Raw genomic sequence first — 71,132 nt, forward strand, 5'->3', positions numbered from 1 at the left:
AAACTGTGACCATATTCAGTATCTACAAGAATCTGTATTTGGGAACAGATTGTTTGAAAATAAATGATTGAACCTTAGCGAGGATTTAATGGAGATTAAAAAAAAAAAAAGAAAAGGAAAAAAAATGACATTTCAAGAACCAGTAACCTAAAAGAGATAATAAAGAAACACAGAAACTAAAGAAGAAAAATGAAATTGTTGACCAGTGTTTATTTTTTATTTAAGTAAAAATGTCCAAACAAGGCAGTGGATAAGTTACCCTAAATTATTTTCCCATGATTTCACAAAACATCTTTGTCACATGCCAACAAATGCAATGCAATTGTGCACACAAAATAATAAACTAATAAAAAAAAATATATGAAGCACAAAACAATTTACATTGGCAGACGATATTTTCCACATCAAAATAAATTAGATGCACTCAAATTATTTTCTTTGATGCACAAGATAGATAACCTGAAGCACAAGATAAACAACTTTAGGGGGTGGGGGGCAGTAGCTCAGTCCACAGGGACTTGGGTTTGTAACCCGAGGGTCGCTGATCCAGGTCCAGAAATTTGGTGGATTGCTTGAAAGGTGTCAGCATATTTCCTGAGCAGTGTTGAGGTGCCCTTGAGCAAGGTACCACACCCCCCCCAACTGCTAAATGTTGTGTGTTGCTTTGAACAAAAGTGTCTGTTAGGTTAAACTGTAAATTGTAAACTTTTTCAGACAAGATGTTTTTTTTTCAACATTATAAAATCTAGTTTCAAAAAGAAAAAAAAATCAAACAGTGTTGGCAGATATTTGTTCATGACTTGATGCATGAGATAACTTCCCTGTGCAGACAGTTTATGATGCTCAAAATAAAGAACTTGTTGCACTAGATACTAAACCTTGACAGGCAACTTTTTCTTTAAGCACATAGTCATGACCTTGTGCACACAAACTCCTTTCTTTGATGCATAAGAAAAATAACCTTAAGCACAAGATAACCAATGAAAGTCATGTATTTCCTCCACGCACAAGACTTTAATTTTGATGCGCAGCATAAGAAAGATTGACTATGATTAAAGACTTAATGTATGGGATATTTCAATTTGCCAATCAAAATAATTTGCATGCAATGTAAGATAACTGATGCGCTGACAAGATGATTAACTTCATGCACAAAATACTTCACAGGTAATGATTTTCCAGGTGCACAGGATAATGACACAAGACAAGTTTTCTGCACAGGATAAAACATCTTTATTTTCTCAGGACTTCAGGGGGTCCTGTCATGTTTCCTGTCACAAAAATGTTGATGTTGGATTGTAAATTCAGTATTTTCCATATGATCTGAAAATGATGATAATTCATTTCCTGTTTTGATTCTCTTCCTGAAACTCAGACTAATACTAATACTCCCTCTCCTGAACTCTACGTTTCAGTGCAGATGAAAATTCCTCCTACATAAGTTTTTCCATCTCTGAACATCTCAGTTGCAGTGAGCCATAATAGCAGAAAGCTGGAATTTACAGGGAGTTCCTGAATGCAGCAGCTCTCTCCTCATGGCATCCAGGGCTTTTGTTGGTCCCCAGCTTTTGTTCTCTCTCTCTCTCTCTCTCTCTCTCTCTCTCTCTCTCTCTCTCTCTCTCTCTCTCTCTCTCTCTCTCTCTCTCTGTGTGTGTGTGTGTTGGATTTATGTGGCCACATTCAGTCCAGCTTTAATTCACTTCCGTCTGATCCTCAGGAGCGTCTCCTCCGTCCACGTATCACCTGAACGCACCACGCTGATTCTCAGCCTCCCATTTCATCCAGTCTGTTGCTTTTTATATTTTCAGTTATTAATTCACTCCAGCTCACCTAAATGTATATCCCCCCCCCCCCCCCCCCCCCCCCCCCCCCCCACCCCAGCCCTCCTGTGAATGGGGGCTTTGTTTGGGGATCCTGGTCCCAGTCTGGCTGCAGGCCTGCACAGACAGGACTGATGCGGCTGCTTTGCATTAATCAATTACAGTCTGTGATGAAAACAGTCTGCGCTATGAGACGAGACGGTTTGTGGATTTGGTTTGGAGGTGTCTGCACGCTGTCGAGGCATGACCAGACCCAAAGACTTCAGAGATGATGAAAAATAATCCATCCATAGGAGAAAATCAGAGGTGACAGCTCTCTGTTTGGTTTCAGTGTCACTTTGATGCTTGATGGAGTTTCAGTTTGAAAACAGGTGAAACTCACAGTCTGAAGATTGGATTCAATCGTATAACTGATCAGATGATTTCATTCACGGCCCTCTGTAGGCGGACAGTAGGTGGCAGTATAGACCTTAAACATGCTACAGTTTGGCATTACATGTGAAGACTTTTCTAACACTGCCTTCTTATGATTTCTGCAACTGTCTGAGTTTTCACCGAGCAGCATCCTCTGATCTTTAACCATGAAGCAGATGCAGAATTGTTAAAAACTGCAGTTCCTCAGGTGTCCACTGGGAGCTAGCTGCAAAAGCAGAAACCACACTCACATTCAAAAAAAAAGCAGAAATCAAGATTTTTACATCTTGTTAAGACCAGAACATCTGATTTATGGTGCGTATGGGAAAACATTGCTCCGAACCAAACTGAAGTCCAGACCCACAGAGAACCAACACATGTGCAGGGAGAACATGCTAACCCCACACAGAAAGACCCACCATGTCTGAGTGATTCAGGATCTCATGCACCTGTCAGTGAGACCTGTGCAAACAACACACCCTCCAGTAACCAGGCAGCAGTGTGTATGTGTGTGTGTGTATGTGTGTGTGTGTGTGTATGTGTGTGTGTGCGTATGTGTGTGTTACACAGCTCACAGTTACCTGTGTGTGTGTCTTTGTGTCCCAGGGCAGTGTTGGGTTTCTCCGTCCTGATCTCCTGCAGAGTAAACGCAGACGTGAGAGTCGATAGAGTTGACAGAGTCGAAGGAGGAAACAGAGGAAACTGAGGAATCATCAGGAGGAGAGGAGGAGAGGAGGTGATCGCGTCAACAGTTTGTCAGCGGCGTCTGTGAGCAGCAGGTCAGACCTTTCAGACCAACCACAGCCTCTGGTCATTTCTGCTTTTATTTTGTTAAGTTACTTTGTGTTCTGGTTCATTTCTGGTCTGTGTTTTGAATTATAGACATGTCTTTCTTATCTTGTTGATTTCCTTTGGTGTGTTTGCATTTTCTTGATCAGTCAGAAGTATTTCCTGTTTTACTGTGACCTTAACCCTGACCCCTGTGTGTCTGCTTTAATTCTCCTTCTCCTCTGTCCCTGTAATCAATCCTCCAGCTCTTTGCTCAATAATCCTCTTCTGTTTTTAACATCAGACGATGATGACGATGTAACTCTTTATTTCACTGGACAGTTTCTGGTTCTGTCTGTATCGCCCAGAACTTATTTACAGTTTGGGATGCAGTTCGGCCTGATGTAAGAAAGACAAAATCCACTAGCAGGCAATGAAGGTGTAGTTTAGATCCTTTCCCACGTCTGTCTCTCAGTTTCCTCCTCCATCCACCATCCTGTCCTTTCAGAATAAAAGCAGCGTAAAAAAAAATAAATGAAAAAATGAAATAAATTGTGTTTCCGTGCAGGAAACTCAAACTGTGCTGTTCAGATTTACTGCCAGCTGTCTCAGGTCCAGGTCTTGATGCAGACTTGCTGTGTCTCCTCAGTGATGGCAGGATCTGGTATGGCTCTGAGGCTGCACGAGTTCAGGGGGTCTCAGGACTCCAGGGATCAGGACGGGTCCAACACATCAGCGACGAGGTGAGTGAGCAGCCTTAGAAATCTGAAACTGCAGCAAATTAAACCTGAAAACAGCTTATTACTCTTTTAATCCTGCGTTTCAGTTAAAGCTCTGTTTTTATCTGGGTATGAAACGGACTAAGATCAAAACAGATGATTTGTTATGAGCTAGAGCAGCAAACACCACTATCAGCAACACCATCAGCAACACCATCAGCAACACTTCCATCAGCAACACCATCAGCAACACCACTATCAGCAACACCATCAGCAACACCATCAGCAACACCATCAGCAACACCATCAGCAACACCACCATCAGCAACACCACCATCAGCAACTCCATCAGCAACACCATCAGCAACACCACCATCATCAACTCCCCCATCAGCACCACTACCAGCAACACCACCATCAGCAACACAATCAGCAACACCACAATCAGCAACATCATCAGCCACACAACCATCAGCAACACCATCAGCAACACTATCAGCAACAGCATCAGCAACAGCATCAGCAATACCATCAGCAACACCACCATCAGCAACACCACCATCAGCAACGGCATCAGCAACACCACAATCAGCAACACCATCAGCAATACTTTCAGCCACACCATCAGCAATTCCATCAGCAACAGCATCAGCAACACCATCAGCAACACTATCAGCAACACTATCAGCAACACCATCAGCAACAACATCAGCAACATCATCAGCAGCACCATCAGCAATACTTTCAGCACTAACATCAGCAACATCATCAGCAACACTATCAGCAACACCATCAGCAATACCATCAGCAACACCATCAGCAACACCACCATCAACACCACCATCAGCAACACCATCAGCAACACTATCAACAAGACCATCAGCAACACCATCAGCAACAGCACCATCAGCAACATCATCAGCAACAACATCAACAACACCACCAGCAACACCATCAGCAAAACCATCAGTAATACCATCAGCAACACGATCAGCAACACCATCAGCAACACCATCAGAAACACCATCAGTGATACCATCAGCAATGCCATCAGCAACACGACCCACTCTTTGCTGGATCATGTGACTCCTGCGATGGCGTGGGGTAGGTGTCAGAGGAGAGGACTGTCCATTAAATTACATGTTACACTGAACATGTCACACATGGTCACGTTTGTTTCCACACGGAAAGAAAGAGTTAATATTGTTTTCCAAACTTCCAAACTTCAGCGCTTCCTACAAAAGTTTAGAACCCAAAAGAAAAAATACTTTTTATATGTTACAGAAGGAGGCGGAGCCAATACACATTAAAACACAAGATAAATACCAAATAAAAGATAAATTCATCCTGTTTCATCCACAGGGGGCGCCAAAATGACGCCACCAGAGAGGAGCTTTAACTGTTCATTGGTCAGTTTCAGAGCGTTACGTGTGGGGAGGGACGTACGTGGGCTCTACCCAGGACAGCTGGCCAGAGTCCATAGAGTTCACTCTAAGGATTATGGGTAAGTTTGTTGATGTTAGATATTAATCCTACCAAGACAGCCTTGGGATAAAATCAGGAAGTTTATTTCATCATCGAGTTTCCTTTCTCAGTCATCTGGTTATTCTTCTATGCATATTCGACCAATAGGAACAAAGCAGTGATAAAAGTTGAAACATGGAGTTTCAGTGTCAGTGAAAACAGCACACTCAGTTTCTTTTTGTCATGTTTCAGCTCTGACCCAGTCAGACGGAGATCTCCCTCCCTCCCTGAGTCTCTTCAGCCTTCAACCCGTCTGAGTGAAAACGACCAGCAGAGCTTCGACCTGCGCACCCTGAGAGCGCTGACTCTCCTCCGTCAAAGCCCTGAAGTCCTGGAACAGCGCCCCCCTCAGACGGCTTACCAGGAGCAGTTTAGGTTTGAGTAGAGGTCTGCAATGCCTCAGTGGAAATTCACAGCGTGTGCATGAAAACGTACTTTAACAAACCTTCTGGAAAATGTGGGAACAAACCTTTAACCCATCCTCCAGTCAGGCTACGGTCAACTGAGCAGTTTATTTATGATATGAGCCCCAGAAACTGGAAATCCATCTTCCCAGCTCTGCAGTTACACCATCCAGCCACAAGAGGGGGCGTCTGATTAAAATGTGTGTATATTTCTGTTGGTGTAAATTTATAGAAATCATAAAACAGAATGAATTTAATCCAAAGCCAGCTGAGAGCTAATCCTCCGCAGAGAAACTTCTGAACTGGAACTGAAAGCTGTGATTTTCCACCGCGTCACAACCGAGGAGTTAGGTTTGAGTCCACTAAGGGTCAGCAAAAACAGCACATAAAGGGATGGAGTTACGTTTCCACTGAGGTGAAGATAAGGTGGAATTAAGTTGAGGCGGGATTCTATTCTATTCTATTCTATTCTCCTAAAATCAGAATGTTTCAGTCATTGGCCTGATTTTTTTTATTTTACTTTCGTCATATATTTTTTTACGTATTTTATTTAAAAGAAGTGATTATTTTTCCACTATTCTGACAGTGCCCCCTTGTGGCTTAATTATGCAACAGCAGCATTACAAAACCCACACAAGTGTCACAATAATACCTGTTTTGAGCTGATGTTTTGTGATTCGATGCTTTAGAAACTGCATTTAATCTCTGTGGGTTGGAGAATAAAGAATAAGATGAACGGCAGCGTCTTCGTATCTTCAGTCATCAGACTGAATCACACGCAGAGAGGAAGTGGTTTTTATTCATGGTGAATGCGTTTGACTGAATCCTTAAATGACTTAAACTTAAAATTAATTACATTTATTATTTTAACGTTGATCTTTAGAGATCAGTGAAGATGAAAATCTTGATTTGTTTTATTTTATTTCCTCTTGAACCTTTTCTTTTTAGATAATGAAATGATTCTCTAGTAATCCAAAACTCTAACCAGTAGCTCAATCCCTATGGTTTTTTTTATGATTTTCTTTTTTTTTTAATCTTTCATAAGCAGAAAGAAACACACGAATATGCCCACTTACCTCAATCATGAGGGCAGAGACAGAAAGGCAGCGCCGCCCTGTGGCTCATGACAGCCCTCAACCCACCTGGGGTTTTTAAATCAGCAGAAAATAAAAAAAAAGATAAAATAAAACATGAGTCAAAATGTGGGAAGAAAATAAGAAATAAAATTGTTATCTGGAGAAAGCAGAGAAAATAAATTGTGCTTAATAATGACCACTCAGGGCTTCTGTATGTAGCACATAAAATCAGGGTTTGAAACTGATGGTGTGACTCCAGCTTAAACATGTAAAGAGTTTCCAGCTGATTCAGCTCTGAGGGAAGAACACCAAAACTTCACGCTTTATGTTTCATCGATATCTGCACACATTTAAGGTGAGAAATCACTCTGACGCCACCGAGCTGAGGGTTTCAACGCTGTGACTCCAAACCTGATCCCTCTCACTTCGCTGTGACTCCAAACCTGACCCCTTTCACTACACTGTGAAGGTGTAATGAAGGTCTGATAAGGGTCTGATGAGGGTCTGATGAAGGTCTGATGAAGGTCTGATGAAGGTCTAATGTAAGGTCTGATGAAGGTCTGATGAATGTGTGGTGTAGATCTGGTGTAGATCTGGTGAAGGTCTGATGAATGTCTGGTGTAGATCTGGTGTAGATCTGATAAAGGTCTGATAAAGGTCTAATAAAGGTCTGATGAAGGTCTGATGAAGGTCTGATGAAGGTCTGATTAAGGTCTGTTGAAGGTCTGATGAAGGTCTGTTGAAGGTCTGATGAAGGTCTGATGAAGGTCTGTTGAAGGTCTGATAAAGGTCTGTTGAAGGTCTGATGAAGGTCTGATTATGGTCTGTTGAAGGTCTGATGAAGGTCTGATTATGGTCTGATGAAGGTCTGATGAAGGTCTGATGAAGGTCTCATGAAGTTCTGATGAAGATCTGATGAAGGTCTGATGAAGGTCTGGTGTAGATGTGGTGTAGATCTGTTGAAGGTCTTGTGTAGATCTGTTAAAGGTCTGGTGTAGATTTGTTGAAGGTCTGGTGTAGATCAGGTGTAGATCTGGTGTAGATCTGATAAAGGTCTGATGAAGTCTGATGAAGGTCTGAAGAAGGTCTGAAGATTATCTGATAAAGGTCTGATTAAGGTCTGATGAAGGTCTGATGAAGGTCTGAAGAAGGTCTGAAGATTATCTGATAAAGGTCTGATTAAGGTCTGATTAAGGTCTGATGAAGGTCTGTTAAAGGTCTGTTAAAGGTCTGATAAAGGTCTGGTGTAGATCTTGTGTAGATGTGATGAAGGTCTGGTGTAGATCTGATAAATGTCTGGTGTAGATCTGGTGTAGATCTGATAAAGGTCTGATGAAGGTCTGATGAAGGTCTGATGAAGGTCTGTTAAAGGTCTGATGATGGTCTGATGAAGGTCTGATGAAGGTCTGATGAAGGTCTGTTAAAGGTCTGATGAAGGTCTGATGAAGGTCTGATGAAGGTCTGATGAAGATCTGGTGTAGACCCGGTGTAGATCTGGTGCAGATGTGACCTTAGACCCTTGTTTTAAAGTAGTCACTCAGTACCCCCTCTCTTTAACACATCTTCTTTACACCTTTGAGATTGTCTGCATGATGTAAAGGAAGTCTCTGGTTTGAAATATTCCTCAGGTTATAACTTTGTCTTCCAGGCCGGGTTAGTTCGTAGAGCAGCATGTATGACCAACCAGGAATGGAGCACATCTGTCACATTTTTAAAAGCAGGACTAGAGAAATCCAAAGCTTGTACGCAGAAGGATGTCAGATCAAGTCCTGAAAGGTTTAAAGTCATTAACGCTGAAGAAAAACTGTTAACAAAAGCAGGACAACATCAAAGTTGGTTGATGTCCTGGATTGGTCCTCTGACTTGGGAGAAGCAGTTTAGTTTTGTGTCCTTTGGTGATAAATGACATAAATGGATGTGCAGTAATAAAAGTTAAATAAAGAATATCAATACTCAATGTGTCCACCTGGTGGTGCCGGCAAACCACTGAAAAAGTGACGACGCAGATTTTTTTCCCCTCAAGTTTTTGGCATAAGGTGGTTTACTGATCCAGATAGAGTGACTGATTGGTTTATAGCCTTCAATAAAGCTGCAAGGCGTCTTTTTCTGGAGACAGGGTCCAGGACCTCCCCGTAAAGAGACAGATCTTCTTGGTGCTGAAGAAACAAACAGAAAGTTTTTCCAGAAAGGTTTGGATTTGTTGTCCAGTCACACGTTTCTCTATTTTTAGAAGTGGTCTCTTGTGACAGCGCGGACTGTCAGGGTTCAGAGGCCTCAGACCCAAGGGGGGGGGCAGCCTTCATTGTGTTTGTTGATCAGGCCACAGGTATTGATCAGAAACTCCTGCTCCTCCTCTTCCTGTAGGCTGCACTGACTGATAAGGACAGAGGGCTGTTTGATCATCTCCCCCTGAGGCCACAGTCCACTCCGGCTCCCAGCCAGTCCACATGGATCTCTGGATGCTGCACAGCTTTCTGCTCCTCGTCCTCCTCAGAGGGGTTGACGGGGAGCTGCCCCGTGTCAGAAGGTAACTTTGTTTGGTTTGCCTTCAGTGTTTGGACAATTTAAAGATCTGTTACTGAAGAGTTTCACATGTTTCTTGCAGACAATCCTGGCGTGACAGGTATGTTTGTTTAGGTAAAAAGATTATAAACGCAGTCGATCATTTCTATTCAAACACTTGAACTCATCTGTCCTGATTCTGCTCGGCAGATTTCAACCAATAGAGTCATTCTGGGACCTCCACGAGTACGTACACACAGCTGGACTGAGTTCAGGTTGAGTTTAACACATCAGCCTTCACCCTCAGCGACAGAGATGAACGAATACTTCTTTGTTTGTTTGTTTGTTTGCAGGAAAACAAACCAGAAGGGCCGAACTTCTCCTAAACCAGGGTAGGGTTTGGCTCCTGGGTCAAAGAGCCCAGGATCTTTGGTATCAAATGTTTCAGAGTAAATAAACACATAAATTTATGCATAAATTGTACTTATGGAAGTTTGTGACTCATCAATGTTTCTTACTCTGAACAAGTGTTGAACCTCCTCAGACCACGGACACGCTGACCAGCAGCTCTCAGAAAATGTAAACACAGATAGTGCGTCCCAAATTGCATACTTCCATACTCAAATACTCAAAATTTTGAGTATACTGCGTCAAAATGAAAAACAGTATGCATAGTATGCGAAAAATGAGTATGCAAAAGTACCAGGATGATGTACTCAAATCAGCCCGGATTTTGAGTATGCAGCTGTGGACACTTAACGCACTCATTTCATCCTCTGGCAGCAATGTATAAATGTAAGTTATTGATGTTGTTTTTTACACGTGTTGTTTCCACCAAGCACCATCAGCTGTTGACGTTGTGTATGTGGTGTAACTTGTTTTTTTGTTTGTTTTGTTCTGCGAATGATAGGCTATGCCAGTGTTTCTCAATCCTGGTCCTGGGGACCCCCTGCCCTGCATGTTTTAGATGTTACCCGACTCCAACACACCTGATTCGAATGATCAGCTCGTCATCAAGCTCTGCTCCAGCCTGATAACGAGCTGATCATTTGAATCAGGTGTGCTGGAGTGGGGTAACATCTAAAACATGCAGGGCAGGGGGTCCCCAGGACCAGGATTGAGAAACACTGGGCTATGCTAATGCTAGTTGAGCTAACAGCTATCTCAGATGCCAAAGCTCATTGGGCTAACAGTTACCGGGGCCCTAGCATTACCCAGTAAACCAGGCAAATATAATAACAAGCGGGTTAGACCCTGCACTGTGAATACATGACCAGAAGCACCACTCAGACATTTAATTTGTGGATGTATTTTAACTGCCACAGTGCCCCGGTAGCTCTCTCAGTAGCTTCAGTCAGCTGCACCGACCCCCATTAATAAACTCTACACCGCTGATCGTGTTATTAGCTGTGTTTAATATACTACTGAAAAGGCTTTGAATATTTGCTGGCAAATAGTGGCGGTGTTTGGCAGAAACGCGCTGGAAGCCGGTCACAATTAGACGTAGAAGAAGAAGAGGTCGACATCATGTCATCATTCCCGGTAAGTACGGCGCTCGGCAGTATGCGATTTGAGACAGCACTACACCCTCAAAATTCCCGCACTAAGCCAGTGAGTATGTAGTACGCTTAGTACACTCAATTGGAAAATTTTGAGTACACAGTATGGAAGTATGCGATTTGAGACACACTAAGACTCTTTGAACTGAATCCAGATTTTAACGACTGTCAGAAAAAGTTCAAAACTTAAATAGAATTCAATTATAAAAAATATGAACTGACTAAATGTAGTAAATAACCATGAAACTGAGGCGTATTCACCCTGATCATACATATGATACTGAATCTAAAATGAAATAATCAGCTTTATTATCCAAAGTATCAGGTTTTAGATGTCAGGGTTTGGATGTTTACGAACTGTTGGCGTCTGTAATGGAGGCAGGTCTGTGGATCCCACAGTGATTTGGCGTAACGCTGATCCTGTGCTGAGTCAGCAGATTTCTGTGCGTCCATGAGTGGAGGAGGCCGGTGCTTCTTTTGGTGTTTTTCCACCTCTGCGTTTGTGGTTTGATGAGACTCCCCCAGCCTCACAGAGAGTTGCTGTGTTCCTGAAGGACTTTCTACCTGCTGGCTCCAGACCTGCTGAGAGCAGACAGCCCAGAAAACATCTACCTAGAGGCCGATGGTGTGTCCAGCCCTGTCACGGTCTCCATCTCCATCCAGGACTTCAGCAAGACCGTGACGCTCCTGCAGGACTTTGCCATACTGAGTGAGGGGAATGGATACCACATCCTCAAATCGATCCAGGTGACAACCAGTCTGATCTCTCTAGAGACGCTCACCATCAGTTCTCAATATTCATGGACAGTATTAAAATCCTCTGTTGGTTTTTGTTGATCCTGGAAGTCGGTCTTTCTTCTGTCCCAGCTTCCCTCTGACACCCTGAACCGGGAGGAGAAGGAGAACAAGTTTGTGTACCTGAGGGTGGACTTTCAGGGTCTCCACGTCATAGAGAGGGTGATGATGGTCACATTTCATTCAGGATACATCTTCATCCAGACGGACAAACCCATCTACAACCCTGGAGACACCAGTGAGCCCTGAACAACCACAAAGGACAAAAATGAAGCAGATTTTTATTTGTTGGAGAACATTTAATTCTTTTTAATTTCAAAAAGTTAAATTAAAAAAACATCTTTTAAAAAATGGACGGGGCAATATAATGCTGAGAAACAGTTTGCTGGATGCTAATAAAACCTAGCTGACATCAGCCAGCTAACTTACTAATCATCAGCTTGCTAACTTACTAATCATCAGCTAGCTAACTTACTAATCATCAGCTAGCTAACTTACTAATCATCAGCTAGCTAACTTACTAATCATCAGCTAGCTCACTTACTAATCATCAGCTAGCTCACATACTAATCATCAGCTAGCTAAATTACTTATCAGCTAGCTAAATTACTAATCATCAGCTAGCTCACTTACTAATCATCAGCTAGCTCACATACTAATCATCAGCTAGCTAACTTACTAATCAGCTAGCTAAATTACTAATCATCAGCTAGCTAACTTACTAATCACCAGCTAGCTAACTTACTAATCATCAGCTAGCTAACTTACTAATCATCAGCTAGCTTAATTACTAATCATCAGCTAGCTAAATTACCAATCATCAGCTAGCTAACTTACTAATCATCAGCTAGCTAACTTACTAATCATCAGCTAGCTAACTTACTAATCATCAGCTAATTAAATTACTAATCATCAGCTAGCTAACTTACCAATCATCAGCTAGCTAACTTACTAATCATCAGCTAGCTAAATTACCAATCATCAGCTAGCTAAATTACTAATCATCAGCTAGCTAACTTACTAATCATCAGCTAGCTTACTTACTAATCATCAGCTAGCTAACTTACTAATCATCAGCTAGCTAACTTACTAATCATCAGCTAGCTTAATTACTAATCATCAGCTAGCTAAATTACTAATCATCAGCTAGCTAACTTACTAATCATCAGCTAGCTTACTTACTAATCATCAGCTAGCTAACTTACTAATCATCAGCTAGCTAACTTACTAATCATCAGCTAGCTTACTTACTAATCATCAGCTAGCTAACTTACTAATCATCAGCTAGCTAACTTACTAATCATCAGCTAGCTTAATTACTAATCATCAGCTAGCTAACTTACTAATCATCAGCTAGCTTAATTACTAATCATCAGCTAGCTAAATTACTAATCATCAGCTAGCTAACTTACTAATCATCAGCTAGCTTACTTACTTATCATCAGCTAGCTTACTTACTAATCATCAGCTAGCTTACTAACTAATCATCAGCTAGCTTAATTACTAATCATCAGCTAGCTTAATTACTAATCATCAGCTAGCTAAATTACTAATCATCAGCTAGCTAACTTACTAATCATCAGCTAGCTAACTTACTAATCATCAGCTAGCTAAATTACTAATCATCAGCTAGCTAAATTACTTATTATAACGTTCCCCAGAGTGGATAAAAAACAGACATGACTCTGTAGTGGAAGTCACATGACGTCCAAATCACTTCCACAAACCAGTTTATCACTGCATCCACAATGTCAGTCAGAGGAAACCAGATAAAAACCTGATCCAGAACCACTGCAGACCTCTCTTAAAAATATGGCATTCTTTTTGGAAATCATGGACTCCCTTGAAATTTCCCTTTCTTAACTGAAGAAACTGGTCTGTAAGACAAAAATTCACACGTTGTTTAAAGATTTCATTTAATTAATAATTCCAATCGTTTGTGAACTCTCAAATTCTGTTTTTGTCTTTTAATTACATTGTTTACATCCATTCTCAGTTTTTTCTCACTTGTTTTCCTTTTTCCAGTTCGTTTCAGAGTCTTTGTGTCCTCTCCATCGTTCAAAGCCTTCGACAGTTCAGTTACAATCGATATCGAGGTAAAGAAGTTATAAGTTTGATGACTGATTGTTGTGCCTAAACAAGTTAAAGTGGTTGAATAATGTTCCTGTAGCAGTCAGTCGCTGTTCAGGAAAGACGGTGTAAAAATGTGAATGTTTGTTGAAGAACTCAGACGGGGTGGTGGTGAAACAGTTCTCCAGGACCAGGGCTGTTGGCGGCGTCTACAAAGACACGTTCCCTCTGTCTGACATCGTCAAGTGAGATCAGTTTGTTTCTCTTCTTTAAAAATGTCGTTATATAGATACATAAATATATATATATAGATTTACATATGTTAATTTGTTTCTTCTTTCGTAACAGAGAGGGAATGTGGAAGGTGATTGCGAAGTTTGATCATTGGCAGCAGAACACGTTCACCTCCAACTTTGTGGTGAAGAAATACGGTGGGTCAGAGAGCGACATTTTGCTCTGACCAATCAGGAACAGCGTCCTGTGACGACCAATCCCCTCTGTGTTTCAGTTCTTCCTGCCTTCAACGTCACCCTGACGCCAACAAAGTCCTTCCTCAGCCTGGATGATGCTGCACTGCACGTCAAGATCTCAGCAAAGTCTGTCTGATGACACACACACACACACACACACACACACACACACACACACACACACACACACACACACACACACACACACACACAGTTTGTTACCTGTTCATCCACCTGTCTCTGTGTGTTACCTGTTCATCCACCTGTCTCTGTGTGTTACCTGTTCATCCACCTGTCTCTGTGTGTGTGTTACCTGTTCATCCACCTGTCTCTGTGTGTTACCTGTTCATCCACCTGTCTCTGTGTGTTACCTGTTCATCCACCTGTCTCTGTTTGTTACCTGTTCATCCACCTGTCTCTGTGTGTGTTACCTGTTCATCCACCTGTCTCTGTGTGTGTTACCTGTTCATCCACCTGTCTCTGTGCTTCAGTTACCTGTTCATCCACCTGTCTCTGTGTGTTACCTGTTCATCCACCTGTCTCTGTGTGTTACCTGTTCATCCACCTCTCTCTGTGCTTCAGTTACCTGTTCATCCACCTGTCTCTGTGCTTCAGTTACCTGTTCATCCACCTGTCTCTGTGTGTTACCTGTTCATCCACCTGTCTCTGTGCTTCAGTTACCTGTTCATCCACCTGTCTATGTGTGTGTTACCTGTTCATCCACCTGTCTCTGTGTTTCAGTTACCTGTACAGGGAGGCGGTTCAGGGAACAGCCTACGTTGTGTTTGGAGTGAAGATCAACAATCAGATGCGGAGGTTTCCTTCAGTCAAGCAGGTTTCAGATGTGAGTTTCTGCTCAGTCACTAACCTCAGCAGCTTTGGTGATGGAGTTTCTAGAGCTGTAGGGTCTGGATTTATTCTAGGCTCCTCCACTCTTAATAAAATGGGGAGTACAAACAGGAGAAAAAACCTCCTGGGGTCCACAAACTGAGGACGGGGTCACTCTGGCTAACCGTACCATGCTTCAGCATGCTTCAACGCTTTTTTTTGACATTTTGTGTGAAACTGCTCATTTTATCCCTCACCCCCAGCTGGATGAAGGAATGGTCAGTCTGACCATGGAGGAAATAAAGAGCGTGTACCCAGACGTCACATCTTTGGTGGGACAGTCCGTGTACGTCAAAGCCTCTGTGCTGACCGCCACTGGTAAGAACTTCCTGTCTTCAGATACACAACACATGAGTCATTACGGGTCCAGCGTGTGTTCAGAGTGGTCTGCACAGTTATCTTCCAGCCGCTCTTTGGACGTTTGAGTGTCACAAGATTTCCAAACAAACTGTGTACTGCTGTGTTTGTTTTGTTCTCTGAACTCAGCCCAGTGTGACCCAACTCTTCAGAGTGTGTAATCAGGCCACGTGCTTTTTTCCAGCTGGCATCACACGATAAGATCAGCCTGGAAATTCCTCTTTCGCAGTTTCAGTCGATTTACATCAGCAGGACTTTTAACCTCAGGGAAAACGTTTCTTTCACCATGTTTTTATTTGTCTATTCTGTCCCTCTGGTGCCTGTGTCGTATATTTTAATTATATATATATATATATATATACTCTATATACAGTCAATATATAATTTTGCCACAATTACTTTGAAAAGGTAATCTGATTACTCCATTAAAAAATAACTTAGTTACTTTACTGACTTCTTGAAGTGAAAGTAATTAAGTTAAATTAAAAGTTACTTTTTTAGTTACTTTCAGCAGCTGTGGATATGGAGTAGTGAGAGTGCCAAATTACAAAAATAAATCTATAAAAGAAGAAAATAAATAAATGAATTAATAAATAAACTATATAAGAATCTATAAAAGAATAAATAAATTTATAAAAAAAAGAATCTATAAATGAATAATAAAATAAACGAAAAATGAATTATTAAATAAATTATAGAAATATCTATAAAAGATTAAAAATGAATTAATAAATAAATTATACAAGAATCTATAAAATGAACGAAAAATGAATTAATAAATGAATTAAATAAGAATCTATAAAAGAATAAATAAATTTATAAAAAAAAGAATCTATAAATGAATAATAAAATAAACGAAAAATAAATTATTAAATAAATTATAGAAGAATCTATAAAAGATTAAAAATGAATTAATAAATAAATTATACAAGAATCTATAAAATGAACGAAAAATGAATTAATAAATGAATTAAATAAGAATCTATAAAAAAATAAATGAATTAATAAAAAATGATTATCTATAAATAAATAATAAAATGAACTAAAAGTGAATTAATAAATAAATTATATAAGAATCTATAACAGAATAAATAAATAAATAAAAAAAAGAATCTATGAATAAATAATAAAATGAATGTAAAGTGAATTAATAAATAATTTATATAAGAATCTATAAAATGAACGAAAAATGAATTAATAAATAAATTATACAAGAATCTATAAAATGAACGAAAAATGAATTAATAAATGAATTATATAAGAATCTATAAAAGAATAAATGAATTAATAAAAAATGATTTTCTATAAATAAATAATAAAATGAAAGAAAAATGAATTAATAAATAAATTATATAAGAATCTATAAGAGAATAAATAAATTTATAAAAAAAGAATCTGTAAATAAATGATAAAATGAATGAAAAATGAATTAATAAATAATTTATATAAGAATCTATAAAATGAACGAAAAATGAATTAATAAATAAATTATATAAGAATCTATAAAATGAACGAAAAATGATTTAATAAATAAATTATATAAGAATATATAAAATGAATTAATAAAAAATAAGAATCTTTAAATAAATAATAAAATGAATGAAAATTGAATTAATAAATAAATCATTTCAGAATCTTTAAAAGATTTAAAAATGAATTTATAAATAAATTATATAAAAATTCATAAAAGAAAAGTCCAATAAAAGTATTAATATTAAGACAAATCAAAAAATAATTAGCAAAGTGCTTGATAAAAAGAAGAAAGAAAGTAAGAAAGAAAGAAAGAAAGTAGCTATATAAAGTGATATAAAAAAATAAACTATTAAAAGAAAAGGCTAATAAAAGTATAAATATTAACAAGTATTTAAATCACATGCAATAGAAATGTGGCTGCGTCACAAGCACGGGAGGAACCTCAATGGAGAAGAAACATGGCGGCAGAAAACCTGTCAGAAGATCACTTGGAAGTTAACGAACAACATAATTATGATGGAGAATATGTTTTGGGGACGAAGAGGACACGAGGGAAGTGCTGGTATCTGTGCTTTGACCCACACAGACTTACATGAGCTCGTGTGGCTATATCTTGAGAATGTAAACAAAGCATATCCCAACATGTTTGTCCTTCTTACTCGATACCCCAGACTGTGACCACGTGACAGACCTATGACAACATTTTAACACAAGGCCTGATCTAGCCGGGCTGAAGAATCAAAGCTACATAAGTCATGTTTTAGTTACATTCTCAAGATTTGTCCACACAAGCTCATTGATGTGTCGATATCCATGTTGGTCAGCGCACACATAACACCAACACTTTCCACGACGTCCTCTACCGTTCCCAGTACATACTCTCCGTCCTAATCGTTGTTTTCTGTAATTTCAGCCAATATTAAAAGTTCTCCTGTCAAGTTTTCAGCTGCCATCCTCCTTCCTCCATAGGTTTCCTTCTGCGCAAGTGCACAATGACATTCCTTCACTTTTAAAGTGACATTATAATGTGATTTAAATACTTTTATTAATTTGTCTTTATATTTATACTTTTATTAGCCTTTTATTTTAAGGCTTTATTCTTTGATTAATATCACTTCATATAGCTACTTTCATTCATTCATTCTTTCTTTCTTTCTTTCTTTCTTTCTATTTTCATTCATTTACCTATTCATTTATTTATCTATTAAGCACTTTTCTATTTTTTTTCTTTATATTCTATTTTATTAGCCTTTCCTTTTGTGGATTCTTTTATTATTTATTTATTAATTCATTTTTTATTTATTCTTTCAGAGATTCTTATACATTCATTTATTTATTTATCATTTCATAGATTCTTATATAATTGATTTATTCATTAATTTATTCATTTATTCTTCAACAGATTCTCATATAATGTATTCATTTATTTATTAACTTATTTATTCTTTTATAGATTTATTTTTGTAATTTGGCACTCTCACTGCTCCTGGCGGACAACACCTGCAGCTGCATGATTTGGCAAATTGTGCGATGTAATTAAAATGATAACAATGAGTCTACATGTTTAGTTTTACAGTAAAACGCAGATATTGGTTGTTGTAAAACGTGTATTTAACAATTAAAAACAAAAATATTAATTTTACATATTTTAACTTTAAATATAACTAAAGAAAGCTTTTTAAGTACTATTGTTGGTGCACCACAGCACTGTTCAGTTACATTTCAGATTTATTTATTTATTTTTTTAAATGCTTTGTTTTAGTCTTGCTTGGTTTTTATCAGTTTCTTTTTTGTCGTCTGTTGATCCTGTGTTTGTACAATAAGTAAAAATAAATGTATTGAGTGCGGGCTCACATGATCCTCACCACCCTGCCTGGGGCACCCCAGTCTAAAAAGTCTGGGCACGCCCCTGCTTGTCACTGGGTGCCTCGTTGTAGTCTATGCCATGTTGCTCTGCTCCTTATCGATGGATTTGAGCTAAACGGAGGGTTCAGCTCAGTGAAAGAACCTTAACCCTTTCTCACATGATAACTGGTTAGATAACTTCAAGTATCAGGATTTACTAACCGGTGCAAACTGCCTGTTCTCCCCTGGTTTGACTCAGGCAGTGACTTGGTCGAGGCGGAGAAGACTGGCATTAAGATCGTGCAGTCACCGTACGTGTTATCCTTCAAAGACATACCTCAGTTCTTCAAACCAGACATGCCCTTTGACTTCACGGTAAGGATCGCCCTCTGCAGACGCCGACCGTCTGCTGAAACTAGGCTGTATTTTCTTCAGTTTAACAAAACGTCAGTCTGAAGCCTCTGATGTCACAGACCAACACCTTCCTCTCCAGATCCAGGTGAGCCACCACGACGGCTCCCCGGCTAAAAACGTTCCTGTGAAGGTGAACATGATGGACAGCCCCCTGATCATCTACGGCAGCTCCAGAGTCACCGTCAACATGCCCAAGGCCCAGGCCTCACAGACCATCATCGTAAGAAAGACTAGACCTCCATCTGTGGGTGGGGGCCACACCTTCCAGATGCCCAGGAACTAGATAGATAGATAGATAGATAGATAGATAGATGGATAGATAGATAGATAGATAGATAGATAGACATAGATAGACATAGATAGATGGATAGACATAGATAGATAGACATAGGTAGACATAGATAGATAGATAGATAGATAGATAGATAGATAGATAGATAGATAGATAGATAGATAGACAGATAGACAGATAGATAGATAGATAGACATAGATAGATAGAACAGGCGCTTTGGTTTTATGACGGACTGGCTTTCTGAAACTTTGGATAAAGATCTCAACACTTCACTTTGCTTTGTGGACTTTCTGAAACAGAAAGCAGCTTCAGCTCACGTCAGAAATAATGGCGGGTCAGGGACAAAGGTTTTAGTTGATCTGAAAAAGTTTCAACTGACAATAAAATAATAAATTAAACTCCTACATTTCTGCCTCCAGGCTGAAACCACCCAGGCTGACCTGAGGCCAGAGCAGCAGGCCAGACACGAGGACACGGTCCAAATGTACCAAAGCGCTAACCGCCATCAGCAGAAATACCTCTACATCTCCACAGGGACCAACAGGGTGTCTGTGGGCGAAACTCTGCCCCTGAGGCTGAGCATCTACACACAGGAAGAGACTCAAAGGGAGCTGGTCAAACACATCACATACCTGGTGAGTACATTCCCACTTCACCTGGATCCAGAGTGAGTCCCACAGGTTTTTTTCTATGTGCAAAGTAAAATAAAGTGAGCATCCGAAATACAACGGAAACCTTTGGAAACGCAGAGTTAAAAATCAGTTTAACGACAAAAAGTCCATGTAGTTTTCACCACGTCTGCATTTCCCTGGTTGGTCTTAACGCCCCCAGGTGGTGAACAAAGGTAAGATCATCAAAGCTGAGCACGTGGACGTGGCTGGTCAGCTGGTCACCAGCGTCGGACTGGCCATCACGTCAGAGATGTTGCCTTCTTTCCATTTCGTGGCTTTCTACCACATCTGGACGGACCGAGAGGAGGTGGTGTCAGACTCCATTTGGGTGGATGTGGTGGATTCCTGCGTGGGAAAGGTGAGTGGGTCCAGGCTGAGTCCAGGGCGCCACCTGGTGGACCTGATTTAACAAATTAACTCTGATGCGTTTCTTCTAACTCAGCTAAACATCGACGGCGAGCGTCGTGAGTACATCCCTGGAAAGACGCTACGCTTTCAGGTCAGAGGTGATCCGGGCGCCAAGGTCAGCATGGTCGCTGTGGACAACGCTGTTTTTCTGCTCAACAAGGAGAGACTCACACAGAAGAAGGTGAGTGTGTGTGTGTGTGTGTTGAGCATCTCTCAGAGGTGGGTGTGGCCTAACTTCAGAAAGCTCAGTCCACCCCCTGTTGTCCCTTTCTCTCTCAGCTGTGGGACGTGGTGGAGCACGGCGACTTCAGCTGCAGCCGTAGGGGAGGCAGAGACGTCAAGGCCGTGTTCACAAATGCAGGACTGCTCTTCCACTCCAGCGCTGGGACCAAAACTGAAACAAGACAAGGTAGGTCCTGTTCTCAGACCGCCGGGTCAAAGCAGAGGGTCACAGGATCAAAACAGCTGAACCACAGACCATCAAGAGAATAAACTCACCCATGATCATCGGCGGGTCCGTCAGTGAGAGAGCTGCATGGAGCAGTTTGTACTCAGAGCATCATGTCTCTAAGCAGACCCTGGCTGGTTAAACGTTTAAATCCGGCCCGCTGAACTTGAAAAAATTAAATCAATAAACCTTGTTAATGTTTTATTTTTCCTGCAATTCTGATGTTTTCCCACTAGACGGCGCACTGTAGAGACATTGGCTTTGTTGAGGTGAAGCGTAGGCCTATTACTCCACATTTGCACTTTACCCTCTGACCCATCAGCCCTTCTGTAAAGATGAACGGACCTAAGAAAAGGAAAGTGGACAAAACAAAACTCATTGAAACACATGGAAGTGCGCCTATGCGCGCGGATAAGATGGAGTGGATCGTCAGCGATCTGTTACTTATTAAAAAAAAAAAAAAAGCTCAGGAGCATGTCTATATAAACCTTCAATGTGAGTTATTTGTCTAATTTTTATATAGAGACGTTCACATTTAATATCAAAATATCACACAAACAGTTTTGACACAATCTTTTTTTTATTTTTGGTTTTTTCATTTTTAAAACCAGGACAGAAAAAACGTGTTTTTCTGTTATTCCGTTTTTCTGTTTTAATTTTAAAACAGAAAAACAAAAAAAACAAGTCTTTTTTTTTTTTTTTTTAAATTTTGTTTTGAAACAGAATGACGAAAGAACGAACCATACACAGATTAAAAATTTCATTATAATTCCGTTCTCTCATATTCTAATTTTAATTTCAAAACAAAATCAAAACAGCGAAAAATAGACTGCTATTTGTTTTCTGATTTTTGATTTGAAAACAAAAAATTGAATAACAGGTCGTTATCCGTTTTCCGATTTTGGATTCTAAAACGGATATGGAATGAACGAATGATACCCTGATAGTTACCAAAGCGCTCCATCCATCTGCTCCTGCTCCGGCCTCTTTGTCAAATGTTAGAACCCATTGTGGCCCACGAATCAAAAAGTTTGCCCACCCCCGGGCTAGAGGGTTCTGCATGGGGGGCACTCAGAATACTGTGGGAGCTGGTTTTGGTATAGGGTGCCTCTCACTCCATACAGGCCCAGACCACCCAGCTTCCTCCTCCATGTTTCCCTCTGACGTCCGTCTCTGAGGAGCCATCCTGTCCTCAGCCTGCTCCACGTACGGCTACAGAAACCCTGATGATGGATCCATCAGTCCACAGCTCCATGGTCCTGTCTTCAGGAGTCTGTTGGTGGGCTCTGATGGTTCTTCTTCTGCCTCTGTCTCAGTGATGGAGGTCTTTCTCTCTGCAGTCTGACCTGCCAGAGCTGCAGCTCAGAGTCTCCTCTTCACAGTAACTGAAACTGAGACTGGGACTCTACCACCTCTTTGAAGCTGTGGACTCTCAGAAACTGGTCTTGTGGTTCTGGTTCTGGTTCTGTCAGACCTCTTCCTGTCAGAGTGTCCAGTCCCAGCATGAGTGTCTCTGGAAACTCTCGTCCCTGAGCTCACCGTGACTCTCTCTGACCTAATTTCTCTGGAGCTCAGACGTCTTTCTGGAAACTTCCTGATGCTCCGTCTCTTTCTGCAGGATTCGTCTTTTCCTGCTCGTTCTCCAACTTCCAGGACTTGATCAATCTACATTTCTGCAGAGCAGCAACTTAAACTTATCAAAGCGCCTTCTTGTAGAATTATGAAAATTCATTATTTTCCAGGTTTGGGTAACCTGACCTTTTTTCTGACCTCTGGCAGCTCCCCTCTCAAGCTCACCATCGGACCAGAACTACTTGATTTCAATAAAAACTGGAAAAATTGGCTTTTTAAAAACTTTTTATTGGTAGCGTACTACATGTTTTGTTTGATGTTAAGGGTTAGAGTTGTTACAATTTACTAAAAGTGTTAAAAAATGTTGATGCCATGCTTTAAACTGTGGGTAAAAGTTTGAAGTTCCTGATCAAAGAATTGATTTTCCTTCACGACAAACTGAACCAAATTCAGGAAACAGAGCTTTCTGTGTGCTGACTGTCTAAAAATCTGTGTGGGTGGACTTCATTTAAGGATGTAGAGGTAGAAAAACACCAAAACAAACATGGCGAGTGTTTCAGAGGAAACAGACCAATACCAAACCAGAAATGTCTTCTGATGAACTGACCCTCACTGTTAACCGTTTGGATATTTATGATCTGATTTAAGCGATGATATATAACTCTCTTTGTAAACATCCTTTCCTCTCCTCAGTCCTGAAGTGCGCAGGAAGTACCAGAAGGAGGCGCTCTGCTGAACAGCTGAGACGTAAAGCTGAGCTGGGTGAGTGTTTGAACATGTTCAGGTAGACGTTGCAGGGGATTCACGGTAACTCACCGTCACCTGACACAGCCTGATCCCCAGTGCCAGATTTCACTTTGCACATCATGTTTGCTTGTGGTGTTGAACTGTGTGTGCTTCCCCCCCCCCCCACCTCCAGAGGAGCATTACAGGGAGAAGCTGCAGCGTCGCTGCTGCAAGGACGGCCTCAGGGAGATCCCCATGCCCTACTCCTGCACCAGGCGCTCCCTCTACATCACCGAGGGCTGGGAGTGTATGCGAGCTTTCCGTTACTGCTGTGCTACCTTCAGGAGCCAAGAGTTCAACACCGAGATCCCCACCACCCCCCCACCCATTACCACAGCTGCACCCACCACCCCTCCACCAAGACCCACCGTACCAATCATGGCTTTTGGTAGAAGAGGCTCGGGTAGAAAAATTGCCCTGTCCAGACACAGCTTTGGTGAGTGCAGCGTGTCAGCGTGTTTAGCTTATTCCCAGGGACAGGAAGTCCTTTATCAGGGTCCTTCAGATTTAAAGGGGCTTTCCCACTGCAGGGACCAGGCCTTTTTTTTTTTTCTCGACTTTATTTATGGATTTTTCATTTTACAGATTGAACATAAACACACCCTTAATACTCCCCAACCACCCGGTTACCGTCCCATCCCATACAAATACACTAACAAAGACAAGGAAGAAAGGAAAAACAAAACAAAACAAAGGAAACATAACAAAACAAAACAAAACAAAACATACTTACATTCATATATGTGAAGATGAAATAAATAAATGTATCACTCCTTTACAAGTGCAAATACCTGAAAGGCAAGCTTATATCTTACTTACTTGACATTCTCAGTCTATACATATGTATCAATAACAATAGCTTCATAATAGACTCAAATTTTTAACCTAGACAATAAAAGAAGACCAGGGCCCTGTTCTACGAAGCAGGATTACTGCCTAGCGAGGAAGCTTTGAGGCTTCCTCTCTTCATCTGAAGGTCCAGGCGTCTCAGTCATGGTGAAAGACTGAACCAGTTAGCCCTGATATAAAACCCTCTGATAACTGATGGGTGTTTCTCTGAAAGCCTGATGTAAATAATGACATTTGTAAAAAATAACAGGTACTTTCAAGGAAACCTTCAGTGAAATGAAATGCTCATCATGTGTGACTGTCTTCACACAGACTGGGGAAACACGAGGACTGTATCAGTTGCTGCCGTGGACAGGACTTACACAAGTGTTAACAAAATGTCAGTTCGAGAGGAGGTACCGGAGCCAGTGATGAGAGTGAACGCAGCCAGCGAGCCTGTGCTGGACGATGATTTCGAGGACGAGGATGAAGATTGGGAATACCTGGACGAGTCTCAAGTGTATCTGCGATTCAGGTTCTATGAATCCTGGTGGATGGAAGTCGACCTGCCCAACGAGGTGGACAAAGATGGGTGAGTAATGCACACTGTTTGGTCCATCAGTACGGACTCTCTGGCCTCTCAGTGTAATCCCGGTCAGCACCAACAGTCCAGAAGCTGTCAGTGGTGACGGCCTGGTTGGGAATGTCATAATGCAGCCATGTCTCCAGAAAGCTCTCCTTACCATGGCGTCCTGCGCCAGCTCTCTTCTCCTGTAGCTTTTGTCTTCTCTGCATCACCATGCATCTTAAAAATCCAGAAGTGTTCAGAAATGTTGAGTGGTTTGGCGCCGTCAGCTCAGCACATGGTAAACACAGCATCAGCAGCGGTCAGGTTAATACAGAGAGGCTAACAGACAGAGAGGCTAACAGACAGAGAGGCTAACAGACAGAGAGGCTAACAGACAGAGAGGCTAACAGGCATAAAGGCTAATAGAAATAACAGACAGAGAGGCTAACACAAAAAGGCTAACAGGCAGAGAGGCTAACAGGCAGAGAGGGTAACAGACAGAGAGGCTAACAGACAGACAGAGAGGCTAACAGAGGGGCTAACAGAAAAGGCTAACAGACAGAGAGGCTAACAGAAAGAGAGGCCAACAGACAGACAGAGAGGCTAACAGACAGTAAGGCTAACAGACAGAGAGGCTAACAGACAGAGGGGCTAACAGACAGAGAGGCTAACAGACAGAGGGGCTAACAGACAGAGGGGCTCACAGACAGAGAGGCTAAAACACAGAGAGGCTAACACACAGAGAGGCTAAGAGACAGACAGAGAGGCCAACAGACAGAGAGGCTAACAGACAGAGAGGCTAACAGACAGACAGAGAGGCTTACAGACAGAGAGGCTAACAGACAGAGAGGCTGACAGAAAGAGAGGCTTACAGACAGAGAGGCTAACAGACAGAGAGGGTAACAGACAGAGAGGCTAACAGATAAAGGCTAACAGACAGAGAGGCTATCGGATAAAGGCTAACAGACAGAGAGGGGAACAGATAAAGGCTAACAGACAGAGAGGCTATCAGATAAAGCAGGGATGTCCAACTCGTGCCATGGAGCGCCAAGAGGCTGCAGGTTTTCTTTCCAACCAAGAACTCCACCAGCTGATTCCACTGATTAGCCCCTGCTCTCTGCTTGAAGGTGAGGTAATCAGTGGAATCAGCTGGTGGAGTTCTTGGTTGGAAAGAAAACCTGCAGCCTCTTGGCCCTCCATGGCACGAGTTGGACATCCCTGAGATAAAGGCTAACAGACAGAGGGGCTGACAGAAAGAGAGGCTAACAGACAGAGAGGGTAACAGACAGAGAGGCTAACAGACAGAGAGGCTAACAGACAGAGGGGCTGACAGAAAGAGAGGCTAACAGACAGAGAGGGTAACAGACAGAGAGGCTAACAGACAGAGAGGCTAACAGATAAAGGCTAACAGACAGAGAGGCTATCAGATAAAGGCTAACAGACAGAGAGGCTAACAGATAAAGGCTTACAGACAGAGAGGCTAACAGACAGAGAGGCTAACAGACAGAGAGGCTAACAGATAAAGGCTTACAGACAGAGAGGCTAACAGACAGAGAGGCTAACAGACAGAGGGGCTAACAGACAGAGAGGCTAACAGACAGAGAGGCTAACAGACAGAGAGGCTAACAGACAGAGAGGCTAACAGATAAAGGTTTACAGACAGAGAGGCTAACAGACAGAGAGGCTAACAGACAGAGAGGCTAACAGACAGAGAGGCTATCAGACAGAGAGGGTAACAGACAGAGAGGCTAACAGACAGAGAGGCTAACAGATAAAGGTTTACAGACAGAGAGGCTAACAGATAAAGGTTTACAGACAGAGAGGCTAACAGATAAAGGTTTACAGACAGAGAGGCTAACAGATAAAGGTTTACAGACAGAGAGGCTAACAGATAAAGGTTTACAGACAGAGAGGCTAACAGATAAAGGTTTACAGACAGAGAGGCTAACAGATAAAGGTTTACAGACAGAGAGGCTAACAGATAAAGGTTTACAGACAGAGAGGCTAACAGATAAAGGTTTACAGACAGAGAGGCTAACAGATAAAGGTTTACAGACAGAGAGGCTAACAGACAGAGAGGCTAACAGACAGAGAGGGTAACAGACAGAGAGGGTAACAGACAGAGAGGCTAACAGACAGAGAGGCTAACAGATAAAGGTTTACAGACAGAGAGGCTAACAGATAAAGGTTTACAGACAGAGAGGCTAACAGATAAAGGTTTACAGACAGAGAGGCTAACAGATAAAGGTTTACAGACAGAGAGTAAAACAATAGAAAAAGGAAGAATGAACAGCAGACTCTTTTATGTGGCGTTGACCTTTGACCCCCTCAGTGTTAATGATTCATGCTCCTATAATCAGGCTTGCTGTGAGGACGGTAAATGAACCGTTACCGGACAGCATCACGGAGTGGGGAGTGCTGGCGGTCAGCTCATCACCTCATACAGGTAAGAGGAGGAAACAGAGAGCGCTAGAGGTCAGGGTGTTCATATATAAACTCTTCACTCAGAGGAGAACAAACTGACTGTCTGCAGGTTTCTGTGTCGCTGAGCCCTTCAACGTCATAGCCCGGAAGGATTTCTTTGTGGACCTGAGGCTGCCGCACTCAGTGGCCAGGAACGAGCAGCTGGAGATCAGAGCTGTGGTCCATAACTACGGCTACGAGGCGCTGACTGTAAGACCCCCACCCTTATTTTATTCATCCTCTCAGGCATTTGGCACAGCCAGAAGAGGTGGTCAGTCCCGTTGAGAAGCACTGGTCTAAACCAGCAGAATGACCACGTTAGATCCAGTCTGTGGCTCACGGCGCTGCCAATCGTAACAATTCACAGCAGATAAAGTAGAGAAGTGGCATTGAATTGGAGTCTGCTGTGCCTGGTTCAGGTGAGGGTGGTGCTGATGAAGACAGAGGGCATATGCAGCATCGCCTTCAAGGACAGACACACACAGGAGCTGACGGTGGCGGCCGGTGCGTCTGTGGCGGTGCCGTACACCATCGTTCCACTGGTGGTGGGGAAGCTTCCTCTGGAGGTGATGTTAGTCACCAAAGATCGAGGAGGGGATCGCATCCAGAAGCTTCTGCGGGTCGTGGTGAGTCCCTCTTAGTTTATTTGCTGTGTCCTGAAATTCAGTCTGTTTCAAACAATGAGTGCAACAATGTTCAAAGTTCCTCTAGTTGATTTCTCCAGCCTGTGACGGTGAAACAGTCTGCAGACAATAATCAATGAAAGACTTTCAACCCCACCAACAGAAACCTTCTTATCAAGGAGGAGCAACCTGAAACAGCTGTCTTCATCAGTTTTTCAGAGCAGATTTCGTCATTAAGCGGTGCATGAGTTGGAGGTCTACCTCTTGATTGATGCTGAGTTTGATCATGTTGTTGCAGGACTCCAGGATAGCATTAATGTAAGTCTGTGAAGTTGTGATGTGTTCTGGTTTTACGTGGACATGGTCTGTGGTCAAAGCCAGAAATCCCAGTTAGAGTGGGAATGGAAAGCCTTTATTGACACGATGTGACGTACAACAGAATTAGGAATGCTGCTCAGTCTGGTGCTGAAATTAAAAAAAGAGAAATTACTTACTTAAAAAAAAAGAAAACAACAATAAAGCATAAACAGTCTAAAGAATATAAATACCTATAGTGTGTCACAAATCACATACTTCCATACTCGAATACTCAAAATTTTGAGTATACTGCATCAAAATGAAAAACTGAATGCTAAAAAATAAAAAAAAACCTAACCTAACCCTTTACCTGTTACCTAAAAAACAGGTAAAAATACAAATAAACAATACATACCAGGACATCTTCAGCCAGTAGGAGGAGGAGGAGATGATGTAAAATCTTGATATTTTGATCGTGTTATTAGCTGTGTTTAATATACTACTGAAAAAGCTTTGAAATTTCACGGGCAAATAGTGGCGGTATTTGGCAGAAACGCGCTGGAAGCCGGTCACAATTAGACGTAGAAGAAGAAGAGGTCAACATCATGTCGTCATTTCCCGTGAGTACGGCGCTCGGCAGTGCGCGATTTGAGACAGCACTACATCCTCAAAATTTGCGCACTAAGCCAGTTAGTATGTAGTACGCTTAGTACACTCAATTTGAAAATTTTAAGTACACAGTATGGAAGCAGGGCCGTAACCAGAGTTTCAAAATTGGTGAGGTCCAGACCTTGACCCCCCAACCCACACCCACACCCTAAACCACGCACACAAACTCGTGTTATAAAATCAGTTTTGACCAGTAGTAGCTAAAAGTTCCTTTATATTAGACTGCATACAATCAGACAGTGTGAAATGATGGAAGTTTACTTTGGGTTTTCAGCGTAACAGTAATGGACATTTGAGCAAATGAGGAAGAGAGAGATTTTCTGTTGTTAAGACTTAAGAAACCTATTCTCATTGAGACATTGAGAATCTATCTATCTATCTATCTATCTATCTATCTATCTATCTATCTATCTATCTATCTATCTATCTATCTATCTATCTAAAGGACCACATTATTTTGCTGTGATATGATCTGTAAATGTAATCGATGCAAATTTAACCCATGAAAGTAAATATATAAATAAACTAAACATTTTTTAGAAAAAAAAAAAATCAAATGTAAAATTCGGTGTTATATTGGTACAGACCAGTCAATGACATCCACTGATTCTTTTATTTAGAGCATTATTGGTTGGTTTAAAGCCAGAAACTCTTAGCAGATTCTCTCACCTTTTTGACATGTTTTGTAAACAAAACAATCTGTTTTAAAAAACTGGGACAGTCACTCCTTGTCACAAAAACAGCACAGAAAATTCCACATTTGATGGAAAAAATGGAAATGCAAACTAATCAAAAATCAGTATTTTCAACATATCAATAAAAAAATAACTGTGTTTTAACTAGTGAGCTTTAACTTTTTGAACTGTATGCTTTGATTATGTTGCCATGGTTACCTAACGGTTTTGCCAGTCCAGCACTTTAAACTGGCATCAGGGGGGGCTGTCGTCAGGCAGTTTAACCGTAACGTCTTTTACCCGTTTGTAGGTTTAAACCCAGTCTGAATCAGTCTTCACACAGACCATGGGATAAAATAAAATGAATTAAATCCTGCTGAAATATTCTGCGGGTTTGGACCTCGGATCAAACCCCCCGATTCCTCCTCCTCTTTCTAAAGAGTGATATACTGCTGTATCAGCACAGACCCAAAATAACGGACCTGTCTGCATGAAGGTTTAAAGACACTGTCAGATCGTGTCGGTCAAAAACACCTGAAGGTCTGGCTTCATTTACAGCGGGCTGCTTGTTGGTAAAATAATAAAGAATCTGTCACTCACCTCACGGTGTCGTTCTCTGCTTCCTGTCAAGCGCGTTCAAAGTCACTGCGACTACAGGCTTCGTCAGACAACTTCCTGTATGCCGCGGTTTCAAAATAAAAGCTCCCCTGTGGTTATGTGTTTGATGAGCCGATTGGGGCTCATTTTAATTTTTTTCTCGGAAATTTTTACCGAGGTCCGGACCTTGTTGACCTCATAGCTGGTTATGGCCATGTATAGAAGTATGTGATTTGAGACACACTGCTACTCTTGCAGTGTGTACTGCCCACCGGGTGGCAGGGGCAGCGTTGTGTTGTGGGCAGGGAATGTGTTTTCTCTGAGTTTTGTGATGACCAGTGTTCAGAGCGCTGATGGCTTTGAGTTCATTAATCCTGAGTCTGAGTGACCATAGCATTGGCCTGTGGGCAGCTAGTTTAACGTGTCAGTGTGGAGAGCAACCTTCTGGACATCATCGATCCCTCTCTGCAGAGTTTTCCTGTCTGCTACTTTTGTTAACATGTTTGCCAGAGCGCAGTCCGTTGTGGATCTGTGAAAGAAACAGTTTCTGTCCTCAAAGTGCATGACTGTGGTCTGCCTCTCACTTTGATGGTTAATTCATGAAGCTTCATTGCTTCACATAGGAACAGTCCAATCCAATCCAATCCATTTTTATTTGTATAGCACATTTTACCAACACAAGGTCCCCAAAGTGCTGCACAGAGTAAAAGCACTGATAAAAACAGACAACCAACAGCAATACAAAAGAATTGAATGATAAATACTAATATATATATATATATATATATATATATATATATATATATATATATATATATATATATATATATATATATATATATATATATATATATATATATTAAAAAAAACATTACTAAAAAATGAATTAAAAACATAATTAAAACAAATAAATAAAAAATCAAAACAGTCAGAGGACCACACAATTTCATGCCGGGTTAAACGCAAGTGAATAAAAATGTGTTTTTAAACGAGACTTAAAAGCGTCAACAGAGGGCGCCATTCTGATGTGTGGTGGAAGATTATTCCACAGCTTGGGTCCGACAACAGAAAATGCCCGGTCGCCCCTACTTTTAAGCCTCGTCTTAGGAACGACAAGCTGGAGCTGGCTCTCAGACCTCAGCGAGCGCACGGGGTTGTAAAGTGCAATGAGGTCTGAGATGTACGCGGGTGCCAGTCCATGCAGGGCCTTAAAAACAAACAATAAAATCTTAAAATCAACTCTAAAATGAACAGGGAGCCAGTGCAGTGAAGATAAAATCGGCGTGATGTGTTCTCTACGTCGTGTGCCGGTTAAAAGACGAGCAGCAGAATTTTGGACTAGCTGTAAGCGTGCCAGGTTCGCTTGGCTAATACCCGTGTACAATGCATTACAGTAGTCAAGACGTGTAGAGATAAGAGCATGAATCACTCGCTCCAAATCATTAAAAGACAAAACTGGTTTTAAACGAGATAAAAGCCGAAGATGATAAAAACTGGATTTAACCACGGCATTTATCTGCTTATCAAGTTTAAAATCTCCATCGACTATGATGCCAAGGCTGGTGGCTGTAGATTTATGAAACTCTTGAAGAGAACACAAATCAGAATTGAAAACAAAAGAAGAGTTGGGTTTAAAAATGACAATTTATGTCTTGGATTCATTTAATTTTAAAAAATTCAACCAAACCTTGACGTCATGCAAGCAGTTTAGTAGGGGTGCCAGGGGGCTGTTTTTCTTCAGTGGGACATAAGTAGGACAGACAGTAATGAAGTTAAAGCCACTGAAGGCCATTGGAAAAAAAAAAAGTCATTTATCTTCAAAGAAAGAAAGAGTTAGTGCTCGGCCTCTTAAACAGTTGGTAAGTTCTTGGGTTCATGTAACTAGTTTTGATTGGTTCAGGATCCAGGGACCTGACCAGGGAACCAAAGGGTTTCCAGCCCGCGTCCTGTCTTGTGTGGTCTGGTGCTCCTAAAAAAGCACTCATCCACCACCAGGGTAAAGACGAGTTAGATTTCTGAAACAAAGAGTTTTTTTTAATGAACCCAACAGATGGACGGGGTGCAGAAGACCAAAGTTTGGAGCGCCATGTTGGACCCGTCTGCTGAGGGAGGTAAGATAATCACTGCACTGCTTGTTTTCCTGCTGTCTCAGTCATTTTAATGCTGTTTCTACTCTCAACCTCTCATTGAAACACTCTCTTGTTGAATGAAGTGATGACGGTCAGTAATCCACACGAGTCGTTTCTGTCTACCACAGGGACACAGATACTTCGTGTGGCAAAGGTAGCATTGAAGTCTGTTGTGCCAAACTCTGTTCCAGAGACGTTCCTGAATGTCCGAGGTCAGTCGGGGACAGAGCGCTGTACAGGGTTAAATATTCACGGGGGAGAGCAGACTGATTCCTCTTCTTCTTCTCTTTCCCCAGGAAATGTTTTAGCAGACAGCATCGATAACTCCATCAGTAAGGACTCTCTGGCCTCCTTGATCCGGATGCCTGGGGGCTGTGTGGAGCAGAACTTAGCCTCCATAACCATGCCGCTCATCGCTACTCTTTACCTGGAGCGAACACGCGGCTGGGAGAGTGTGGGGGTGCAGCGCAAAGCTGAGGCTCTGGGATACATCCAGAGGGGTGAGAGACAGGCAGGAGGAGACCAAATGGATGGATGAATGACGATCTGGGTGGATGAATCGCTGGACGGTTCCAATGACGGGTGGATGGAGGGATTTTGGAATAGATAGAGGGATGGTTGGTTGGTCCGATGATGGATTTGTCAATGGAATAAAGGCTGGATGGATGGATGGACGGAAAGAGGTATGAGTTGATGAATGGATGGATGAGAGAAGGTAGACAGATGGGTAAACATATGAATGGATGATTGTACCGATGGATGTTCACATGGTTGTATGGATCAGAGATAAAAGATGATGGATGAAACAAACGATGAATGGAAGGTCTGATAGCTGGATGTTTGTATTGATGGACAGATGGATGGATCTCTGGTTGGATACTTCGTTAAATGGTTGTTTGGATGGATATGTGGAAGATCAGATCAATAAATAGGTGATGTGATGGCTTGATGGTTACCAGGGTCGTTGAATAGATGGTAGGTTGGAAAGATTGAACATTGGTTGGAATGATGAATGCATGACAGATTGTAGATTGATGGGGAAAGGTAGATGAAGACATGATAATTAGATGGATGAATGAATGTTTGATGAGATGAACGGATAAATAACTTTGGTAGAAGATTGATGAACGATTTTGAACTGAACGTCTGATTTCCAGAGATCATACGTTCAGATGACCTCGTCCCTCTGGTTAGATCTTCTTATCCCTCTCGTTGTTTTCAGGTTACAGTAACCAGCTGGCTTACAGAAGAGCTGATGGCTCTTATCCTCCCTACAGGAAACAAGGGGCAAGTACCTGGTAGGTAACCCAAACCCTAAACACGTTATCATTGGAAAAAACTGCAGAAACAAAGACAATGGTGGTTTGAGTTGATTTACTTAATCTGCATAAATAACCTGCTCCATTCACCAGCAGACCTGAATCTTCCTAACTTCTCAGGTTAGCCTCCTTTCCTCACTCCTTGAGACCCTAACCCAGGCATTGGCAAACTATGGCCCGGGGGCCACATGCGGCCCATTAAAAGTTTTAATCCGGCCCGCCGAACTTGAAAAAATTAAATGAATAAACCTTGTTAGTGTTTTATTTTCCCTGCAATTCTGCTGTTTTCCCACTAGATGGAGCACTGTAGAGACATTGGCTTTGTTGAGGTGAAGCGTAGGCCTATTACTCCACGTTTGCACTTTACCCTCTGACCCATCAGCCCTTCTGTAAAGATGAACGGACCTAAGAAAAGGAAAGTGGACAAAACAAAACTCATTGAAACACATGGAAGTGCGCATATGCGGGATATAGGATAAGATGGAGTGGATCGTCAGCGATCTGTTACTTATTAAAAAAAAAAAGCTCAGGAGCATGTCTGTATAAACCTTCAATGTGAGTTATTTGTCTAATTTTTATATAGAGACGTTCACATTTAATATCAAAACATCACACAAACAGTTTTGACACAATCTTTTATTATTTTTTGCTTTTTTTCATTTTTAAAACCAGGACAGAAAAAACGCATTTTTCTGTTTTTCTGTAATTCCGTTTTTCCGTTTTGGTTTTAAAACAGAAAAACAAAAAAAAAATTATTCTGTTTTTTTCGTTTTTTTAAAATTTTGTTCTGAAACAGAATGACGAAATAACCAACCATACACGGATTAAAAATCTCGTTATAATTCCATTCTCTCATATTCTAATTTTAATTTCAAAACAAAATCAAAACAGTGAAAAATAGACCGCTATTTGTTTTCTGATTTTTGATTTGAAAACAAAAAATTGAATAACAGGTCGTTATCCGTTTTCTGATTTTGGATTCTAAAACGGATATGGAATGAACGAATGATACCCTGATAGTTACCAAAGCTCTCCATCCATCTGCTCCTGCTCCGGCCCCTTTGTCAAATGTTAGAACCCATTGTGGCCCACGAATCAAGGGACCCTAACAGCTAGGAGGATCCCTCCTTGAGACCCTGACCCTAACCACCTGTCCCTGTGTGTCAGGATCACAGCATACGTGGTGAAAGTTTTCTCCATGGCTCACTCGCTCATCGGCATCAATGAGAAGGAAGTGTGTGACCCTCTGCTCTACCTGCTGAAAAACAAACACAACAACCTGAAAGGGACGTTCAGGGAGGACAACCCAGTGTACGACACCACCATGACGGTGAGACAGGCTCACATATGACACCACCATGCTAACCAACCCAACATTTGAATCTGCTAGCGAAGTTTGTTAATCAGTTAAAGATAAATATATCCCAGCTGTTATCTTCCAGTGCTGGTCAGTCGGCCTGCAGATGTTGATCTATTTCCTGTGTTTCTGTTTCTAGGGCGGTGTTCGTGGTGATGACCCCGAGATAACCCTGACAGCGTTTGTGCTCATCGCACTCGCTGAGGCCGATCAGGCTGGAATCCTCTGCGAGGACCCTGACTTTGACACGAAGGTATTCAGTACGGATGAACACATCAGAGAGTTGGTATTGTCTGGTTTTAGGTTGATGTGTCCTTACATGATTTACAGCTCATAAAAACCCTTTTTTCCTGTCTCGGGTGTTTTATAAACCTTTGTTTCAGCCTCTGTCTGAGACACTTTGTTTTGGCTGCTGTTACTTAACAGCTCCTCACTCCATAAAACCCCCTCCCCTCTGATTGGACGGCCCTCTGTGGGCGTGTCCTGGGCTTTGCTGAGGGTAGATCTTGGTGGTTGAGGCCGGTCCCTTCGACCTGTCAAGAACCAGTTAGACCATCCTTATGCAGTGGTGAAATCATTTCTGCAATCTCACAAAGATGATATGAAGCTCTCATAGAAAGCTGTAAAAATCGGTGATTGAGGATCTCATGGAGATCTTATGAAGAGCTTGTAGAGAGCTTATGAGTAGTTTATGTACAGCTAAAGCTTGTAAAAATCTGTGCTTGTAAAAAGTCTGTGAGAGGCTCATGAAGACCTTTAGCTTATGAAGAGTTTGTGAAGGGCTCATGCTAGTGAAAGTTTTTGCAGAGCTTAAAAAAAGCTTCCTCAGAGCAAATGTTTAGCTTTTGCTTGTGAAGAGTTTGTGAGAAGCTTGTGAAGAGTTTGTGTAAAGCTTGTGAAGGGTTTGTGAAAAGCTTGTAAAGAGTTTGTGAAAAGCTTGTAAAGAGTTTGTGAAAAGCTTGTAAAGAGTTTCTGAAAAGCTTGTGAAGAGTTTGTGAAAAGCTTGTTAAGAGTTAGTGAAAAGCTTGTTAAGAGTTAGTGAAAGGCTTGTAAAGAGTTAGTGAAAAGCTTGTAAAGAGTTTGTGAAAAGCTTGTGAAAAGTTTGTTAAAAGTTTGTGAAAAGTTGGTGAAAAGCTTGTGAAGAGTTGCAGAGAGCTCATGAAGACCCTTTGCTTGTGAATAGCTCATGAAAATCTTTTGCTTGTGAAAGCTTTTGCAGAGTTTATGCTTAGCTTTTGCTTGTGAAGTGTTTGTGAAGAGCTTGTGAAGAGTTTGTGAAAAGCTTGTTTAGAGTTTGTGAAAAGCTTGTGAAAAGCTTGTGAAAAGCTTGCGAAAAGCTTGTGAAGAGTTTGCGAAAAGCTTGTAAAGAGTTTGCGAAAAGCTTGTGAAGAGTTTGCGAAAAGCTTGTGAAGAGTTTGCGAAAAGCTTGTGAAGAGTTTGCGAAAAGCTTGTGAAGAGTTTGTAAAAAAAGCTTGTGAAGAGTTTGTAAAAAAAGCTTGTGAAGAGTTTGTAAAAAAAGCTTGTGAAGAGTTTGTGAAAAGCTTGTGAAAAGCTTGTGAAGTGTTTGTGAAAAGTTTGTGAAGAGTTTGTAAAAATCTTGTAAAGAGTTTGTGAAAAGCTTGTGAAGTGTTTGTGAAAAGCTTGTTAAGAGTTAGTGAAAAGCTTGTGAATTTGCGAAAAGCTTGTGAAGTGTTTGTGAAAAGCTTGTGAAGAGTTGCAGAGGGCTCACAAGGACCCTTTGCTTGTGAAAAGCTAGTGGGGAGCTTGTTATATGAAGACAGCTGGTAAAGATGTTGTGATTTTGTAGAGCATGTGCTCATTAAAGTCTCCTTTGATTTTGCATTTTGTGCATTTTTACTTTTTTAGTATAAAAAAGAAGCACCTGAAGATCAAACATGAGGGACATGAGTTTGCTCACTTTGTGACGTCACTGAATGGTGTGAATCCTGAAATGAACACTCAACAGAGTTAATGTAAGACTTTGACACAGAAACATCCTTCTTGGGTCTTTTTTGCTTTAAGTTTTCTTGTTGCCACCTGTAAAATGTTGGGGTTCAGTCTTTGGGTCAAAGGAAAGGTCTAATTTCACTTTTTGTAACCTTAAGTAAAGGAACACTAGTTAACTAAACGGCAGTGGTGGATAAACTAAATTTACAGGAGGGAATGAGGGTGCTGGGGGATCTTAAAGTGACAGTAGGTTAATGAGTTTACACTGAGGCTGAATCAAAGGCATCAGAGGGAAACATGAGGTCTGAAAACGAACACAATGCCCCATAATCCTCTTTGTTCATGGTGTCAAAATGCTGCGTATCATCTTTGCCTGTGCAGCACATGTGATGGCTGATTTGATCTGTACTTGAGATTTTGTGAACCATACCTGTGTCCTGTAGGAAGTTATCAGAAAGACAGCTGAATACCTGAGGAAGGCTCTGGAGAAGTCTGGGAGGAGACCGTACACCGTGGCCATCGCCTCCTACGCTCTGGCTCTGCTGGGGAAGACGACACGCCACGTCCTGACCAATGGTCTGCTCAGAGCATCTCAAGGTGAGGCCTGAAGCTGCTCTGTGGGGTTTCCCTCAAACTGTGGGACAAGTCACGCTGTGTGGGTGCATCTCAAGCTTGTTCAGGTATCTGCAACCAGTTCCTGGTTAGAGCTGGTTCTGCACGAGTCACTGCATCAGTGCTGCGTCACGTGATGATCAGCCTGTAGCTCAGCTGCGTCATGTGATGATCAGCCTGTAGCTCAGCTGCGTCATGTGATGATCAGCCTGTAGCTCAGCTGCGTCATGTGATGATCAGCCTGTAGCTCAGCTGCGTCATGTGATGATCAGCCTGTAGCTCAGCTGCGTCATGTGATGATCAGCCTGTAGCTCAGCTGCGTCATGTGATGATCAGCCTGTAGCTCAGCTGCGTCATGTGATGATCAGCCTGTAGCTCAGCTGCGTCACGTGATGATCAGCCTGTAGCTCAGCTGCGTCATGTGATGATCAGCCTGTAGCTCAGCTGCGTCATGTGATGATCAGCCTGTAGCTCAGCTGCGTCATGTGATGATCAGCCTGTAGCTCAGCTGCGTCATGTGATGATCAGCCTGTAGCTCAGCTGCGTCATGTGATGATCAGCCTGTAGCTCAGCTGCGTCATGTGATGATCAGCCTGTAGCTCAGCTGCGTCACGTGATGATCAGCCTGTAGCTCAGCTGCGTCATGTGATGATCAGCCTGTAGCTCAGCTGCGTCATGTGATGATCAGCCTGTAGCTCAGCTGCGTCATGTGATGATCAGCCTGTAGCTCAGCTGCGTCATGTGATGATCAGCCTGTAGCTCAGCGGAGGTTTCACGGAAGCTCAGTTAGGCAGGTGCTGCTGGGTCATGTGTCTGTGATCCTTCTCTTGATGACACCTAATTCACGGTCCTTGATCCTGGTCCCTGACTTCAGGTCCCTGGGCTTCAGGTTCCTTGTCCCTGGTCCCTGGGCTTCAGGTCTCTGGGCTACAGGTCCCTGGGCTACAGGTCCCTGGTCCCTGGTACCTGGGCTTTAGGTCCCTGGTCCCTGGGCTTCAGGTCCCTGGGCTTCAGGTCCCTGGTCCCTGGTCCCTGGTACCTAGGCTTCAGATCCCTTGTCCTTGGTACCTGGGCTTCAGGTCCCTGGTACCTGGGCTTCAGGTCTCTGGGCTTCTGGTCCCTAGGCTTTAGGTCCCTGGTACCTGGGCTTCAGGTCCCTGGTCCCTGGTACATGGACATCAGGTCTCTGGGCTTCAGGTCCCTGGGCTTTAGGTCCCTGGTACCTGGGCTTCAGGTCCCTGAGCTTCAGGTCCCTGGGCTTCAGGTTTCTGGGCTTCAGGTCCCTCATCCCTGGTCGCTGGGCTTCAGGTCTCTGGGCTTAAGGTCCCTGGTCAATGGGCTTTAGGTCTCTGGGCTTCAGGTCCCTGGTCCCTGGGTTCAGGTCTCTGGGCTTCAGGTCCCTGGTCCCTGGGCTTCAGGTCTCTGAGATTCAGGTCCCTGGGCTTCAGGTCCCTGGTCTCTGGTCACTGGGCTTCAGGTCTCTCGGCTTTATGTCCCTGGGCTTTAGTGTCTAGGCTTCAGGTCCCTGGTCCCTGGTCCATAGGCTACATGTCTCTGAGCTTCGTATCCCTGGGATTCAGGTCCCTGGGCTTCAGGTCCCCAGGCCCTGGTCCCTTGGCTTCAAGTCTCTGAGCTTTAGGTCCCTGGTCCCTGGTCTCTGGGCTTCAGGTCACTGGTCTGTGGGCTTCAGGTCCTTGGTCCCTGGTCCCTGGGCTTCAGGTCTCTGGGCTTCAGGTCTCTGAGCTTCAGGTTCCTGGGCTTCAGGTCTCTGAGATTCAGGTCCCTGGGCTTCAGGTCCCTGGGCTTCAGGTCTCTGGGCTTCAGGTCTCTGGGCTTCAGGTCTCTGAGCTTCAGGTTCCTGGGCTTCAGGTCCTTGGTCCCTGGTCCCTGGGCTTCAGGTCTCTGGGCTACAGGTCTCTGAGCTTCAGTTCTCTGGGCTTCAGGTCCCTGGGCTTCAGGTCTCTGGGCTACAGGTCTCTGAGCTTCAGTTCTCTGGGCTTCAGGTCCCTGGGCTTCAGGTCTCTGGGCTTCAGGTCTCTGAGCTTCAGGTCCCTGGGCTTCAGGTCCCTGGTCCCTGGTCCCTGGGCTTCAGGTCTCTGGGCTTCAGGTCTCTGAGCTTCAGGTCTCCTGCTGAATCCTGCAGCTGTAACCTTTGACCCCTCTGTGGAGGGTCAAATGTTACAGTCAGTCAGAAGTCCTCCCTGCGGTTGTGTGGTAGACTGAACCAGAATGAAGGATCAGTTTTTCTTTGTTTCTTAACTAAATGAGCAGCCTCCTTCGTCTCTCCTCCAGGTGGTCGCTGGCACGACAAACAGAACCATTACTTCTCACTGGAGGCCACTGGCTACGCCCTGCTGGCTCTGGTCAAGCTGGAACAGATGGATGAAGCAGCTTTGGCGTTTAAATGGCTCAACAGCCAGCGGAGGAGAGGAGGGGGCTACGGCTCCACCCAGGTAACAACAGGAGGAGTTTGGCAGCTGTGAGCTGCTCACTGTAAAATCCTCCTTTTCGTCAGCTCTGGTTCATTTCTTTGGTTTCAAAGACTTTGAGTGAAGATTTGGAAAGATGAAATCCTCTCTGCCCTCTCCAGTCCACCATGGTGGTGCTGCAGGCGCTGTCAGAATACCTAATCCACAGACCTCCTGCTAATGACCTGGCTTTGAATGTGGACATTAGGCTAGCAGGACGTAAGGAAATCCGTTACCATTTCGACCCTGCGACCGCCTATGTTGCTCGGACCTCCAGGGTGAGTAGCTTCAGAGACATTTAAAGTTGTGGGAGCACTTTGGATCGTTTTTCATGTTTATCATGTTTATCTTAGCGCTATTTTTACCAGAGCTTTCTTCTTCTTTGGTGCTTTTGTTCCGTAGCTGCCTCCTAACCTTGACTTGGAGGTGGAGGCTCGAGGGAATGGACAGGGAATATTGGAGGTAATGCTACTGTTACTTGGAAAAGTCATTCAGAAAGACGAAAAACACCTTGTGTAAACGTGGCTAGTGTTTCCATCATTTAACAATCTCTTCAAAGTCTCCAATGAGACCAGCTCATTCAGTTTCAGGTGTTTTTGCAGCTCATTCCAAGCAAAAGGAGCAGCAATTTTAAAGGCCGTTTTCCCTTCTCAGTTCAACCCTTAGGAACAGACAAGAAAAGGAAATTATGAAACATCATCTCAAAGTTTATTTCAAACATTTCATTTCTAAACTTGATAACTTGGGTTGGTCGTACTGAGTGACTCAGTTTGCTGCAGACGTCGATGTTAGCTCTCTATTTTGGGTCATTCAGTCTGAAATCTTTTTTTTTTTAAAGCCATGTTTTGTTTTCTTTAGTTTTGTTTTTTAATTTTGGGCAGAATCAGATTTTTACGAGACGCGTTGGTTACACCAGTTGACATTTTTCAGTGTCACTCCTTTCGCCCTGAAACTGAGGCACACAGGTGTCATTTCGTTAGTTCATGGTTAGATTTTCAGAGCATGTTGTTTTTTTCTCGTGTGTCTCTGATCCAAGGTTGTGACTTATTACAACCAGCTGCACGAAGTGGATGAGCAAACACCCTGCAAGGACTTTGAGCTCAATGTCACGATTGAGGAATCCAGCGGTAAGTCTCTGATCCTGAACTGTTTCTGCTCCAGACGGCCTCAGAGCCGCCCTGATCTCGCAGCTCATTTCCTACAATCATTTTATTTTCTCAGGAAAATCCCAAATTGGTTCCAGAAAAGACAAACAATAATTTTTCTCTGCATTTTCTTCTAAATCAGGTTTTTGATGACTCAAGGGATTCACGTTGACCTGTGTCACAGATTTTGCTTTTTTAACTCAGTCCTGGCGCTGTCTTAAAAACTGTGGTCAGTCGGCGTTTCACTGAGAAGAGGCAGAAAAAACTGATCAGTGTTTATCTCTAGATGGTGTTGGAGGAGTTTACTCTTTTTAGTGAAATAATTTGTGCACATAGCTCTTTGCTTTTTCTAAAAAGAACTCAGAGCCATAGGTAGACCTCGGTGTTTGAGGCCCTCCTCTATGTAACATTGTGAACCAGATACTCCTCAGTTCAGCAGGTTTCATATGGATCTGGTGTAGATCTGGTTCTGTTTTTGGAAGGGATGTTTTGATCAGTCAACAGGCAGATTCAGGGATGCTTCTTTTAACGCTGTCATTTTAACGCGTTAATTAGATTCATAAATTACACCGCAAATTAACGCGTTATAAAAATTAACGCAGATTAATCTGGACCCCAAACCCCGCGGGGGGTTCAAAAACACACTTATTTTCAAATGTCCAGCATTTACAAACCGTTTGTCCTTTTCAAAAGCTGTAAAAAAAGTGGTGTTCTCATTAGATTTTCAAATTTCAGACGATCCCTGAATGTATCAAATATGACCTCAGCAACATGCTTTCAACCTGAGGGAGGGAAGCGAGAGTGATTTTTGTGAGACTGCCGTCCACATCTCATTTATTCACACGTCCTTTTTGAAAATCTGCAGAAAATTAACTGTTTGCTCAATTCTGTAAAAAACAGATAATTCTTCACTTTTTACTGCATCAAACAAGCCCTGAATGATCGATATTTGTCCTGTATTTAAATCTAAAGAATTCTTTGAAAAATGTGCTTCCATCTTCCTGGTGTCATGTTTCAGCTTGGGGCTGCTCTGCACCAATCAGCAACAGTTTGTGTGTTCAGAGCATGTTAAACTGAGAATACTTCACTTTTCTTTGATCCAAGACTAGAAAAAAGTGTTTTGTACATAGTTCCTCACAGTTTTTAGCCTTTAGCCCTGGTTCTCCTGACCTCATAGAAGTATAGAAGTTCATATTGCAGTGACAGTTGAGTCCACAACGAGTAAAAATGTGAACAGAAGCAAAAACCGTCCTAAAAATCAAATCAGCTTATCTTAGGTGCAGGACTGTGTAGATTTTGTAAAGATAGAACCATAAAACTTTTTTCATGTGTTCCTTATGCCTCAGGGTACCTAAAAATGTGTTGTATATATTCCCAACTTATCATTAAATGTTTTTTTTGTGTCTTTTAATGTAATTTTAATGTCCTGGAATTCAAATTCTTTTTTCTGGGACCTTAAGCAGATATGAGATTAAAATGCGATTAATTAGATTAATTAATTACAAATCCTGTAATTAATTAGATTTTTTTTTTTAATCGCCTGACAGCACTAGTTTTTTTTTTTTTATTATTATTTTGTGCAAAGCATTACAGAGAGGTTATGACACAATAGTGATGAAGAAATAAAAATAAATAAATAAATAAAAAATATTTAAAAAATTAAAAAATAAAATAAAAAAGAATAATATAGAAGAGAAGAAACAAAAAAAGACATTTTATAGTTATACGTTGGTAAGGCAGAATGTCTGGGGTGTTTGTGCAAGGGTGAGTGTGTGTGGGGGTGTGTGTGTGTGTGTATGCGTGTGTGGTGAGGAGGGTCAATAGGCTGAGGATTAAAGGAGCCAAAATTATACAAATATAACATACGGAAAATAAAAAGTATATTAAATGCATCAACCAGAAAATAATAATAATAATAATAACAATAATAATGATAATGATAATAATACAAACAAAATACAGCAGTAACTAACTAAATTATGATATTATTAGTGTCTTCATGAGATAATATTCAGATAGATTCAGGGATTTCTACAACATATGAATGAGTGGACGTGTGAAAATCTGCATGTTTAGTTAAACATAGGAAAGCAGAAGATTGTGATGCTTGTCTCAAAGCTCACAACCTCAGTCTGATCGTGTAATGATTGGATTCTCATGAACCAGCGAGTTATCCCATGAATCTACAGACAGAAACATGTTTCAGCTTTTTCTTAAAGGACAATGTCTGAGTCCAACGTATTCAAACTAGTGCTGTCAGGGGATTAAAAAAATTAATCTAATTAATTACAGGATTTGTAATTAATTAATCTAATTAATCGCATTTTAATCTCATATCTGCTTAAGGTCCCAAAATAAAGAATTTGAATTCCAGGACATTAAAATTACATTAAAAGACACAAAAAAAACATTTAAAAATAAGGTGGGAATATAAACAACACATTTTTAGGTACCCTGAGGCATAAGGAACACATGAAAAAAAGTTTTATAGTTCTATCTTTACAAAATCTACACAGTCCTGCACCTAAGATAAGCTGATTTGATTTTTAGGACGGTTTTTGCTTCTGTCACATTTTTACTCGTTGTGGGCTCAATTTTCACTGCAATATGAACTTCTATACTTCTATGAGGTCAGGAGAACCAGGGCTAAAGGCTAAAAACTGTGAGGAACTATGTACAAAACACTTAATTCGAGTCTTGGATCAAAGAAAAGTGAAGTATTCTCAGTTTAACATGCTCTGAACACACAAACTGTTGCTGATTGGTGCAGAGCAGCCCCAAGCTGAAACATGACACCAGGAAGATGGAAGCAAATTTTCAAAGAATTCTTTAGATTTAAATACAGGATATATATCGATCATTCAGGGCTTGTTTGATGCAGTAAAGAGTGTAGAATTATCTGTTTTCTACAGAATTGAGCAAACGGTTGATTTTCTGCAGATTTTCAAAAAGGACGTGTGAATAAACAAGATGTGGACGGCAGTCACAAATCACTCTCGCTTCCCTCCCTCAGGTTGAAAGCATGTTGCTGACGTCACGTGTGATACATTCAGGGACCGTCGGAAATTTGAAAATCTGACAAGAACACCTCTTTTTCCAAGTAGGACAAACGGTTTGTAAATGCTAGACATTTGAAAATAAGTGTGTCTTTGAACGCCTCGCAGGTTTGGGATCCAGATTAATCTGCGTTAATTTTTATAACGCGTTAATTTGCAGTGTAATTAATTAATCTAATTAACGCGTTAAATGACAGCCGTAATTCAAACCAAATTTTACTGAATGTTTGGATGAATGAACGACCCTGACCCAGAGCCAGTCGATGAGCTAACCTCTCTTCCCAACAGAAAAGCCTCCTGCAGATGTGGAGAAATACTTCCAGCTCAGCGTCAGAGTGAGGTAAGGTATCAGTGTCTGTAGTTTATCTGTGAATGTTGGACGATCCTTCTGTCTCCTCATGTCAGGCGTTCAGCGTCAGTCCTCAGCGCTCCTCTTTCTTTCCATCACAGAGCTTTGGGACCCAGAGATGTCAGGATGGTGGTTTTGGATATAAGTCTACCAACTGGTTTCACTCCTGAAAACTCAGACCTGGAGATGGTGAACAGTCTTCTTTTTTTTTTTTTTTCTAACATTATGACTAAAACTTCACAAGAGTTTAAGTTAAATCATGTAACTCTGCCGTAGCTCAAAAACTTACAACATGAATCTCCAAACAGGACTTTACCGTTGTAACTTTTTTAAAAACAGAACACAACGACTTTCGTTTCTAAATTTCACTTCTGAATTTTAAGTTCAACTACTTTTTAAAGAAGATTAAGTTTCAAATCTCCTAACTTTGTGACTTTTTAAAACCATAAGTTTGAAGAGCTTAACAAAGATTTTTTTTTTTTCCTGGAGCCATTTGTACCTAGAGAGATAACCTGACACTGGTCTCTCTTTCTGTCTGTGAATTTGTCCAGTTGTCCAACTCGGTGGATCGTTACATCAGCAACTTCCAGATTGTTGACAACCTGAGTGACAGAGGATCTCTCATCCTGCACCTGTTCAAAGTAAAAATACATAAACAAACAAAAATCAGACTCTTTTGAAAAGGACACATTGAGTTGATTTTTTCCACCTCTCCTCTCCCCTGAGGTTTCCCACAAAGAGCCGGAGATCCTGATCTTCAGACTTCAGCAGACCTTCAAAGTGGGCCTCCTGCAGCCGTCTTCAGTCACTGCCTATGAGTATTACAACCCAGGTCGGACACATCCCTGAGCTCAAACAAGACCTCTTTGGATTCACTCTTACAGTGTGACACATGATTAACAGAGACAGTGGTGTGAGCCAACAGATGGTGGACAGGTGAATCATCTTCTTCTTCTTCTTCTTCTTCATCACAGATCATCGCTGCAGCCGCACTTACTCTCCCAGGGAGAACATCGAGGAGCTGAAGCAGATCTGCAGGGACGACGTCTGTCGCTGCACTCAGGGTGAAACATGCACCTGTCTGACAAAGATGGTGGAAGGTTGAGCTGAGGCTGGCAGAGCATCAGTTCAGGACGGCGCTGCCATCAGGCTGAGCCCACAGTAGATCACCAGTTTAAACCCCAGACCATCTCAGGGGTCTTTGTGGATGCTCTCCCTGTCTTTGATCTCATGACATTACAGCTGTTATCTCAGGGATTTATTATTTTAATCCCAGTGATGTTGATTTCAATCTCATATATTTATGATTTTAATCTCATATATAAATTAATTTAATCTAATTTATTTATAATTTTAATCTCATAGATTTATTAATTTAAACTAATTTATTTATAGTTTTAATCTCATAGATTTATTAATTTAATCTAATTTATTTATAATTTTAATCTCATGAATTATGATTTTATTCTTACATATTAATGATTTTGATCTCAAAGATTTATGATATTAATCTCATAGATTTATGATTTTAATCTCACAGAATTATGATTTTAATCTCATAGATTTATGATTTTAATCTCATAGAATTATGATTTAATTCTCAGGCATATTTTTTATTTTAATCTCAAAGATTTATGATTTAATTCTTATATATTTATGATTTTAATCTCATAGATTTATGATATTAATCTAATAGATTTATGATTTTAATCTCATAGATTTATGATTTTAATCTCATAGAATTATGATTTAATTCTCAGGCATATTTTTGATTTTAATCTCAAAGATTTATGATTTAATTCTTATATATTTATGATTTTAATCTCATAGATTTATGATTTTAATCTCATAGAATTATGATTTTAATCTCATAGAATTATGATTTTAATCTCATAGATTTATGATTTTAATCTCATAACATTTAAACCTTGATCTGGTTACACTGTGATTTAATTTCCTAACATCATCAGAACTTCATTACCGTGTACGAAAAACTGCAGCATCTTTACATTTTGATTTTAACATTGTAACACGCTGCGTTTAATCTCATATGTGAACTTTAGTTTGTTAATGTTGTGACTTTAGTCTTGTAACTTACAATATTATTTATCATAATAAGTTTAATGTCTTAATATTATGACCTTAATCGACAAGTCAACTTCAGTCTCATGACTTCACAACAGTTTTCTTTTAAAGAAATGATTTCAATCTGGTAACACCACAACTTTAATCTTACGGCGTTACGACTTCCATCTTGCAGTGAAAGGACTTCAACCTCAGAACACGATGAGCTGAATTTTTTCATTTATGACTTTATTCTTGTGAAAAGACGTCCTTCCTCTAAGATGACCCAGCGACCCGTGTGTTTTTGTCACATCACTACTTCAGTCTGGCAGGCTTGGAGCGCGGAGAGTGAGGGTTGGAGTCTAATTCTTTGATTGGTCAGTGCTTGATGGTTCCTGATGCTCTGCCTCCAGCCTCCACTCCTTAAGACGTTCCCTCTCCTCCTACAGTCTAGTCTTGGGACATACTGAGTTCTTCTTTTAGCCTGTTTTTGCTGATGCTCTCCCTGTCATGCCACCTTGTGTATGCACATGAAACACTGAGGAGGTGTGCTCTCCCTACCCTGAAAAGGCAGGAAACTCCCTTAAGAGCCATTCCACCAAATATAACCTTTTCATTTCCTGTCTGTCACTAACCCGGGCCGACCTGGACTGTAGTTTATTTCCTGTTGTTTATGAAAACTACAGGTGATTGCTGTGTCTCCAAAACTGCCAGTGAAGACTTCCCCAACAATGAAAGAGAGCTGTTTGCCTGCAAGAGTTTACACCACGGTATGAGGCACACACACACACATACACTCACACACACACACACACACACACACGTTTAGCTTCATGATGATAACACTGAACTTCAGAGTCTTTATCAAAAACATGCTAAGCTAAAAGTTTTTGCTTCAGTTTTCCAGGTGAAGGTGCTGAGTGTGGAGCAGAGTTACTACGACAAATATGAGCTGGAGATCACACGAGTCATCAAGCTGGGTGAGTTCATGTGCCGGTCACCAAAGATGTTGGATGAAGCTGAATAGTTTTTACATCATGAATGCGAAAGAAAAATACCAAGTGAAAATTTGAAATCTGAGTTAGGGTCTCCTTTAAAGGGATAGTTCAGTTTTTTTAAGTGGGGTTGTATGAGCTCTATGTGACCACTAAGGACATTAGATACAGTAGAAAGTTGTCTCCTCTCCCTCAGTTAAACACAAACTTTAATCGATGGTGACGAGGAAATAGGCGCTAAAAGGGACAGACGGTACCAAATTCAAAGGCTATTTTCTCTGCCTACCAGAACTAAAATCAAAAAGTAATACCACAGTTTAAGAGTACGATACATAAAATATTTTTTAAGTGCATTAAGTCTTCGGAAATATAAACATTTATCTGGACCTAACTAACTCATGTGTCCTTCCGCGCAGCGCTAGTGCGCTCCGTCCCCCCTCCTCCTTCCAGCTGTAGGGAATGTAAACAAGCTATGCTTCGAGCGCTGGTTTTAGCCTCGTGTAAGTTTGATCAAGTATCGTAATTCTTTTGTTTGTACTCTAAGGATTGTGAGGCAGCGTAGGAAATTCAAAATGAGTGACTATGACAGCGACGATGAAGTTTCATTCACTTTGGAACTAAAAGGATACCTGTATGAACCGGAGCACACAGAAGAAGAGCTGCTACAGATGGAGACTGAAAGGAAAACAGAGGAGACATCCACGGACACTGGACATCGAGATGCTGAGTGTTACTGCTGCCACGACTGTTGTTGTTGTTGTTGCTGTTACAGGACACTCCAGAATTCAGAAGAGCAGGGAAATCTGTGTGATGAGTTTTACAGACGGCTTGAGAGCCAGCAGTGTCCTCAGACAAATCCTGAAGAGTGTCTGTAACCAAGTTCCACTCGTGACAGCAGTAACACTCAGCATCCGTGGGCATTGAGTCACAGCTCAGACATTTACACCACTGAGTATTTCCAACTCTGTCTTGATGTCCAGTGTCCGCGGATGTTTCCTCTGTATTCCTTTCAGTCTCCATCTGTAGCAGCTCTTCTTCTGTGTGCTCCAGTTCATACAGGTATCCTTTTGTTTCCAAAGTGAATGAAACTTCATCGTCGCTGTCATAGTCACTCATTTTGAATTTCCTACGCTGCCTCACAATCCTTAGAGTACAAACAAAAGAATTACGATACTTGATCAAACTTACACGAGGCTAAAACCAGCGCTCGAAGCATAGCTTGTTTACATTCCCTACAGCTGGAAGGAGGAGGGGGGACGGAGCGCACTAGCGCTGCGCGGAAGGATACATGACCAGTTAGTTAGGTCCAGATAAATGTTTATATTTCCAAAGACTTAATGCACTTAAAAAATATTTTATGTATCGTACTCTTAAACTGTGGTATTACTTTTTGATTTTAGTTCTTGTAGGCAGAGAAAATAGCCTTTAAATTTGGTACCGTCTCTCCCTGTTAGCGCCTATTTCCTCGTCACCATCGATTAAAGTTTGTGTCTTACTGAGGGAGAGGAGACAACTTTCTACTGTATCTAATGTCCTTAGTGGTCACATAGAGCTCATACAACCCCACTTCAAAAAAACTGAACTATCCCTTTAAAGTTAAAAAAAAGTGAGACATCACACAAAGCCTTTGGAAATCACAGATCCAGGACAAAAATGAATCATCTAAAAAATAGCTCAGTGGCTTTTTGTCTTACGGCCTTCCTGTGATGAATCAACCATTGGATATGAGAGAAATAGCCGTATAGTCAATGAAAAAACAGGTTATACTTGATTTGTCCACTTGGTGGTGCCAGTGGACCAATGAAAAGCCTCTCACAGCAGACTGGACACTGATCTTCTCTGAGACGTAGAAAAGGTGATGTCTGTAAAACACAAACTGCACCTGACACTTATGGAAAAACAGCAGGAGTTTTTTTAAATGATTAAGAGAAATTTCTGAGGTAACATGTTTATTTCCTTTTGAGTAAATAATGTGCACCATCAACAACCTCTGCATAACTCACTGTTATCCTCTGAATGTCGCCCCCTAGGTGTGGAGGCTGGAGTTGAAGTGGGTCAGAGGAGGTTTTTCATGTCTCATGGAGGTTGCAGAGAGAACCTGGACCTAGTAGAGGGTTCCCAGTACCTGATCATGGGCCCCAAAGAGGACCAGTGGAACATTGATGGTGGAACCAGCAGGTAAGATCAGCTGTGCCTGGTTTGAACGCTGTGGCTCCTGTTTCCCATACAAAAGCCAGTACATGCAGCCTGCAGAGCACTTCCTGCAGAATACAACAACACTTCAAAACCATGCAGATCACGAAACCTCTGATTGGTCTCCTGGGTGGCGTCGTATTTTCTGCGTTACACATTTTTCTGTGAACTGCTGCGAACTCTACGTCCTGTGACGAGCAGAAAGTGTAGTGGGACCAGAAACAGGCAATGTGATGATGCTGTTAATGTGTTACTGTGTTAATCTGAACAGTCTGCTCCGGTGGATTACACCTTTAACATCGTTAATCTGCTCAGCTTCATTACACTTACCGATTGTTAATATGTTAACTTATTCAGTCCGCTACAGTTAATCCCACTTTATCTGATCTTACTGTATTATTGTTAATGTTAATTATAGGGCTGTGACTTTAACGCATTAATTAGATTAATTAATTACACCGCACATTAACGCGCTATAAAAATCAACACAAGATGAACTCATTAGCTACCGGCCATTTTCAGAGCATCTTGAACGATCTTCTAAGACCCAATAATAATGTTTTCTCTGACTATGTAAACACCAAAACTACTTAAGAAGAGTGGACTCTCTTCTTTTATGTCTCTCTTCCTGTTTTTGGTCCAAAAAATAGACAAATCAAACTTTTTTGATCGCGTTCATCTCGGGCGCTCCATCCTTTGATCCCCTCCATGATCTCAATCGTCTTTTCTCACGATGGAGCCGCTCTTTCTCTCTGAACTACAGCAACACATCCTCAGTTGGAGCGTGAGCTGCCTGAACTTTTCTGACTTGCAGCGTCTCGCTGTGTGTCTGTCATCTCTCATCTTCTCCTTATATCCATGCTGAGCTCTCATCCAAAGAGCACACCGCTCTCACCCACAGTAGTTTACGAGCAGGATTTTGATTGACAAGCTCCACCAGACCCCGCCTCCCTCCGCTGAAAAATATAATTTACTTCTATAGACGCAGTAAACAGTAATTGAATGTCAATGGCAGGGAACACGGACATTTTAATTAATATTGTCCAGTTGAAAAAAAAAAAAGATTTACAAACCTTCTCTTTTTCGTGTATTAATTTGAATACATTCATTCACTCATTAGTCATGCACTATGATTTTGTAATGCCTTAGAATTCAAATTCTTTATGTGGGGACCTTGAGCAGATATAAGATTAAATTGTGATTAATTAGATCAATTAATTACAAATCCTGTAATTAATTAGATTATTTTTTTAATCTCCTGACAGCACTATTTACCAAATAACGGCTGATGAATGTACTTGAAAGTAGTGTCCTCAAAAAAAAACATCTTCCAAACAAAACAAACAGGATTTTGTTGTTTAAACTTGTGTATGAGAATATTCACTGATATAGTCTTCTACCAAAATCTGTTTGAATTGAAAAGTTTTGCTTCTGATGTTGAATATTGATGTGATTAAAATGCGATTAATTACGATTAATTACGATTAATTAAAAATGGCATGATTAATTCAATTAATTTTTTAATCAAGTCCCACCACTAGTTAATTAGCTTTAAAGTGTAGAGGTGTGAGAACCTGCACATGCTCAGTCTGAACATCCAGCAGTGCTACTTCCTGCAGCTAAAAAACTCCTTAACTGGAGCTGTTGCAGTCTCCTCCCATAACCCACATCACCTTCCCCAGTCGCCATCTTTCCCAGTCGTCACCTTCCCCAGTCGTCACTAGGGATGGGTACCGAATTCGGTACTTTCATTGGTACCGACCGAATTCTATCAAAAGTTCCAGGAACCGATTTGCATCGCATCAAAAGGTAACATGTTTAGGTACCTAAATGCATCCTTGTGACTGTAAGAAGGTGGGGAGCAGGTGACTTACTGTGCTGGACATGAACACAACATTACAAGGTTATATATAGAAGAATAAATATGATAAATGGAAAAAAAATTACATTTTGCCAGGCACCGGGAATTGGTACCGTATCGTTTCAAACGTGAAATGTACCCATCCCCAGTCGTCACCTTCCCCAGTCACCCACTGTCACAAACCTGGGTTTAGATTCGATGGTCATCTTGAATTGAACACCCATGTGAAATATTCCTGTGAGACTTTATTTTCCCAACTGAGGAACATCTCCAAACCCTGTCCCACACCCAGGGCTCTAATTTTGTGGCGCAGCGCAGGGGGCACAAGCCTGGTGCAGCCTGGCGCAGTGCTAATTTTGTGCTGCGCACTGCCCTGTGCTGCCAATTTGGTAGACCGTCTGCGCAGAGATGGGTGTGACGGCGCGCCAGGGGGAGTTGACGGCGCACCAGGGGGAGGTGTCAGCAGATTCATGTTGGCGCAGTGACAATTTCGTGTCAAAAAAGTGCGCTGAAAGCTCGCCAGCTCCAACCTGGTCTATCCTCGACGCAAGGCGGAGCGCACCCCACGCAGCTGTAATTTGGTGACAGGCGCACATGTGCGCACATGTCATCAAAGCCTCAGAGGCAGGTTTCCAGAGCGTCAGGCACATTTTAATGCAATAAACAATCACAGCAATCACTATTTACTGTAACTGTCTGAACCAGCATATACATTTATATCTATATTAACTGTCCCGTCACATCTGATGTCAGATTAAAGCCGTTTGTCATAATGGAAAGTTAACCTGACGGCAGCTGGAAGTTTGATGCACATCTTACAATTAAACAATAAACAGCCTTAACATCTGATACTGAGTATATATCTGGTTCTCTCATTTCATTTAATTCAAAGAAAAGAGGGAGAGAAAAGACGAAGAAAAAAGAAACAAAATAAATGTATGTCACTCAGGATTTACCCGTGATTTCCCATATTTCTCTGTTTTAGTCTTTATTTTTAACGTGATTTAAAAAGATGGAGTACATTGTTGTAAGGAGGATGAGGTGGAGACACTGGGAGAGTATACAGTGTATCACCAAATCGTCGTGTCCTCCGATGCGCCCCGTTGTCCATGCTCCTGCTGCAGGTACAGCAGCTCTGACCGTCTCCGCTACCTCTCTCCGCGGTGCTGAAGATCAGTCAGACCAATCAGACGCTGCGCCTCGGCCGCAGGGCATTTAAAGGCGAGGAGAGGCGCTCATTTGATTGGTGAAAACAGCCCTCGGCTGTGTTAAACCCACTCACGGCTTTTCTCCTCCCTCTCTGCCATTTGCGCGGAGGGAGGCGTGGACGCGCAGCTCTGCGATCATGTGCGCCTGGACTGCGCCTCTCTTGGTAATGCAAGAAACTTGCAAAGTGCGCCGGTCACGCCCCTGAAAAACTCATCCACACCTTTGTCTCCTCAAGGCTGGACTACTGCAATACACACCTGACTGGGACTCCTGGTCAGACTTTTCAAAAACTCTGCTACATCCAGAACAGCCCCACCATGATCCTGATGAGGGCACAAACTTATCACTCCCATCCTGCACTCCCTCCTCTGGCTTCCTGTCTCATTCAGGACCAAGTACAAATCTCCCTTCTTAACCATCAGTCCAGTCAGGGAAATGCCCCCCCTCACCTCAGAGACCTGCTCCCACCACAAACCTCATGAGGAAACCTCCGCTCGGGTAGCAGCTGCTGTAACTGATGACACTCTGCTCAGAATCTGCTCAACTTGAAACACCAGAAGTTTCATTCTTGACCGTGGCCCTTCTTCTACATCTTCTTCTGTGTCTGTGCCTGAGTCCGTATTTACAGCTGGACTTTGTCGTCACCTGCAGACAGAAAGGGGTGGAGCTAGAAGAAGCTCGTTTGGATTAAAAAAACACACCAAAACTGAGCTGTCACTGGTTCAAAACCTCCTCTCGTGCTCATTGGTCAAATATTTAGACTGAAACATGGCGATGATATTTCTTAAAGGCTACATGAGAACTTTGAAGTTAAAATAAATACAAATCTGAAGTTTAGGACATGACAAATGTCAGAGAAGTGTTTTTAAGCTGCGCTCTGATGAAAGATGAATCACAGCTATCATGAGGCAATGCACACAAGTTTTAAGATCCTGTTCCTCCTCTCTTTTTGCTTCCTGTCCATCAGATATAACTACATGTTAGGAAAGGACACCTGGGTGGAGCGCTGGCCATCACCTGCAGAGTGCTCCAGTGACCCCAGCTTGCAGGCCAAATGCCAGAGCCTGGACAACGCCGTGAGTGAGCTGTCGGTCAACGGCTGCCAGGTGTAGAGGACGATGAAGGACTAGAGACAAAAATTCAATGACCAGTTTAATTCAGTCCATGTAATGAGGAGCTGATGATGTTTTATGTGTTTTTCTGGAAAGTTATCGCTCACACTTCTAAACTGGCTGAAATAACCAAATCCTGCCTTGGGTTAGAAATGACACATCACTTAGAAAACGACAGATTGACGTGAAACTTTTATCTGCAGAAGGTAATAACCGCCGCCCCCTAAAATTTAGCATGTGTAGCCTCTGTTAAAAAGCTTAGTTCCTGCTAATGGCCAGCAGAGGGAGACTCAAGCATGTACATCTGCAACAAACCTACTGCAGAGTCCAAAAGGAAGTTTGATTTTTTTTATTTAAGGCCATGGTCACTTCTGTAGAGTGCAGGAAAATATGTTCACAAAGCAGTTTAACATGATCTTAGCTTTGTGACATGGAGCGTTCTTTTATCTTACTGCAAATTATGATGAGAAATATACATACTCTGTCCAAACAATAAAAATGTCCAAATAATGTTCACTGGGTCATCTTTTTTACTATTTTTATGTCCTCGCTGTGTGTTTCCTGTTTTACCTGATCTGTCATGAATTTTCATTCCTTCTCACCTATGATCATCAAACTTTGCTTGAGATTGGAGGATTCTTTTAACAACTCAAACTTGACAAACTGGCGAGGTGTCCTCCATACCTCAAGGAAATCCTGGCATTTCTGCTTGGGTTAGTATTTTATTTTTACAATGTGGTTTGGGATTTGGTCCATAAATTAGGGTCAGAATTGTGTTATTAAAGTAAACTTAGGTATAGAAGTAATCGATGTGTTCGTCATTGGTGACAAACAGGAATAACTCGGGAAGGGAAGGTCATAGAGACTTGAAACTAAGCTCTACCCCCCCATTTCCAGCCACGAGCTTTCCAGTGGTGCCAGCACCTCGTCCGTAGGAGGTCCGGAACTGGGCGTGCCACCAAAAATTTCAGTGAATTTGTAGCGTATCTCGGGAAGGGAAGGTCAAAGAGACTCGGGACTATGACTGGCGTGTTCAGAAGGGTCAAATTATGGCAGGTTTGAAGTCTGTAGGACGACCGGTTCTGGAGATACGGGGCGTCAAAGTTTGCACCTTTATCCCTGTTGAGATAGGACAGGTGAAATTTTTTACCAAGTGTCACGGACAAGTTTTCATTGACGAACATTAAGTTAACAGTCCAGAAAACTCTTCTAATTACTCAAAAACAGCACCAACATGGCGGATTCAACTTGTGTCTCTTGAAGTCAAGCTAGCGCATCCCACTGCCGCTTTGACTTAGTAAAGCTAATATAAAACTGATTGGCAAGGGTTTTGCTCACAGCACTTCCTGTTAGCTCTTTCACAATAAAACCAAAATAAAATACATGAAAACATTTTGTACTTCACTCCTTTTTAACTGATACTCAGGTACTTTTAGCAGCTTTTAAACCTTTTTAAAACACACATGAAATACAATTTATACCATATTTATACAACTTTTGACTTATGATTCATTCAAAACCTTTGAGTTGTAACATCTCTTGTGAACTTAGGAACTATAATATTCATTTATTGACATTATGTATATAAATGTTTATATTATGTAGTCTTCAGTTGAAGAAGACAAAAACCTGAAAACCTGAATTCTTCCTGATGGCCAGCAGGGGGCCACCTGAGAGGGAGGAATAAAGAGTGAAAGAGACTTTTGAAGCCTGATTGATTCCTCCTGAAAACATTCTCCTGTTGGTTTTATGGTCCTTTAACATAAGAAGACATCTGCTGATGTTAAACAAACTTTGCTTTTATTTCTTTTATTTTGTTTAAAGATATAAAATATGAACAACTCAAATAACTTTGACAAACAATTAAACATCCAAAACAATTAAAGCGCGGTGTTCCTTGAACATTTTATTTAGAGGAAAAAACTCGGAGCACCCGAAGTAAACCCCCTTTTTTTGGGACATAACTGTAACCAGGTGCCGGACTGGCCATCTGGCCGTTCTGGACGTTCTGGACGTTCTGGAGAAGTCCGGGAGGGGGGGGGGGGGGGGGCAAGTCTCTTGTTTGTGGGCTGGGCAGACCTAAAGTCCAGGGATGTTTTCAGTCCCAGTCCTCCACTGACTGTAACTATTTACTAATTAGCCACGAGCACCAGAGGTTCCTGAATGGGTCTGAGAAGTTAATGTCATCATATCCGTTATAATATCTTGTATAATACACAATCCCCAGCGAGATCACGAACATAACAATAAGCACATGAAAAAAAATAGATCTTAAACAGGGTCTCCAAGCGGTTATACCATCGTCTTACTCTAGGACGTAGGTTATCTAGGTCAAAACCCCTTGAAAAAAACAGATAAGCCCAAATGAGAGAACTAGCATTACACCTAACAAAGACAATAATACAGAGGAAAGTAGGTAACCCTAACTCTAACCTTACCCTTACCCTAACCCTAACTAACCCTAACCCTTACCTAACCCTAACACTAACCCTACCCTAAGCCTAACCCCTAACCCTAACTAACCCTAACCCTTACCTAACCCTAACACTAACCCTAACTAACCCTAACCCTAACCCTCTTAATCATAACCCTAACCCTAACCCTAACCCTAACCCTCTTAATCATAACCCTAACCCTAACCTAACCCTAACCCCTAACACTTACCCTTACCCTAACCCAAACCCTTACCCTAACTAACCCTAACCCTTACCCTAACTAACCCTAACCCTAACCCTAACCTAACTTATTGTCTTTGTTACAGGTAATGCTAGTTCTCTCATTTGGGCTTATCTGTTTTTTTTCAAGGTATTTTGACCTAGATAACCTACATCCTAGAGTAAGGCGATAGTATAACCGCTTGGAGACCCTGTTTAAGATCTTTTTTTTTTTCATGTGCTTATTGTTATGTTCGACGAGACGCGTGCCCCCCTCCTTCTGGACTTCTCCAGAAGGTCCAGATGGCCAGTCCGGCCCCTGGTTATGTCCCAAAAAAAGGGGTTTACTCCAGGTGCCCCGAGTTTTTTTCCTCTAAATAAAATGTTAAAGGAACACAGCACTTTTCCCCCCACCAGCCAACGTGCGGCACCGGCCGTTCTGGACCTCTCCAGAACGGCCAGATTGCCAGTCCGGCCCCTGGTTACAGTTATGTCCCAAAAAAAAGGGGTTTACTCCGGGTGCTCCGAGTTTTTTCCTCTAAATAAAATGTTCAAGGAACACCGCACTTTACACTTTACACACTTGTCTTTGGGAGAGGAGAGGAGAGGAGAGGAGAGGAGAGGAGAGGAGAGGAGAGGAGAGGAGAGGACAGGGCCACAGTGTCACCAGTGGAAGGGCCGGTCCCACATACGGAGGCCACAGCTTCAGCAGTTGCTGTGGTAGCAGCAGCACGAGTGGCAGCAGTGATGGTGTCGAGCTCAGGGACGGTGGTGGGTCACGGTCTGATTGGAGGCGTCCTCAGGGAGGTGGAAGGAGAGACCGCCCCTCACAATTACTGGGACCAATGGTGGACAGAGTGCTCCTCCCACTGACCAACCTCTTTATCATCAGAGTTGGTTTTTCATCAGCATCATACAGAAAGAGGACAGAGGACGTCTGTCAGAGAGCTCTCCTCCTCTTCAGACCTGCTTTCTGCCCCAGCTGTGACTGAACTCTAACAGGTGTGTATGGAATAATGTCTTCATGCCGTCTGAATGTCTCCTTCTTGTAGTGTTGCATCAACAGGTTGTAAAGTCTGTCTCATTATTGTCTGTGGATTCTTCTGGTCTGCTCTGTGCTGTGTGTGTGTTCTGTGAGACTGAATGGATGTGTCAGAGAGTTCAGAGTTAGCTCCAAAGTCTTTGCTGAAGTCTGAACCTGCACGCAGCTCTGATTCCTGACTCAAAGCATTGATGGTGCTCAGCTTCATGTGGAGCTGAAGTTCAGTGTGTTCAAAGAAAACTCTGTTCTGATCCTTCACCTCCTTCAATGGAGCAGATTTCCCTGATTGAGCTGTTTTCTGATCAATCACAGCCAGTGTGAGGAAGAACAGGCTCAGCTTTGACAGCTTGATGAGCAGCGGTTTCAAATCCTTGATTTCTTCATGTCTGAGGGAGAAAGATGAGGACAGATGCAGCCTGAGTTATTCCACTGTGGGCTCTTCATTAGATCAGGACATCAACCACCACTCAGGTAGAGGGATGCATTTCAACAACACACTGAGCTCCATCAGCCAGTAGGTCATCATCTGAACCAGTCATTCTATGAAAATGGTAGCTTTCTGAACAGCAATTTCATTTTATTTTTGCATCTTTTTTTTTTTTTTTAATTAAAAAAAGTCTCATAATAGTTGACCACTTAGCATTATAAATAAACAAAAAATGAGATCATTTTCTTTGAGTTTCTATTTCATTCAAGTAAGTGTTTTTTAATATCATTCATTCTTTTTAGGTAGGCTGCCCTGCATTCTTGGTCAGCATCCCTGCGCTGTCTGTAGAGTCCTTGCTTTTCAGCAGCACTTAACTTTGCCAACACTGAAACAGCAATTAAACCAATTAGTCTGGTTTATGTACAAACTGACCTATTTTTTTATTTAAGGTATTACTGGTGCTAGTGATTGTCAGTGGTGTTACTAACCAAAACGACAAAAGTGCAGATAAAATGGCCTATTCAAGATGGCAAAACCACACGTCTTAACTTGGAAATATATCAACTCATCATGCAGTGTGATCAATTATTTTAATTAAATTTCTTTTTCCCTTTCTACAAACTCCGTAACACCAGTTATTCATTTGAAATACTCACATGAAATTTGTAGATAATTCTTGAAATTGTCAAGATATGAGGAGAAGATGCTGACTTACCGTGTGCTTCTCATAATGGACATGCCTCCCATGAGCTCTTACCCCCAAAAATGTTTACAGGGACACAGCAGTTTTTTCAAAATAAAGGTTTTTACAAATAGTGACACCAGTGACATGAAACCAAGAGACAGCTATTTTTTGTAAATTATTTTTAATAAACAATTATTTTTTCCCCTTTTGAAAATTATACGTAATAATCTTAACACATAACTTTGTATTGTAATCTTTTTTATTATATATATTTAAAAAAATATATATTATCCAAATTCATGGCACTAGCCACACTATTTCTGCTATATTTAATAAAATGTACTTTAAAACTGTTTTTTATGGTTAAAAAGCAAAACCACACTTCAGTTTGTATGTTTTGTGTCATTGTCACAAACTTTTGTGCATTTTTCCCAGTGAATAATGTGAACAAGAAAGCCACCATTTTCATGTGTGACTGTGGTCAGAACCGCGCTCCCGACTCATCACAGCAGCCCACTAGAGGGATGAAAGACGTGGACCTGATCAGGGTCAACTGCTGGAACCAACGCTCCTCAAAAATCTGATACTCAGCAAAAAAGTTCAGGATTGATCAGTTTACTGTGCTGTAAAACATGACAATGAAGGTGAAGTCTTTAACACTTGTCATGCTTTTGTGGTTACACCATTTGACAGTTTAATGGGACTGATTCTTGAACTGGTTCAAATGGTAGAAATGTCATATCAAATACTGTGACACCAACAGAAATGTAAACTACACATTGAAACAAAGATGGAAGATGATGTTTGAACAAGTTTAAAGCTGATTTTTCAGACCAAGCCTTATTTGTCTCTGTCCCAGGGGAACCTTTGGCTTCACACAGCTCAATGTCAACCTGTTTCATGCAGTCACTTTGAAATGAGGATGAAGGGCGCCCTCTAGTGACAGAAAGTCCTCACTGCAGCTTCACACAGCTCTTCAAGTGTGTTGGTTGTGTTCAGCCTGGAGCTCACACTGTTTCAGCATCAATGTGCAGCTCAGCTGAGTGTCAAAGCAGGATTCTCCATCCCTGAGTGTTTCCATGATTCCACACAGACTGTGGGACTGACCTTTGACCTCATGTGTGTGTTTTCAGGGAGAAGATGGTCTCCAGGTTCCTGCTGCTCACGGCTCTGAGCTGCTGCGTCTGTGGTTAGTTTCCACCTTCACTTTATTGTCCTCAAAGAGAAAAGAGGAGATCCACTTTGAGACTGAGTGAAAGACTTCAACACTTGATGAGAAAATGTGTGTAAAGACTCACATGTTGCTGTGTTTTTCTGCCCCTCTCTTTTCCTCTCTGTCTCCTCTACAGGATTAGAGCTCAACATGGGTCTCAGCTCCTATCAGGCTGAGGAGAAGCAGAGCCTCACCCTGGACTGGACCTTCACACCAAAACCTCACCCCTCTCTGAAAGGTCTCTATGTTTTCTGTGCCATGATAAAAAAAAGGAAAGTCTCAGCCCTGTTTGCTCTCCAGGATGGAGTTGAGATCCCACTGAGGGATGGGGAGCTTTCAGGACGATTCCAGTGTGACAAAGACCTCCTCAGAGAGGGACGGATCAGACTTCGTATGTCCTCACTCAGGACTGAAGACTCAGGACAGTACTGGTGTGGAGTGATAACAGAATCTGGTTCCAGTGTGGGCGGATGTCTCCTCACAGTGACTGGTGAGTAAAGTCAGTGAACGTTTGTGGAGACAAAGAAAAATCAAATCAGCTCAGGTTCAGAGATCAGCGGCTAACATTTGATAGGATGAATCCAGAGAGACAAAGACGTCCTCAGAGAGGAAGAAGAAGAACCTGAGAGAAAAGGGCTGCTCTGATTTCCTGTTGAGGACGTTTTAGAGTTTATCTGCAGTCACTGACTTTTTCTTTCCATGACTGACTCTGATCTGTTGGTCTCTCTACAGCAGCCAGGAACCAGACTCAGTCTAAGACTGGACCAGCCAGGAACCAGACCCCCCGTCGCACTGGTCCAGGAAGGATGGCTCTCTCCCAGCAACAGGGACTGATAGCAGCTGTGATGTTGTTGTTTGTTCTTAACTTTTTAGTGATCCTCGTCCTGACCTTAAAGTACTTTGCATTAGGATAGAGACAGAGACCCTGAGATGTCTAAAGCTCAGCACAGAGCCTGGAGACTCCAGCTCTGTGTCCACAGTGGGTTCCTAAGTCAGTCTAAGAAGCTCTGTCTCAAAGTGATTTTCATTTCTCTTATTGCTCAGAAAAGAACAAAGACAAACACTGCTGCTGGATAACAACAATCAGAGCTGAAGCTGGCTCTGAGAGAAACACAGCTGTTCATATGAAGATTCCTCTGCTCTGAGCTTCATCTCTGTTTGCTCTGTTTAGATGCTCATCATTGATAGGAAGTCTTGCTTGTATTTGTCTTATCTAAGGATTATTGTGATGAAGGCTTCAGCTCAGCTCTGACTGTTCTGTATTTGATTGGTTTTATTGATGTTATCATGAGAGAGATGTAAACTTGACTGTAAATGTTTGAATGTGAGGAAGAAGAGTGTTTCAATGGAGGGATGAAGATCTTTGTTCTCTGCTCTGTCAAACAATAAATGTTGATGTTGAAGTGTAAACTCTCAGACTCATTTCTGGAGGATTTTTCTTCAACTCTTTGAGCTCTTTCTCTTTTCATTCCTGATCTCTGATGGAGCTGTTCTGGACTGGAGAAAACTTTGTGGAGTCTGAAGGTCAAAGGTCATCCTGTTCTCTTCTGATGGAGGATTTCAGCTGCTGATGAAGGGACGGTCTGAGTGTGAAGAGCTCAGAGGCCGTTGTTACAACAATTTTAGGGTGAAACGCAAAAGTTTTGTTGCATTTTGGCCTCGTGTTTACACGGTAACAGCCGACCTAAAACGCAAACTTTTGAAAACGGCCTCCAGGGAGGGATTTTCTGAAACATTGCTGACACCGTTGCCGTTACATAAAACAGTCCAACAGTACCTTTGTTACAATCGCTGGGGACTACCGTTCTGTGCATGTACTGCTGAATCTGCTGACTGTCTTTGTAGAAAATCACTGCGTTTTAGCGTTTTTAGATGAGACATTGTGGTGTAGACGGGGCCTCAGAGAACAGCTGCTCTCTGCTTACCTGCTCACACACCTGTGTGGATGAGGAGCAGCTGATCAGCTGTTTGAGGTCAGAGGTTGAAAAGTGCTCATACTGACTTTAATCTGTTGGTTCTTTATCTGTTAACTTGTGTCAGCTTGAAGCAGAGCGTGGGAGAGAAAAACAGAGTCAGTGTTTGAATGTTGGAGTTGATTTCAGCCTCCAGTAGAAATGAAACATGAAATCAAGAAAAGACTTGATCTTGGTAATGAGCTGTGTTTGTGCTCAGCACAGAGGTCACACTTTAAGGAGCTCCTCCCACACACCTCAGCTTCTCCTCCTCCTCCTCCTCCTCCTCCTCCTCAAACTGGCTCCCCTTCTTTACAAGACATGGATGATGGAAATCTTCAAGCTTTGTTCTTCTGTCAAACAGAGCTGGAGCTGCCCAGGGTGGAAGCATGTCCCTCTTGCTTCAAGCTGACACAAGTTAACAGATAAAGAACCAACAGATTAAAGTCAGTATGAGCACTTTTCAACCTCTGACCTCAAACAGCTGATCAGCTGCTCCTCATCCACACAGGTGTGTGAGCAGGTAAGCAGAGAGCAGCTGTTCTCTGAGGCCCCGTCTACACCACAATGTCTCATCTAAAAACGCTAAAACGCAGTGATTTTCTACAAAGACAGTCAGCAGATTCAGCAGTACATGCACAGAACGGTAGTCCCCAGCGGTTGTAACAAAGGTACTGTTGGACTGTTTTATGTAACGGCAACGGTGTCAGCAATGTTTCAGAAAATCCCTCCCTGGAGGCCGTTTACAAAAGTTTGCGTTTTAAGTCGGCCGTTACCGTGTAAACACGAGGCCAAAATGCAACAAAACTTGTGCGTTTCACCCTAAAATTGTTGTTGTAACCTCTGAGCTCTTCACACTCAGACCGTCCCTTCATCAGCAGCTGAAATCCTCCATCAGAAGAGAACAGGATGACCTTTGACCTTCAGACTCCACAAAGTTTTCTCCAGTCCAGAACAGCTCCATCAGAGATCAGGAATGAAAAGAGAAAGAGCTCAAAGAGTTGAAGAAAAATCCTCCAGAAATGAGTCTGAGAGTTTACACTTCAACATCAACATTTATTGTTTGACAGAGCAGAGAACAAAGATCTTCATCCCTCCATTGAAACACTCTTCTTCCTCACATTCAAACATTTACAGTCAAGTTTACATCTCTCTCATGATAACATCAATAAAACCAATCAAATACAGAACAGTCAGAGCTGAGCTGAAGCCTTCATCACAATAATCCTTAGATAAGACAAATACAAGCAAGACTTCCTATCAATGATGAGCATCTAAACAGAGCAAACAGAGATGAAGCTCAGAGCAGAGGAATCTTCATATGAACAGCTGTGTTTCTCTCAGAGCCAGCTTCAGCTCTGATTGTTGTTATCCAGCAGCAGTGTTTGTCTTTGTTCTTTTCTGAGCAATAAGAGAAATGAAAATCACTTTGAGACAGAGCTTCTTAGACTGACTTAGGAACCCACTGTGGACACAGAGCTGGAGTCTCCAGGCTCTGTGCTGAGCTTTAGACATCTCAGGGTCTCTGTCTCTATCCTAATGCAAAGTACTTTAAGGTCAGGACGAGGATCACTAAATAGTTAAGAACAAACAACAACATCACAGCTGCTATCAGTCCCTGTTGCTGGGAGAGAGCCATCCTTCCTGGACCCCCTGAGCCTGGTTTCTTAGCTTCAGTGCGACGGGGGGTCTGGTTCCTGGCTGGTCCAGTCTTAGACTGAGTCTGGTTCCTGGCTGCTGTAGAGAGACCAACAGATCAGAGTCAGTCATGGAAAGAAAAAGTCAGTGACTGCAGATAAACTCTAAAACGTCCTCAACAGGAAATCAGAGCAGCCCTTTTCTCTCAGGTTCTTCTTCTTCCTCTCTGAGGACGTCTTTGTCTCTCTGGATTCATCCTATCAAATGTTAGCCGCTGATCTCTGAACCTGAGCTGATTTGATTTTTCTTTGTCTCCACAAACGTTCACTGACTTTACTCACCAGTCACTGTGAGGAGACATCCGTCCACACTGGAACCAGAATCTGTTATCACTCCACACCAGTACTGTCCTGAGTCTTCAGTCCTGAGTGAGGACACATAAAGTCTGATCCGTCCCTCTCTGAGGAGGTCTTTGTCACACTGGAATCGTCCTGAAAGCTCCCCATCCCTCAGTGGGATCTCAACTCCATCCTGGAGAGCAAACAGGGCTGAGACTTTCCTTTTTTTCATCATGTCACAGAAAACATAGAGACCTTTCAGAGAGGGGTGAGGTTTTGGTGTGAAGGTCCAGTCCAGGGTGAGGCTCTGCTTCTCCTCAGCCTGATAGGAGCTGAGACCCATGTTGAGCTCTAATCCTGTAGAGGAGACAGAGAGGAAAAGAGAGGGGCAGAAAAACACAGCAACATGTGAGTCTTTACACACGTTTTCTCATCAAGTGTTGAAGTCTTTCACTCAGTCTCAAAGTGGATCTCCTCTTTTCTCTTTGAGGACAATAAAGTGAAGGTGGAAACTAACCACAGACGCAGCAGCTCAGAGCCGTGAGCAGCAGGAACCTGGAGACCATCTTCTCCCTGAAAACACACACATGAGGTCAAAGGTCAGTCCCACAGTCTGTGTGGAATCATGGAAACACTCAGGGATGGAGAATCCTGCTTTGACACTCAGCTGAGCTGCACATTGATGCTGAAACAGTGTGAGCTCCAGGCTGAACACAACCAACACACTTGAAGAGCTGTGTGAAGCTGCAGTGAGGACTTTCTGTCACTAGAGGGCGCCCTTCATCCTCATTTCAAAGTGACTGCATGAAACAGGTTGACATTGAGCTGTGTGAAGCCAAAGGTTCCCCTGGAACAGAGACAAATAAGGCTTGGTCTGAAAAATCAGCTTTAAACTTGTTCAAACATCATCTTCCATCTTTGTTTCAATGTGTAGTTTACATTTCTGTTGGTGTCACAGTATTTGATATGACATTTCTACCATTTGAACCAGTTCAAGAATCAGTCCCATTAAACTGTCAAATGGTGTAACCACAAAAGCATGACAAGTGTTAAAGACTTCACCTTCATTGTCATTTTTTACAGCACAGTAAACTGATCAATCCTGAACTTTTTTGCTGAGTATCAGATTTTTGAGGAGCGTTGGTTCCAGCAGTTGACCCTGATCAGGTCCACGTCTTTCATCCCTCTAGTGGGCTGCTGTGATGAGTCGGGAGCGCGGTTCTGACCACAGTCACACATGAAAATGGTGGCTTTCTTGTTCACATTATTCACTGGGAAAAATGCACAAAAGTTTGTGACAATGACACAAAACATACAAACTGAAGTGTGGTTTTGCTTTTTAACCATTAAAAAAACAGTTTTAAAGTACATTTTATTAAATATAGCAGAAATAGTGTGGCTAGTGCCATGAATTTTAATAATATATATATTTTTTTTAAATATATATAATAAAAAAGATTACAATACAAAGTTATGTGTTAAGATTATTAAGTATAATTTTCAAAAGGGGAAAAAATCAATTGTTTATTAAAAATAATTTACAAAAAATAGCTGTCTCTTGGTTTCATGTCACTGGTGTCACTATTTGTAAAAACCTTTATTTTGAAAAAACTGCTGTGTCCCTGTAAACATTTTTGGGGGTGAGAGCTCATGGGAGGCATGTCCATTATGAGAAGCACACGGTAAGTCAGCATCTTCTCCTCATATCTTGACAATTTCAAGAATTATCTACAAATTTCATGTGAGTATTTCAAATGAATAACTGGTGTTACGGAGTTTGTAGTAAGGGAAAAAGAAATTTAATTAAAATAATTGATCACACTGCATGATGAGTTGATATATTTCCAAGTTAAGACGTGTGGTTTTGCCATCTTGAATAGGCCATTTTATCTGCACTTTTGTCGTTTTGGTTAGTAACACCACTGACAATCACTAGCACCAGTAATACCTTAAATAAAAAAATAGGTCAGTTTGTACATAAACCAGACTAATTGGTTTAATTGCTGTTTCAGTGTTGGCAAAGTTAAGTGCTGCTGAAAAGCAAGGACTCTACAGACAGCGCAGGGATGCTGACCAAGAATGCAGGGCAGCCTACCTAAAAAGAATGAATGATATTAAAAAACACTTACTTGAATGAAATAGAAACTCAAAGAAAATGATCTCATTTTTTGTTTATTTATAATGCTAAGTGGTCAACTATTATGAGACTTTTTTTTAATTAAAAAAAAAAAAAAAGATGCAAAAAAAAAAAGAAAATGAAATTGCTGCTCAGAAAGCTACCATTTTCATAGAATGACTGGTTCAGATGATGACCTACTGGCTGATGGAGCTCAGTGTGTTGTTGAAATGCATCCCTCTACCTGAGTGGTGGTTGATGTCCTGATCTAATGAAGAGCCCACAGTGGAATAACTCAGGCTGCATCTGTCCTCATCTTTCTCCCTCAGACATGAAGAAATCAAAGATTTGAAACCGCTGCTCATCAAGCTGTCAAAGCTGAGCCTGTTCTTCCTCACACTGGCTGTGATTGATCAGAAAACAGCTCAATCAGGGAAATCTGCTCCATTGAAGGAGGTGAAGGATCAGAACAGAGTTTTCTTTGAACACACTGAACTTCAGCTCCACATGAAGCTGAGCACCATCAATGCTTTGAGTCAGGAATCAGAGCTGCGTGCAGGTTCAGACTTCAGCAAAGACTTTGGAGCTAACTCTGAACTCTCTGACACATCCATTCAGTCTCACAGAACACACACACAGCACAGAGCAGACCAGAAGAATCCACAGACAATAATGAGACAGACTTTACAACCTGTTGATGCAACACTACAAGAAGGAGACATTCAGACGGCATGAAGACATTATTCCATACACACCTGTTAGAGTTCAGTCACAGCTGGGGCAGAAAGCAGGTCTGAAGAGGAGGAGAGCTCTCTGACAGACGTCCTCTGTCCTCTTTCTGTATGATGCTGATGAAAAACCAACTCTGATGATAAAGAGGTTGGTCAGTGGGAGGAGCACTCTGTCCACCATTGGTCCCAGTAATTGTGAGGGGCGGTCTCTCCTTCCACCTCCCTGAGGACGCCTCCAATCAGACCGTGACCCACCACCGTCCCTGAGCTCGACACCATCACTGCTGCCACTCGTGCTGCTGCTACCACAGCAACTGCTGAAGCTGTGGCCTCCGTATGTGGGACCGGCCCTTCCACTGGTGACACTGTGGCCCCCCTCTCTCCTCTCCTCTCCTCTCCTCTCCTCTCCTCTCCTCTCCTCTCCTCTCCTCTCCTCTCCTCTCACTGGAACTCCTCTCCTCTCTCCTAATTTCTGGGCCTGCTCCTCCTCCCTCCAGGCCTGCTCCTCCTCCATCTCTCACAGGGACTCCTCTTTGTTTTGGGTCTGCTCCTCTTCCCCCTGGGCCTGCTCTTCCTTTTCTTGGGCTTGCTCCTGCTCCTGCTCCTCCTCTCACTGGAGCTCCTTTTCCTCTTCCTCTGCCTGATCTGTTGTGCCTCCTTGAACATTCAGCAGACTTTCCTCAACTGGCTGTTTGAGCTGTAATCACATCATATGGACCAAGTGTCTTTAATCTGGAGAGGTTATGTTTAATGAATGGAGCCAGGTGTGTTCATGGTTTTTTAATTTTGCTGACTATGACATGAATGTTGCTTCACATTAGTTTATGTCGAGAATTTCATTGTTTTGCAACTTGTGTTTTAGCGAGACCTGATAATTGGTGATAATTGAAATGAATCAAATTACTAAGCACATGAGACTTAAAGCTATGACGCTGAATACCAGGAAACAGAACAAATTTAGATAAGTCAAAGATAGTTTTATTTAACAAAGGGACAAAGCAAAGAATGTATGAACATAAACAAAAATCTTCCTCCTCTCTCCAAACCAAACAAACGCAAAATATTAATCATTCCCAAACACGAGGGATCTTCCCAGGGTGAAGTGCAGAGAGAGTGTGGCTGCACTGAGCTTATCTGCTCAGCCTGAACAACCACACCCATCCAGGTGTCAGCCATCCTGCCTGATGAGCACACAGGAGGCACCCAGGCCTGGAGAAATCTCCTTCCTCCATCACACTAACCAAATGAGACTTAAAGCAATGATGTTACCCAAACATAAAACTGTTAATTGGAAAAAAAAAAACAAAACAACAACAACAACAACAACAACTATTTGTTACCAATTGAAACATTTTTTTTTTTTAAGTTGGACCAACAGTTTGTCTTTACAGTGCAGTGCAGAGTAAGTCAATTCTTTTAGCACTGAAGTTGAAACTACTTAAACTTTATATTTAGTTCATCATTGTCACGCGTTCGTTTTAAAAGTTTTTTGAAAAATGATGTCTCAGTCGGAATATTCCAGTTCTAGTGAAATTTATTTGCACCGTGTTCCCAAAACCAAACAAAAAACAAAACAAAACAAAAAATATATATATTTACAGTGTGTACAAATATTTACAGCAGCTCTCCAGCACTTACTCAGGTGGCCTTCCACCATGCTTCTAGGTCAAGCACCCCCCCCTCCCAGAGCTCCCCTTTTATACCCCCTTAGCCCCTCCCCTGGCAAACCAAACGACGATCTAGACAGTTTTTAAACAAATTTTAGTATTTCACAATTCAAAATAAATTAATCAGAAAACAATTTTATCCCAACAAAATAAGGAACCAAAATGCCCTCCATATGGCGTTTACTGTGTTCATATAATTGAAATAAATTGACAAAACGACAAAAATCAACCCATAATGGTACCGTCCGTGGTCACCTGATCCTGTTAAGCGCGCCAACACGCCCTATTTACGGGGTGACTAGGAAGTGCCCCGGTTTGACCCCTTGAACAGGAATAAACACATCCTCATCAGCAGGTGAGCGTTCGTATGTGCGTGTGTGTGCATTTCTGGGTTATGTAGGAGCCGAGTGTGCACCCCCGGCAGCCTACCACAGGATAGTTGTGCGTGGAAGCAGGACCGCGGGTCATAAATGCGGTCCTGCTGAGAGATATGAGCTCTGTTTGTTCTTTACTGGAGCGATGAATCATGCTCTGCTCCGCGCGCTCCCGTCCCCATGCTCTCCGGCCAGGAGAGAGAGAGAGTCACGCGCTGAACGGGGAAGAGGAGCGCTCAGAGACGCTCCTTCACAATCATGACTCAGATCATTTGAGTAAAATCAGTTCCTTCATTTTTAAAACAGTGCAGTTCTTGCCAAAAACTTCAGTTTGATCAAATTTTATTGAATTAAAAATTATAAACAGCCCACTCATAATTTTCAATGAAACTCTATTGAGAAGTTTTGCTTACAAACAACTTCTGAGTCAACAGCTCAGATCAAAGGACAGGTTATTGTCAAAACACATGATTGTTGCAACCATGAGTGAGGAGTGTTTAAAGTAACACTGTGCAGTGTAATTTTTCATCAACACTGCACAGTAACTCCCACAGTAGTATGGTTTAACACAAGCATAGAGTTAAATATCTCAAAACAACACCAAGAATTTAACACTGAACTGGTTTAACACTGGAATTTTAACACCAGCGGATTTGCTGTGTGAGGATTCTTTTGACCAATCAACTGTCAGCAGTGTTGTAGGTCCACCTTTCTGAGATCGCTTTATTTCTTGTCACTAGTTCTACATTCAGAGACAACTATAAATACCTATTAGATTAGAAACACATTAGATATGACACCACTGATCTTCAAAAGTGTTCAACCTGTTCTATGACATTCTGACCAATGACAGTAAATTGATTCAGCACTGAATCTACATCAAAGAATAATTTATCAGTTAAACTGATATAATTTATGGGAGGCCCCTTGGAAAACAAATCATACTTTCTTTTACATTTGCTATCAAACTCTCATACATTTACTAGTATAGTCTCTTAGATTTACTATCAAACTCTCACACATTGACTATCAAACTATTAAACTGTCTTACGTTTACCATCAAACTTTCTTACATTTACTTTCAAACTCTCATACATTTACTATCAAACTTTCTTACATTTACTTTCAAATCAGACAGAATCATAGTATGTAAACGAGTTAGAATAGTAATACGTGAATGAGTGAGAATAGTGGTATGTGAATGAGTGAGAATAGTAGTATGTGAATGAGTGAGAATAGTAGTACGTGAATGAGTGAGAATAGTAGTACGTGAATGAGTGAGAATAGTAGTACGTGAATGAGTGAGAATAGTAGTACGTGAATGAGTGAGAATAGTAGTACGTGAATGAGTGAGAATAGTAGAACGTGAATGAGTGAGAATAGTAGTACGTGAATGAGTGAGAATAGTAGTACGTGAATGAGTGAGAATAGTAGTACGTGAATGAGTGAGAATAGTAGTACGTGAATGAGTGAGAATAGTAGTACGTGAATGAGTGAGAATAGTAGTATGGGTGAGAGTTTGATTGAAACTGAAGTGAGTTTGGTTGAAAAGGAAGTACCGCTAAGCCCCTCCTAAAAACGGCTACTGTCCAATCCTACCTCAGCAACTGTGACTATGCACAAGTGGTCTGTCGAGCTTTAAGCGGAAGACAACATGCTGAAATGACGTGCGTACCGGACTTGTGAGTCCAACATTGTTGTCCGCAAAGTTTGGAGGGTGGTCCCAGCCAGCATGTCCATGTGGGCCCCAGATGGATTACATGTGGCCTACAAATTTAGGTCCCAAGTGGGTTTGTCCGTGGGTTCCATAAAGGCCCAGCCTGTAATTGCCCATATGGGCTTCAAGTGGGATCTACCTGGGCTTTACAAGGAGCCTTTCTGGGCATTTCATAAGGGTTCCATTTTGGCCCCATCTCTACTTGGAAGGAAGATCCCACTGGGCCTTGTGTGGTGCCAAAGTGGGCTATAAATAAGGGCTTAGAGTGGGTTTGTCTACAGCTTCCATAGAGGCCCCACCTGGAATTGTCTACATGGGCCTCAAGTGGGAACCAATTGAGCTCTACATTGGGCCCATCTGAGCAACTGATATAAGACCCATATAAGGCCCTAAACACTGCCCGAACAAAAAAGATCTCACTGGGCCTCACAGGGTTTCAGAATTGGTTCCATGTTGATTTGGCTGTAGTTTCCTATACTGCTCTAGGTGTAGGTCCCTGAACACCAAAGAGAATATTAAAATCAGGTCATCAAATGCTGTAGAATGACCAGTGGTTATGTTCGTTGCAAGATAGCCTTTATTTGTGGCTTAACGAAGCACAACACTAGCATGCAGGTTGACTGTATGTATAACAACGGCAGACTGAGCGCGGGACTCTAGCTGCAGACATCAGGTAGGTAATGCAGTTAAGCAGGTGACGTAAAGTGTCGTAAATAGTAAACACTGCTTTTACATATAATCCATATATGACAAATTCTAAGTACAAC

At 41.9% G+C, this 71,132-nt stretch overlaps 1 protein-coding gene across 1 annotated transcript; it reads left to right on the forward strand.

Moving 5' to 3' along the window:
* The first annotated feature begins 9,158 nt into the window (after window positions 1-9,158).
* On the forward strand, window positions 9,159-54,281 carry LOC141808140 (venom factor-like). Its single transcript, XM_074694528.1, has 44 exons — window positions 9,159-9,252; window positions 9,331-9,348; window positions 9,438-9,473; window positions 9,581-9,619; window positions 11,341-11,533; window positions 11,654-11,819; window positions 13,607-13,677; window positions 13,805-13,896; window positions 14,000-14,082; window positions 14,160-14,247; window positions 14,863-14,965; window positions 15,213-15,327; window positions 18,944-19,059; window positions 19,178-19,318; window positions 19,811-20,026; window positions 20,223-20,420; window positions 20,505-20,651; window positions 20,750-20,879; window positions 23,184-23,252; window positions 23,410-23,712; window positions 24,438-24,696; window positions 27,033-27,118; window positions 27,206-27,345; window positions 27,555-27,761; window positions 32,046-32,106; window positions 32,253-32,336; window positions 32,421-32,624; window positions 33,347-33,422; window positions 34,611-34,773; window positions 34,940-35,053; window positions 37,191-37,344; window positions 39,652-39,812; window positions 39,950-40,105; window positions 40,230-40,289; window positions 40,864-40,954; window positions 44,317-44,368; window positions 44,479-44,566; window positions 44,929-45,018; window positions 45,104-45,209; window positions 45,352-45,441; window positions 47,128-47,211; window positions 47,341-47,421; window positions 49,467-49,614; window positions 53,667-54,281. Exons 1-44 carry the CDS (start codon window positions 9,173-9,175, stop codon window positions 53,809-53,811), a joined length of 5,304 nt encoding a protein of 1,767 aa, XP_074550629.1. The 5' UTR covers window positions 9,159-9,172; the 3' UTR covers window positions 53,812-54,281.
* Window positions 54,282-71,132: the final 16,851 nt, after the last annotated feature.

Source organism: Halichoeres trimaculatus, unplaced genomic scaffold (genome assembly GCF_033239565.1).
Source record: "Halichoeres trimaculatus isolate MK-OKI-2021-1 unplaced genomic scaffold, fHalTri1.1 fHalTri1_scaffold_2, whole genome shotgun sequence".
NCBI lineage: Eukaryota > Metazoa > Chordata > Actinopteri > Labriformes > Labridae > Halichoeres > Halichoeres trimaculatus.

What these genes read in the sequence shown, in the direction of transcription:
- LOC141808140 (XM_074694528.1), top strand. Translation starts at nt 9,173, where the DNA reads ATGGATCTCTGGATGCTGCACAGCTTTCTGCTCCTCGTCCTCCTCAGA. An exon ending in GGGGCTACGGCTCCACCCAG is followed by an intron (nt 39,813 to 39,949) that starts GTAACAACAGGA and finishes TGCCCTCTCCAG; the next exon opens with TCCACCATGGTGGTGCTGCA. An exon ending in ATGTTGCTCGGACCTCCAGG is followed by an intron (nt 40,106 to 40,229) that starts GTGAGTAGCTTC and finishes TTTGTTCCGTAG; the next exon opens with CTGCCTCCTAACCTTGACTT.